Source organism: Hyla sarda, chromosome 3 (genome assembly GCF_029499605.1).
Source record: "Hyla sarda isolate aHylSar1 chromosome 3, aHylSar1.hap1, whole genome shotgun sequence".
NCBI lineage: Eukaryota > Metazoa > Chordata > Amphibia > Anura > Hylidae > Hyla > Hyla sarda.
The window spans coordinates 61915189-61987277 of NC_079191.1; the positions used below are offsets into that span (position 1 = coordinate 61915189).

A 72089-nucleotide genomic window follows, 5' to 3' on the forward strand; every position below is an offset into this window, starting at 1 on the left:
CGCTCGAGTTCGGCGCAAAGCGGTTCGGGTTGACAGGTTGCTGGGTGGGGCTGGAGAAGACCCAGCAGTCATGGTACATATTGGCACCAATGACAAAGTAAGAGGTAGGTGGAGTGTCCTAAAAAATGATTTCAGGACTTAGGCCGCAAGCTTAAGGCAAGGACCTCCAAGGTAATATTTTCTGAAATATTACCTGTACCACGAGCCACACCAGAGAGGCAGCGGGAGATCAGGGAGGTAAACAAGTTGCTCAGAAGCTGGTGTAGGAAGGAGGGGTTCGGGTTCATGGAGAACTGGGCTGACTTCGCTGTTGGTTACCGGCTCTACCGTAGGGACGGGCTGCACCTCAATGGGGAGGGTGCAGCTGTGATCGGGGAGAAGATGGCTACAACGGTGGAGGAGTGTTTAAACTAGGGACTGGGGGGGAGGGAACCTATAACATAGAGGGGGAAGACAGTGTAGATAGAGAGGGGGACTTAGTAATGTAGAAAGAAAGGAGAAATGGTATGTGGAGCTCACACTAAGGGACACGAGGTTAACTGAATTACTTCACTCAAGGAATGTAAATAAATGAAACTACATAGAAAAACCTGTAAAAAATAAATATAATAATGTTGCCAAAAAAAAAATGAAGTCCTGTAATGGATTATCCTGTGGAAGTAAAGTCCTGAAAAATATGTTGCAAAATAAATCCAAAATGTACAATATGGAATCCAATTAATGTATCCTGAAAAAGAAATATGGGTCTTTTCAATGATTCCTATTGATTCAAATCCTGTGAATAAATAATATTGTGTCCTGTTTTGAATCTCTAAATAATTGATACAATATAGTTTATAGTTTTTCCCCAGCAGACACTGTATCTTTACTTGTAAATATGTCTTTGTAAATATTCTGTTGAAGAGAAGAGAAGTTTTGGCGAACTGTGCCACTCACCGCCCTTTAGTTAGATGATCTCAAGGTCTTGATGTATATCTCCCCGGGGTTGTGACTTTATGACTGGAGGTGGCGACAACCAGTAATGGAGTCAGGCCCCTTCTCACAGTCTAATACCGCTGCCGACAGATGATAGCAATGCTCGCTTAGGCGTGGAAATGAATACCGCCCGATGTAAGCGGCGTGTACAGGTAGCGGCGTGTGATGTAATCGGTCAGCTGATTGTAGGTCAGCTGACCTCGGTTGCACTCAATCCCAGTATGTCCCGTAAGTTGGAGTTTACCCTGACTTCGGACGGGAGGTTTTAGAGTGGCTATAAAATCTGGACGTGGTTGTTGAGTCCAGTAGCTAACGCTGAATCACAGAAGTCTGCTGGTGGATCACAAAAGGTCTGCTGGTGATTATAGTCCTTCTGGTGGTGATGGTTATAGTCCTTATTTACTAGTTATCCTGGACAGTAATAGAAATGAACCGACAATCGTTCCAATATAGTCCCTTTATAACATATAAAGAAATAATGCAAAAAATGCAAATAGTGAAAAAATAAAAAGTTAAGATAAAAATGCAGGTGAACTGCATCGGGTGCGAACTTGTAGCAATACCAAACGCATTTCGGGGTATCCTGGATGGTATCCTGACCCCTTCTTCAGTGGTGCATACAAAGAACTGAATACATAATTTGTGAAGAATTGTGTCAGTATATTCTCTTAAGTGAGCCTATATGCCGCAAGGGTCCTGCGGAGGCATAACTTTAGAGATATTTTAGATTAATATTTTAATATTGTATATTAAACAATGCATTGATTCGTAACTGGCTTTATTTGTATTTGTACCAGATATCCCCTACGGACTTAGTAATGTACCTGGGGTGGAGTAGAGGGCGGGGGGGGGGGGGGGGGGTTAGAATAGTTAATAGGGATAGGCTTCATAGGAAGAAAAAACATACACCACTGAATTGCATGATGACTAATGCCAGAAGTCTGTCCAATAAAACTGACGAACTGGAGTGGTTGATGTCTGAGGAAAATTATCACATTATCACTGAGGCAAATAAACAAGGGAGAAAATCTAAATGATGTGATAAGAATGGGGGACTTTAACTATCCTGATATAAACTGGGAGACTGAGACCTGTGAATCTCATAAAGGAAACAGGTTTCTGACTATAACTAAATACAATTATCTGTCCCAAATGGTGCAGAGCCCGACCAGAGGGGGCGCCCTACTAGACTTAATATTAACCAACAGAGCTGAAAGAGTAACTAATGTGCAGGTAAAAGGACACCTGGGAAATAGTGATCATAATATAATACATTATAACTAGAGATGAGCGAATCGAAGCTGACGAACCCGAATTCGTTACGAATTTCATAAAATATTTGATTTCATTAAACTTCATTTTACAGTGTTCCAAGCTATTGGAGACCTAAAATGGCGAATTTACATGTGAGTACATGGGGCAGGGCATTATGGGAGGGCGGGAAACAGCGGCAGGAATGAAGGTAGGCGGGAAGACCCTGAATCACATGTGAGATGCAGCCTATCAGTATTCATTGACCCCTGTGATGTCACAGCCCTATATAATCGGCAGCCATCTTGCCTCTCTTCATTTCGTCTATACACTCAGAGATAGAGAGAACGGGACTGCGTGTGTGTGACTAGCTTATACCACAGCGTACCACTGCAACTGCTAGTCACATCAGCATTAGGGAAAGACAGGAGTGCAGAGTGCTTTGCTGTTCTCACTGAGAAGGATCATTGATAGCTAAACCTCCTATTCACGTTATTGAGCATTGCAGCAAAGAGGGGCAGATAGCTGTTAGCTGCCTCATACAGATCATTAGGCTGCTCGAACTTTATCAACCATCTTATCTCCTTATCTTTTCAGCGCAATTCAGTGTTTTTTTTGCTCCACAAATCATCTGCTGTTCAGAATTGTGTGACAGAGTGCAATTTAGGGTTTAATCCCTGTATTTTTTTTTTTGTGGTGCTGCACTGTTGGGTCCTGCTGCTGTTCACAAATACATTATTTTTCAGCGGACTGTAGTGCATTTGTCTGCCCTCATACGTGCATAACACATGCCTACATCAAAGCAGTCTACTATTCTTTATCTGTAACAAGTCTAGATCGAGGGAAAGTCCTGACTCCTGGCAAAAGTAATCACATGCTGGTGTTTTTAAAAAATACTTATTTTTTCTGCGTATTGTTGCGCATATTACTGCCCTCATCAGTGCATACTGCATACGTACATCCAAGTATTGTACCATTTTGTACTTGTTAGTCTGTCAAGGGGCTACATACTGTCAAAGTCCAAACAATAGTATTCACTGGCTGGTGTTTTACAAAAAAAATAGAGTTTTCTCTGCGTATAGTTGTGCATATTACTGCCCTCAGCAGTGCATACCGCATACGTACATCCAAGTATTGTACCATTTTGTATAAGGATCCATGTTGCATTGCTGCAGCCTAATGCTTTTTGTATTTGTTTTTAAATTTTGAATTTTATGTCTTTAATTGTACACCTGTTCCACACACGTCACTAGGTAGGAGTAGCTATAATGGTGACGTGTAACCGGAACAGGTAGGGTCTGAAGAAGCGTGTGAACACACGCGATACAGCTGTAACCCAGCTTACGACTGTTCAGCTGTGGCTCTGGATGTCCGTGCTGCCCGCATGTCTGCACTTTTGAAATAAAGACGTTTTCACTGCATCCCGGTGAGTGACGTCCCCGTTATTTCTTTGCCATTGATGATTGAAAGTCTTGCTCCGGGGGACTGGGAACCCAGAGGATTGCAGTATTCATTGTTGCCTAAGACTGCTTCATAATTTAACTCCATGCGTGCCAGCTATAGGAGTTACCCAGTTGAGAGGCTTTTTAGAGGTAGCGGTGCCGGCCAATCTGTTTTCTTGCACCTGTTGTATAATTGAAGTCTTGCATGCGGTAAGAGCACACCTATTAGCCCAAATAAGAAAAGGAATAAGAATACAAATTGAATTGTGATCATGGATTCAGATGATTCCACAAGCAGTCTAATGGATAGATCGGATAGTGCAGTGGGAGCCGGACGGAAAGATGCCATCAGCTTTTTCAGTCAATGCAACACAAAAGATATGCTACAAGTTATCAGTGTTAAAAATCTGGAATTTAAAGTGACATCTTTAGCCGAGAAAGAAACAAGGCTTTTTTGGACTGTGAATTCCCTGAGATTGTACAATGAGTGTGAACGTGTCCCTAGGGGACTGAGGAACTATAAGGAACCCTCGCAGTTCGCAGATGATCCAGATTTTGTACAAACGTGGAAAAATATACATCAAGAATACTCCCTACAAATGCTCAGGGCCATCATTGATAAAAACGAACATGAATATTCAAAAACTACCGAGGACTTAATGAGAGCTAAAACCGAACTTCGGGCACGTCTGACCGAAGACCAATATCAGTCTTTCACAAAGAAATTAGAGAAAAAGATTGTGGGATTGCAAGCTATAATAAAAGATCAAAAGAAAGATAAATTAATTCGTGACAAACTTGATTACAATACAGACAGAGTGTTTCAAACGAGTAGTCAGAGGAGAAAGCGAACAAGACGCAAACGTAACAATTATTTTAAACAAAAAGTTAAGGACTATTGGACAACAGAGTCCGATTCCAGTGGAAACGATGAACAGCAGCCAAAGAGATCTGAAAAAAATATTAATAATCAAGGTGTTACAACAAGATTTAAAAATAAAAATGATGATAAACAACAAGCAGCATACCCTTTAGGAGGAAACCCCGCCGGGGACCAAGAAGAAAGAAAAGAGGAAAACCAACAAAAGAAGTTGAAAGTAAAGAAGGACAAGAAGAAGGTGACATGGCACAAGTAAAGTGACATTCAAGTGATCTGTGTGCAGTAATTCATTTAACAGATAAAATTTTGGACAGTGACACCCTTACATTTTTGTCAAGAGGCCTTAACTTCTGCATGACGGAGAACTTTGACGTGGTGGACTTTGAAGTTGATCTTTTCAAATACATTAGAAAGTTAAATCTTAAGAAAATATATGCTAGTAAAAACACCCCTCAAAGTCAACTGGAGGGAAAAATTCCCACAGTCATAGGACCGTTAGGTTTTAGTGTCTTGCAGAATGCTACTGCTACAGAATTGGAATGTTTAGACAACTTAATTGATTTGCAGGAAGGATTTGAGAACAATCCAGAGGGTGATAGGGATGTGATAATGTTGGAAGAATTTAAGGGAGGGATAAAATCTACATGCTGTCCCCAGGTTACTCCTGGTAGTAATTTGGATATGTTTCATAACCGAATGTTAAATGATGTAAAATCACTTATTTACAAAAAAGATGTTTGCAATCTCAGATATGGTGAGAGGACTGCTCTTGAACGCCTTAACAAAATGAATGATGTCGTGATTAAAAAATCCGACAAAGGCGGACATGTAGTTGTAATGTCCAGTGAATATTATCAAAAAGAAGCTCTGCGTCAGCTGAGCGATCCCCTCACATATCAGAGATTGCAGACAAATTCCATCCCCAAAATTAAAACAAATCTACAAACTTTGTTGCGGAAAAATGTAGAGAAAGGGATTCTTTCAAAAAGGAGAGCAGAGAATCTTATACCATCTTTTCCATCCTACCCGCGATGGTACTTCTTGCCGACGGTGCACAAGACCTTGCAGAACCCCCCCGGGCACCCCATTGTCTCGGGGAGGGGGTCGGTCACAGAGCCACTCTCTAAATACCTGGAGTGGCTGCTGCGACCCCTTCTGCAAGAAGTGCCATCGCTGGTGAAGGATACAGATCAGTTCTTTGTATGCATTCAAGACCTACCCTGTTCTGAGAATATCATTTTAGCCTCGATCGATATAGAAAGCCTATACACTAGTATACCACAAAAAAGAGGTGTAGAGTGCATACGTGAGATACTAACACACACAAATAAAACAGAAAGTACTATTGACTTTATATGTGAATCCCTTTCCTTTATTTTGGAGAACAACACATTCCAGTTTGATGAAGTGTGGTACAGGCAGATCGGGGGTGTGGCCATGGGCACCCCCGTCGCCTGTACCTTTGCAAATCGTTATGTTGCTGCATTCGAAAACAAATTTGTTTTTTCTGATCAGAATCCCTTCCTCAAGTCCGTCAGGTGCTATCTTAGGTTCGTTGACGATGTCTTCATAGCCTGGGATGGCACACTGGCGGACTTCGGGAAGTTTGTGGATTATCTTAACACAAGCAATGACATGAATCTCAAATTTACTAGTAAGGCTGACAAAAAAGAAATTGAATTTCTAGATGTATTGGTGGAGTTAAAGGATGGTAATATCTGCACCTCTGGATTTAGAAAGCCCACAGCCTCCAACTCCCTTCTTCAGTTCTCCAGCTATCATCCTTAACACGTAAAAACTTCACTGCCGTATGGGCAATTTTTGCACCTACGGAGAATTAATAATACTGATGACAAACAAGCTGGAGATCTGAAGAGGAGACTGGAGGCTCATGGGTATCCTGAGAAATTGTTGAATGAAGCCCTTGAGAGAGCCTTCGCTCAGGATAGGAGAAATGTCCTTTTCAAAAAAACGTAAAAAAAAAGTAGAATACAAAAATAATGACCTCGCTTTTCTTTTTCATTTAAATTTAGCCCCCTTGAGAAAATCATCAGATCTGCTGTGCATAAGAACTGGCCACTTATTATGAATGATAATGATTTGTGTAAAATTTTGAATGAGAAACCATTGGTAACATTCAGACGTTGCAAAAATTTGAAAGATGTCGTTACTAGTAGCAACTTCACTTCAAAATCTGTAAAGAAAGATTGGTTGACTGGAGCCGGCCCTGTGGGTAACCACAGGTGCGGCTCTTGCATTTGGTGCCCACACCTTAAGACAGGCAAAACAGCCTTTGTAGGAGGAGAAGAAATTCCTATTAAAATGTTAATAACTTGCAGAACTCAGTGGGTGGTTTATGCAATGAACTGTACCTGTGGGAGATTCTATGTAGGAAGCACAAAGCGAGCGATGAACACTCGCTTCAGGGAACACGTTTACTCTATTAGATCCAGGAAAGGAGTCCCTAGATTCATTGAACATATGAATCTGGTTCATAAAGGCAATCATGACACTCTAGTCTTTCAGGGTCTGGAGGTTGTCCACTGCAAAGAAAATAAAAATAGAAAGAAAATGTTGCTTCAAACAGATGCCAAATGGATAATTAGATTGGATGCAGCGGGGAACCTGGGACTGAAGGAAAGACTGGATTATAGTGTATTTTTTTATAAAGATCCATGTTGCATTGCTGCAGCCTAATGCTTTTTGTATTTGTTTTTAAATTTTGTATTTTATGTCTTTAATTGTACACCTGTTCCACACACGTCACCAGGTAGGAGTAGCTATAATGGTGACGTGTAACCGGAACAGGTAGAGTCTGAAGAAGCGTGTGAACACACGCGATACAGCTGTAACCCAGCTCACGGCTGTTCAGCTGTGGCTCTGGATGTCCGTGCTGCCCGCATGTCTGCACTTTTGAAATAAAGAAGTTTTCACTGCATCCCGGTGAGTGACGTCCCCGTTATTTCTTTGCCATTGATGATTGTACCAGTTTGTACCTCATATTACTGCCCTCATCAGTGCATACCGCATACGTACATCCAAGTAGTGTACCATTTTGTACCTGTTAATCTGTCAAGGGGCTACATACTGTCAAAGTCCAAACAATAGTACTCAACGGCTGGAGTTTAACAAAAATACAGAGTTTTTTCTGCGTATTGTTGCACATATTTCTGCCTTCATCAGTGCATACCGCATACGTACATCCAAGTAATGTACAATCTTGTACCTGTTAATCTGTCAAGGACCTACATACTGTGAAAGGACAGCCATAAGTAATCACCTGCTGCTGTTCTAGACAAATACTGTTTAAAGAGTAGCATAGCGTATTGTAATACCCTCATAAATGCACTAAGTATGTCAGGCAGAGAAGTGCCAGGATGTGCACAGAGGAGTGGCAGAGGCCTAAATACTTCAGGCAGAGTTGGCAGCAGACTAGGGGCGAGTGGCAGCAGGAGTCGCAGCGAGAGGCCTGAGCTCCCGTTATCAGCCAACAGTCGTTTCTTGACCAGCAACCCATCTACCGTCGTTGATTGGTTAACACGCTCATCCACATCATCACAAGTGACATCTGACACTCCCAGTCAACAGTCGGTGGGTTCCTCAGACACAACCCTCAGTTGGCATGGCCCGGGAGCAGTCCCTGTCCTCCCATTGCCTTTGTCCTATGCTGTTCCCTCTCCTAGAGAAGTATTTTATGCTGTGGGTTCAGTTCCACTATTCACTGAGGACAATCTAATAGAGGACAGCCAGCAGCTACTGCCCAGACAAGAAGGGGAGGAGACATGTGCTGCTTGCTCCGCTAGGTGGCCAAGTAGTAATGCGGAGAGTGACGTGGGAGGCGGCGTTGCAAGGGTTCAGGGTCCTGAAGCAGACACTGTTGGGGAACCTGAGGAGGACATCAGTGACGTGCACACACCTGTTGATGATGATGAAGCTGATCGCAATTGGGAGCCAGGTGCATAAGGGGCTTCATCATCATCAGGAGAAGAGAGTTGCAGGTTGCCCTTGAGGCAGCAAGGCGGTAGCACGGTTGGCAGTCAGCGTGGTGGCAGGAGTGGAAATTCAGGAGCCAAACTTGCCCGGGGGAGACCACCTGCTTCGCGGCAGCCTACCTTTCTGGGAGGTAGTGGAACAGGGGTTCCTGGAGATGGCACCAGTAGCAGTCAATTAGTGCGGACTGTAGGTGGGAAAATCAGCTACTCGGTGGTGTGGAAGTTTTTCATCAGGCATCTGGAGGCGGTTCACGTAGCCACATGCAAGATCTGTTTTCAGAAGGTAAAGCGTGGCCAGGGTCCCAATGTCGGCACCACGGCCCTGCGTCATGCTTCGCCACCATAAAGCGGCCTGGGAGAACCGAGGCTCCGATGTAGTGGTCCAGCCTGCTGAATCACCCAGTGGCCATCCGCTCCCTCTTCATCCAGCCAAGGCTCCACCACCTCAGCCGAAGGGAGCTGTGTGTCAAACCCTCCTTCTGTCGCTCCAGATGCTCCTGCTTCTCCTGCTTTTAGTCAGCCATTCCGCCAACAATCCATCGGCGAAGCCATGTCCAAGAGACATGTCCAAGTTGAATGTGCTCCTGTCCAAGTTGCTGGTGCTGCAGTCCCTCCCTTTTCAAGTGGTGGACTCTGCACCTTTCAGAGAATTGATGGCTTGTGCCGAGCCGAGTTGGAGAGTCCCAACCGTAATTTCTTTGCGAAGAAGGCAGTACCAGCCCTGCATAAGTTTGTACAAGAGAAGGTGGGCCAGTCCTTGAGCCTGTCGGAGTGTTCAAAAGTGCACGGCAGTGCCGACGTGTGGAGCTGTAACTACGGGCAGGGACAATACTTGTCTTTTACGGCCCACTGGGTAAATGTGGTTCCTGCACAGCCACAATAGCAACTTGGACAGATCACACCGCTTCCTCCTCCACGCTCTCGCTCTCAGACAGTTGGTCCTGTGACAGTGTGCGACGCCGCCTCCTCATCCTCCCCCGTGTCCTCGGCCTCCACTGCACGTCCAAATCTCGGTGGCCCTTCATCGTACCATGTGTGTAGGGCACGGAGGTGTCAAGCTGTTCTTCACATGGTTTGCCTTGGCGAACGGAGTATCACAGGGGAGGAACTGCTAAAGTTCATTCGTAAAGAAATCCGAGTATGGCTTACTCCACGAAATCTGGAAATGGGAACCATGGTGACCGACAACGGGAAGAACATTGTGTCCGCGCTGCGACAAGGAAGTGTGAAATATGCACCCTGCATGGCACACGTGTTGAATCTTGTTGTCAAGCACTTCCTCAAGTCTTCACCCCATTTGCAAAACATCCTGAAAATGGCAAGGAAACTGTGCATGCACTTCAGCCACACGTACACCGCCAAGCACACCTTCCTTGAGCTGCAGCGTCAGAACGGTATCCCACAACATAGTCTTATTTGTGACATTGCCACATGTTGGAATTCCACCCTCCATATGCTGGACAGACTATACGAACAAAGAAAAGCCATCACCAATTTCTTGATGATCCAAGCAGACAGGACTACCCCCTGTGTAACATCAATGTGAACCAGTGGCAGCTCATACGTGACACCTGCCGTTTGCTGAGGCCCTTTGAGGAAGCCACATTATTTGTGAGTCGCCTGGATTACGCCATGAACGACGTAATTCCACTCCTACATTTCCTACAACAAATTATTGAAATTATGGCTGGTCACGGCAATGGAGACGTTGTGCCTACATCTCAAGGCTTACATGAGCCCTGTGGGGGCTGAACTGGAGGAGGAGGATGAGGGGCAGAGCGGAGCACAGTTTAGGTTGGATGAGATGGCCGGTGTTTCTAGTCATCGGACAGGAGAGGAGGAGCAGGAGCAGCCAGAGGAGCTGGAGGGTTATGAGGAAGGCGGGACAGAGGACCCAGTATGCAGTGGAGATGGCGGCAGGCAGTCCCTCCGAGTCACTGGCGCAAATGGCACGATGCATGCTCAGTTGCTTGCTTAGTGACCCTCGAATTGTCAAAATTCGTCAGCGGGATGACTTCTGGATCTCCACCTTATTGGACCCTCGCTACCGTCCCAGAATGGGGGCCTTTTTTATACCCACTGAGAGGGAGGACAAACTTACCTACTACAGAGAGATCTTATGTAGTCAGTTGGCTACATGGTCCATCCACTCGCATGTCTGACTCGGGGGGCCCTCTGCGCTCACCTTTCACTGCCTTGGCTGCTGGGGAGGGGTGGCAGGAGCAGTGCCAGCTCAATCAGCAGCAGCCTGAGTCTACAGTCGCTGATGAGTAGCTTTCTTCACCCACACAGTGAAGCAACTCATCAGCAGCAGGTAGACATGGAGCAGGACGTGAACCAGCAGGTGGTGGCATACCTTGACATGGCCATGCCAACAAACATTGAAGATCCGCTGGACTTCTGGGCAGCCAAACTTGATTTATGGACGCAACTAGCAGAGTTTGCCCTGGAAAAGCTGTCCTGCCCGGACAGTAGTGTGCCATCAGAGCGGGTGTTTAGTGAGGCCAGGGTATAGTCACTAGAGATGAGCGAACTTTTCAAAAATTCGATTCGGCTGATTCGCCGAATTTTCCCGAAAAGTTAGTTCCGATCCGAATTTATTCGCGGCGAATCAATGTTAAAAAAGGCTATTTCTAGCCTACATACAGCCTCTATAGGGGTATAGAACACTTTGCTGTGTCGTAAAACGCATATGTGTGCTGGGGTAGTGAAATAATACTGTTATTCAGAATAGCATGCAGATTACCGGTATCGCTCTTAGAATCACTGCCGCACAGCAGCACAATGACAGAGGCATCAGTGTCAGGAGACCATATAGTGACTGAATGACATAGCGTGGACATAGCGTGGCAAGAGGAGACCATTTAGTGGCTGAATGGCACAGCGTGGAGTTGGCTGATGCACTAGTACACTACACACCAGGGCTTCACAATCCCCCCCCAAAAAAACAACACAATATATGAAATTTTTGTCAAAGATTTTTCATTGGTAGCACCCGCTATCCAAAAATTTGAAATTTCCAGAACCAGGCACCACCACTGTGGCATTAGTAACCCATATATTGCCTGCATGACACAGCCTGGAGTTGGCTGATGCAAGAGTACACACCAGGGCTTCACAATCCCCCCCCCAAAAAAACCAACACAATATATGACATTTTTGTCAAAGATTTCTCATTGGTAGCACCCGCTATCCAAAAATTTTGAAATTTCCAGAACCAGGCCCCACCCCTGCGGCATCAGTAACCCATATATTGCCTGCATGACACAGCCTGGAGTTGGCTGATGTAAGAGTACACACCAGGGCTTCACAATCTCCCCCTAAAAACCAACACAATATATGAAATTTTTGTCAAAGATTTCTCATTGGTAGTACCCGCTATCCAAAAATTTGAGATTTCAAGACCCAGGCCCCACCTCTGCGGCATCAGGAACCCATATATTGCCTGAAGGACACAGCCTGGAGTTGGCTGATGCACCAGTACACACCCGGGCTTCACAATCCCCTCCAAAAAACAACAACATTTTAGAATTTTTTTTAAGAAATACCTTTGTGTAAGAACAAGCACATATCCAACAGTTCACAAGACTCTATAATGCAGGACGGTGGACCACCCAAAGACATTCTTCTCAAAAATAATAAATAATAATAATAACACAATGTTTGAAATTTTTTTACAAAAACTAATTCAATATGTGTGTAAGCGCATCTGTCTCCAAAAGATCAGATCACCAAAGGACTTTTTTCGCCCAAAATTATGAAGCAGAGTTAATCCCTGTCCGTATTTATTTATTTTTTTTTCATTAAAAAAATCACACGCAACAAGAGTTCCGTTGTGTAACGATTAGCATTCTGGAAAATTAAATTTTATTACTGATAAAATTATCAGTAAATTAAAAAAAAAACACTACCCAAGAGTGTTTAATTATCCCATACATTGCACCAGGAGCAGTCAAGAGTAGGCCTCAGCAGTACCCAAGAGGCTTTAATAACATCCTACCTTTGCACGATCAATTGCGAGATCAAGCAATACCAGGTGTGTTATGCACTCTGATTTCTGGGGCCGCAGGCGCGCTCCACTGAACGGATTAGCATGTCTCTATCTTTCATCGACCGGTGCTGGTAACCCGCTAACTCCCGGAAAGGTAAGCTGCCGTGAAGCAGGTGGTCTCCCCCGGGCACGTTTGGCTCCAGAATTTCCACTACTGCCACACCACGCTGACTGGCAACCGTGCTACCGCCTTGCTGACTCAAGGGCAACCTGCAACTCTCTTCTCCCGATGATGAACCCCCTTCTCCTGAGATCGAGCAATAACAGGTGTGTTATGCCCTCAGATGTCCGGGGCCGCAGGCGCGCTCCACTGAACGGATTAGGGTGTGTCCATCTTTTTTTGTAGCACCCGCAATCCAAAAATTTTAAATTCCCAGACCCAGGCCCCACCTCTGCGGCATCAGGAACCCATTTATTGCCTGAAGGACAAAGCCTGGAGTTGGCTGATGCACCAGTACACACAGGGCTTCACAATCCGCCCCAAAATCAACAAAATTGTATAATTTTTTTTTTTAATTTACAACTTTGTGTAAGCACAAGCGCATATCCAACATTTCAGAAGACTCTATAAGGCAGGACGGTGGACCACCCAAAGACTTTCTTCTCAAAAATAATGAACCACATAATTGTTGAATTTTGTTTAAAAAAATTGAAATTCCTAGACCCAAGCCCCACCTCAGCTGCATCAGTAACCCATAGATTGCCTGAAAGACACAGCCTGGAGTTGGCTGATGCATGAGTACACACCTGGGCTTCACAATCCACCCCAAAAAAACGCAATTTTTTTTTAAATTGTCTGACAAAATACCTTTTTGTTAAAACAAGCGCATATACAGCAGTTCAGAAGACTCTATAATGCAGGACGGTGGACCACCCAAAGACATTCTTCTATAATATAATAAACCACACAATATGTTCACATTTTTTTAAATAATTGAAATTCCAAGACCAAGGCCCCACCTCTGCTGCATCAGTAACCCATATATTGCCTAACGGACACAGACTGGAGTTGACTTATGCACGAGTACACACTACATACCCGTCACCCGAGCTTCACAATCCACCCCAAAAAAACGCAAAATTTTATCGAAATTGTCTGACAAAATACCTTTTTTTAAAAAAAAACAAGCGCATATACAGCAGTTCAGAAGACTCTATAATGCAGGACGGTGGACCACCCAAAGACATTCTTCTATAATATAATAAACCACACAATATGTTAAATTTTTTTAAATAATTGAAATTCCAAGACCAAGGCCCCACCTCTGCTGCATCAGTAACCCATATATTGCCTAACGGACACAGACTGGAGTTGACTGATGCACGAGTACACACTACACACCCGTCACCCGGGCTTCACAATCCACCCCAAAAAAACGCAAAATTTTTGCGAAATTGTCGGACAAAATACCTTTTTTTTTTTAAAACAAGCGCATATACAGCAGTTCAGAAGACTCTATAATGCAGGATTGTGGCCCACCCAAAGACATTCTTCTCAAAAGTAATAAACCACACAATGTTTAAAATTTGGTTAAAAAAATTATTACATGTGTGTAAGCGCATCTGTCTCCAAAAAATCAGATGGCAAAAGGATTCTATTCGCCAAAAATGATTAAGCAGAGTTAATCCCTCTCCATCTATTTTTTAATTTTTTATTAAAAAATCACACGCAACAAGCGTTCCGTTGTGTAACGGTTAGCATTCTGCAAAATTAAATTTTATTACTGATAAAATTACCAGTAAATTTAACAATAACACTACCCAATAGTGTTTAATTACCCCATACATTGCACCAGGAGCAGTCAGGAGTAGGCCTCAGCAGTACCCAAGAGGCTTTAATAACCCCTTACCTTGCCCGATCAATTGCGAGATCGAGCAATAACAGGTGTGTTATGGCCTCAGATGTCCTGGGCCGCACTAGCGCTCCACTGAACGGATTAGCGTCTCTCTATCTTTCAAGGACAGGTGCGTGTTGCACGCTGAAACCAGTTCGTGATAGGGATCTGTGATTGCAATTATTTAATCTTAAAATGAGGAATTACCAGTAAGTGAGGGTCATAAGCTGGCGTTTATTAAGTCCCTGCCCTTTGTACACACCGCCCATCGCTATAAGCGATTGGATTAGTTAGTGAGTTGGTTAGTGAGGTCCTCGGATCGGCCCAGGCGGGGTAGGAGAAGGCCCTGGCAGAGCGCCGAGAATTTAACGATCATTGTTGAAATTTGCATTAAGCATGTATTTAGCTACTGCTAAACATCCAAAAATTTAAGGCCCAAGGCCAGAGGCAGCAGGGAGGCAAGTAGTTCCTGAAAGACACAGAATGAGTCTGGAGCATGCATTTTCATAACCCCTTACATTTAAAGATCAATGTTTACATTTGCATTAAGCATGTATTTAGCTACTGCTAAACTTCTAAAAATTATAGGCCCAAGGCCTGAGGCACCAGGGAGGCAAGTAGTTTGTGAAAGACACAGAATGAGTCTGGAGCAGTCATTTGCAGTACCCAAGAGGGTTTCATAACCCCTTACATTTAAAGATCAATGTTTACATTTGCATTAAGCATGTATTTAGCTACTGCTAAACTTCAAAAAATTATAGGCCCAAGGCCAAAAGCTTCATTTTTCCCCATATTAGGAGCATTGTTGTCCCCCAGATTAGGCAGCATAGATGTCCCCCAGATTAGGACCATAGTTGTCCCCCAGATTAGGCAGCATAGATGTCACCCAGATTAGGCAGCATAGATGTCCCCCAGAGTAGGCATCATAGATGTCCCCCCAGATTAGGGGCATACTTGTCCCCCAGATGAGGCAGCATAGATGTCACCCAGATTAGGAGCATAGTTGTCCCCCTGAGTAGGCAGCATAGAGGTCACCCAGATTAGGGAACATAGATGTCCCCCAGATTAGGAGCATACTTGTCCCCCAGATTAGGCAGCATAGATGTCCCCCAGATTAGGCAGCATAGTTGTCCCCCAATCAGCGCGGGCCGTCAGAGCCAATCAAAGGGCCGTATGTGTCAAGTGGGCCGTACAATCCCCAGGTCTGCCCCAGAGGGTTTCATAACCAACCACAATAGAGAAAATTATGTTGTAGGAGCATGGTTAATCTACTCAGACCCGTCTATCATTGATGGCTGGAAATCCTGGCTGATCCATCCCTGATTCATCTTGACAAACGTCAGTCTCTCCACGAGTTCGCCTTCGGGTGACTATGGCCCCGGCCGCACTAAACACCCGCTCTGATGGCACACTACTGGCCGGGCAGGACAGCTTTTCCAGGGCAAACAGTTGCGGCCATAAATCGAGTTTGGCAGGGTCATGTCGAGGTAAGCCATCACCTTCTGGTTCAGGTCCTGCTCCATGTCCACCTGCTGCTGATGAGTAGCTTCACTATGCGGCTGAAGGAAGCTAATCATCAGCGACTGTAGACTCAGGCTGCTGCTGATTGAGCCGGTACTGCTCCTGCCACCCTTCTCCTCCCAAGCAGCCGTGGCAGTGGAAGGTGAGCGCAGAGGGCCCCCCAAGTCAGACCTGCGAGTGGATGGACCATGTGGCCGATAGGCATCGGCCAACCGACTACGTAGAAGCTCCCTGAAGTAGGTCAGTTTGTCCTCCCTCTCAGTGGGTGTAAAAAAGGCCCCCATTCTGGGCCGGTAGCGAGGGTCTAATAAGGTGGAGATGCAGAAGTCATCTCGCTGACGAATTTTGACAATTCGGGGGTCACTACGCAAGCAATTCAGCATGCATCATGCCATTTGTGACAGTGACTCACTGGGACTACCTGCCTCCATCTCCACTGCATACTGCCACGGTGTGCCTGGGTCCTCTGTCTCGCCTCCCTCGTAATAACCCTCCAGCTCCTCTGGCTGCTCCTGCTCCTCCTCTCCTGTCCAATGACCAGAAACACCGGCCATCTCATCCACTGTAAACTGTGCTCCACTCTGCCCCTCATCATACTCCTCCAGTTCATCCCCCACAGGACTCATGTAGCCTTCTGGTGTAGGCGCAACATCTCCATTGCCGTGACCAGCCATGTTTTCAATCATTTTTGGAGTAAATGTAGGAGTGGAATTATGTCGTTCATGGCGTAATTCGAGCGACTAACAAAAAATGTGGCTTCCTCAAAGGGCCTCAGCAAACGGAAGGTGTCACGTATGAGCTGCCACTCGTTCACATTGAAATTACACAGGGGAGTACTCCTATCTGCTTGTATCATCAAAAAATCCGTGATGGCTTTTCTTTGTTCGTATAGTCTGTCCAACATATGGAGGGTGGAATTCCAACGTGTGGCAACATCACAAAGGAGACTATGTTGTGGGATACCGTTCTGACGCTGGCGATCAAGCAAAGTGTGCTTGGCAGTGTACGAGTGACTGAAGTGCATGCACAGTTTCCTTGCCATTGTCGGGACGTCTTGCAAATGGGGTGAAGACTTGATGAACTTCTTGACAACCAGATTCAACACGTGTGCCATGCAGGGCGAATGGTTCACACTTTCTTGTCGCAGCGCGGCCACAATGTTCTTCTCATTGTCGGTCACCATGGTTCCCATTTCCAGATTTCGTGGAGTACGCCATACTCAGATTTCTTCCCTAATGAACTTCAGCAGTTCCTCCCCTGTGTGACTATGTTTGCCAAGGCAAACCATGTGAAGGACGGCTTGACACCGTTGTGCCCTACACACGTGGTACGATGAAGGGCCACTGAGATTTTGATGTGCAGTGGAGGCCGAGGACACGGGGGAGGAAGAGGAGGAGGCGCACACTGTAAAAGGACCAACTGCCTGGGAGCGAGAGCATGGAGGAGGAAGCGGTGTGACCTCTCCAAGTTGCTGCTGTGGCTGTGCAGGAACAACATTTACCCAGTGGGCCGTAAAAGACATGTATTTTCCCTGCCCGTAGATACAGCTCCACACGTCGGCGCTGCCGTGCACTTTTGAACACACCGACAGGCTCAAGGACTGGCTTACCTTCTCTTGTACAAACTTATGCAGGGCTGGTACTGCCTTCTTCGCAAAGAAATGACGGCTTGGGACTCTCCACCTCGGCTCAGCACAAGCCATCAATTCCCTGAAAGCTGCAGAGTCCACCAGTTGGAAAGGGAGGGACTGCAACACCAGCAACTTGGACAGGAGCACATTTAACTTCTGCGCCGTTGGATGAGTGGGCGCATACTGTTGTCTCTTGGACATGGCTTCGCCGATCGATTGTTGGCGGAATGGCTGACTACGAGCGGAGGAAGCAGGAGCGCAAGAAGGATGGTTTGACACAATGCTCCCTTCGGCTGAGGTGGTGGAGCCTTGGCTGGATGACGGAGGGAGCGGATGGCCACTGGGTGATGCGGCAGGCTGGACCACTACCTCGGAGCCACGGTTATCCCAGGCCGCTTTATGGTGGTGAATCATGTGTTGACGCAGGGCCGTGGTGCCGAGATTGGGACCCTTGCCACGCTTCACTTTCTGCCCACAGATTTTGGATTCTTTATGAAAAACAACCACACCGCAGAGTAGCTGATTTTCCCACCAGTAGTTCGCATTATTTCACTGCTATTGGCGCCGTCTCCAGGAACCCCTGTTCCACTACCTCCCAGAATGGTAGCTTGCCACGAAGCAGGTGGTCTCCCCCTGGCACGTTTGGCTCCTGAATTTCCACTACTGCCACCACCACGCTGATTGCCAACCGTGCTACCGCCTTGCTGCCTCATAGACAAAGAGCAAATCTCTTCTCCTGATGATGATGAAGCCCCGGCTTCTGCACCCGGCTCCCAATTGCGATCGGCTTCATCATCATCAAAAGATGTGTGCACGTCACTGATGTCCTCCTCGTGTTCCACAACAGTGTCTGCCTCAGGACCCTGAGCAATTGAAACACCGCCTCCCACGTCACTCTCCGCATCCCTACTTGGCCGCATTGCGGAGCAAGGGACGCATGTCTCCTCACATTCTTGGCTGCCCATTAGATGCTGACTGTCCTCTATTACATCGTCCTCGCTAAATAGTGGAGCTGAACCCAAAGCATGAGATACTTCTTTGGGAGAAGGAACAGCATAGGACAAAGGCTATGGGATTACAGGGACTGCTCCTGGGCCATGCCAACTGAGGGTTTTGTCTGAGGAACCCACCGACTCTTGACTGGGGTTGTCAGATGTCGTTTGTGATGATGGGGATGAGTGTGCAAACTAATTGACGAGGAGAGATGGGTCAACGACACGACCGCTGGGTGTTAACGGGAGCTCAGGCCTATTGCTGTGACTCCTGCTGCCACTCGCCCCAAGTCTGCTGCCAACTCTGCCTGACGTATGTAGGCCTCTGCCTCTTCTCTGTGCACGTCCTGGCACTTACCTGCCTGACATACTTAGTGCGTTTATGAGGGTATAGAACAGCAGCAGGTGATTACTTGCAGCTGTCCTTTCAAAATATATAGGCCCTAGACAGAATAACAGTTACTAAATAGTACACTCTTTTGTTGTATGTATACCATTTGCAATGATGAGCGCACTGTTTAGCGTATTTATACGCAGAAAAAAACTCTTTTTTTGTTGTATACACCAGCCAGTGTATACTAATGTGTGGAATAGCACTGAATTTAGCACCGAGACAGAAATACAGGTACTAAATAGTACACTACTTGGTTGTATGTATGCCCTTTGCAATGATGAGCGCACTGTTAAGCGTATTTGTACGCAGGAAAAACTTTTTTTTGCTTAATACACCAGCAAGTGTATAACGTGGGGTATAACACTTAATTTAGCACAGAGACAGAAAAAAGGTGGTATATGGTACACTATTTTCTTGAATTTAGGCAATTTGCAATGATAAGGCCACTGAAAAAGCATATTTTTACGCAGGAAAACCTTTTTTTTCTTTAATACACCGGCAGGTGTATAACGTGTGGTATAAAACAGAAATACAGGACCTAAATAGTACGCTATTTGCTTGTATGTAGGCCCTTTGCAATGATAAGGCCACTGTTAAGCGTATTTTTACACAGGAAAACCTTTTTTTTCTTTAATACACCGACAGGTATATAACGTGTGGTATAACACTTAATTTAGCACAGAGACAGAAAAAAAGGTAGTATATAGTATGCTATTTGCTTGCATTTAGGCCCTTTGCAATGATAAGGCCACTGTTAAGCGTATTTGTACTCAGGAAAAAAATAAAAATTCTTTAATACACCGGCAGGTGTATAACATGTGGTATAAGACTGAATTTAGCACAGAGACAGAAAAAAAGGTGGTATATGGTACGCTATTTGCTTGAATTTAGGCCATTTGCAATGATAAGGCCACTGTTAAGCGTATTTTTACTCAGGAAAACCTTTATTTTCTTTAATACACCGGCAGGTGTATAACGTGTGGTATAACATTTAATTTAGCTTAGAGACAGAAAAAAAGGTGGTATATGGTACGCTATTTGCTTGTATTTAGGCCCTTTGCAATGATAAGGCCACTGTTAAGCGTATTTGTACTCAAGAAAAACATTTTTTCTTTAATACACCGGCAGGTCTATAACGTGTGGTATAACACTGAATTTAGCACAGAGACAGAAAAAAAGGTAGTATATGGTACGCTATTTGCTTTTATTTAGGCCCTTTGCAATGATAAGGCCACTGTTAAGCGTATTTTTACGCAGGAAAACCTTTTTTTTTCTTTAATACACCAGCAGGTATATAACGTGTGGTATAACATTTAATTTAGCACAGAGTCAGAAAAAAAGGTAGTATATGGTACACTATTTGCTTGTATTTAGGCCCTTTGCAATGATAAGGCCACTGTTAAGCGTATTTGTACTCAAGAAAAACTTTTTTTTCTTTAATACACCGGCAGGTCTATAACGTGTGGTATAACACTGAATTTAGCACAGAGACAGAAAAAAAGGTAGTATATGGTACGCTATTTTCTTGTATTTGGGCCCTTTGCAATGATAAGGCCACTGTAAAGCGTATTTGTACTCAGGAAAAAAATGTTTTTCTTTAATACACCGGCAGGTGTATAACGTGTGGTATAACACTGAATTTAGCACAGAGACAGAGTAACAGGTGAAAAATGGTAAAAAGGCACTAAAGTCCACACTAATATGACTTATTTCTGAAAAGCAGCAGGACCCAACAATGCAGCACCACCCAAAAAAAAATCCAGGGATTAAACCCTAAATTGCTTTCTGTCACACAATTCTGAGCAGCAGAAGATTTGTGGAGAAAAAAAAAACTCAATAGAGCTGAAAAATTAGGAGATAAGATGCTTCAGAAAGTTCAGGCAGCTTGGAGATCTGTATGAGGTAGCTGACAGCTATCTGCCCCTCTCTGCTGCAATGCTCAATAACGTGAATAGGAGGTTTAGCTATCAATGATCCTTCTCAGAGTAACAGCACAGCACTTTGCACTCCTGCTTTTCCCTAATGCTGATGTAACTAGCAGTTGCAGCATAACGCTCTGGTATGGGCTATTCACACACATACAGTCCCGTCCTCTACATCTGAGTGCATAGATGAAATGAAGTGAGGCAAGATGGCCGCCGATTATATAGGGGATGTAACATAACTGATAGGCTGCATCTCACATGTGGTTCAGGGTCAGCCCGATTACCTTCATTCCCGCCGCTGTTTCCCACCCTCCCATAATCCCCTGCCCCATGTACTCAAATGTGGATCCGCCATCTAAGCTCTACAATAGCCTGGAACGCTGTAAAATGGAGTTTAATGAAGCGCTTTGTGCGATAGAATCGCGGCGATATTGGTATTCGTTGCGAATCGACCCGTCCTCCACCCGTTTCCAGAACATTGAGGGGCCACTCAAAGAAAGGGGCAGTCGAGCTTGAGCCACAGACGGTTGTCTCCATTCTGTATTTCTGTTTTATGATCAACATAATGTATTTTTCATAGTTTTAAATGGCAATAATCAGTTATAGTATGTGATTTATTACATTAACTTATAGATTTTTCTTTACAGTACAGTTATGTCTTAAATCTGCGGTCAGTCTATTGAAAAAGGGATTACTACAAATAAAAAACAGATATTAGAAATCATAAATGTTCCTAATCTCTGTACCTGAGACATGGTTGTGTTATATAAGAAGCTGTCTATAGACTATATACTTATTAAAAACACATATATCTTCATGTATAAGGTAGGGACTATGACATCTCTGCAGGTCTAGATGTTGTATCTAGCCTGATTGTTATCAGTAATTAATATAAATATTAATTACCTGTCTCTTGGTTCCTTTCCTGCAGCTGACGGGGGTATAGCTCACTTTCACCTTCTCACCGGGCATCAATCACCTATAAAAAGACACAGGTATGATAACATGTCCCTTATACATGCTACAGACGCTAATATATATAACACTCTAGGGCCAGAACTACTTGTCTCAGGGATTATAAAACCGCATTAGAAAAAAGAACAAAAGAAAAGATGGAACACATTGAGATATAGATGATAGGGATTTTTATTTCTATTGTAGTGCAATGTATTATTCCTTCCAGGATGATGTTGACAGAGACTATTGACAGGTTTTTGGGGGTTTTGTGTTTGTAATGTTTGGGGTATGTGTTATTTTTTGTTTCTTTATTCATAAATTTTAAGGGTAATATATGTTTTTTTATTTTTGGGGGAAGGGGGCAGGAGCAAAATATTTTATAAATTATGTTTTTTTTTGTTTTTTAATCAAAAACTGTTATTTTTGTTATTATTATTCAATAATTTCATCAATATTTTATATATTTTTATTTGGCAAAATATTTCTTGGAATGTCTTTTATCAATTTTGTGCAGAAATTTAGGATAGAGGTTAACCATGTTGCGGTGGGAATTGCTAAACTAAAAATTTATAACAGAAATACAGTTTGCCCCCGAGGTTCCAAAGCACAGAATGCACTTCAGATCAACAGCCGAAGCATCGTAGAGGGACCCATTCTAATGGAGACAATGTCCTCCACCCGTTTCCAGAACATTGAGGGGCCACTCAAAGAAATGGGCAGTCGAGCTTGAGCCACAGACGGTTGTCTCCATTCTGTATTTCTGTTTTATGATCAACATAATGTATTTTTCATAGTTTTAAATGGCAATAATCAGTTATAGTATGTGATTTATTACATTAACTTATAGATTTTTCTTTACAGTACAGTTATGTCTTAAATCTGCGGTCAGTCTATTGAAAAAGGGATTACTACAAATAAAAAACAGATATTAGAAATCATAAATGTTCCTAATCTCTGTACCTGAGACATGGTTGTGTTATATAAGAAGCTGTCTATAGACGATATACTTATTAAAAACACATATATCTTCATGTATAAGGTAGAGACTATGACATCTTTGCAAGTTTAGATGTTGTATCTAGCCTGATTGTTATCAGTAATTAATATAAATATTAATTACCTGTCTCTTTGTTCCTTTCCTGCAGATGACGGGGGTATAGGTCCCTTTCACCCTCTCACCGGGCATCAATCACCTATAAAAAGACACAGGTATGATAACATGTCCCTTATACATGCTACAGACGCTAATATATATAACACTCTAGGGCCAGAACTACTTGTCTCAGGGATTATAAAACCGCATTAGAAAAAAGAACAAAAGAAAAGATGGAACACATTGAGATATAGATGATAGGGATTTTTATTTCTATTGTAGTGCAGTGTATTATTCCTTCCAGGATGATGTTGACAGAGACTATTGACAGGTTTTTGGGGGTTTTGTGTTTGTAATGTTTGGGGTATGTGTTATTTTTTGTTTCTTTATTCATACATTTTAAGGGTAATATATGTTTTTTTTATTTTTGGGGGAAGGGGGCAGGAGCAAAATATTTTATAAATTATGTTTTTTTTTGTTTGTTAATCAAAAACTGTTATTTTTGTTATTATTATTCATTAATTTCATCAATATTTTATATATTTTTATTTGGCAAAATATTTCTTGGAATGTCTTTTATCAATTTTGTGCAGAAATTTAGGATAGAGGTTAACCATGTTTCGGTGGGAATTGCTAAACTAAAAATTTATAACAGAAATACAGTTTGCCCCCGAGGTTCCAAAGCACAGAATGCACTTCAGATCAACAGCCGAAGCATCGTAGAGGGACCCATTCTAATGCAGACAATGTCCTCCACCCGTTTCCAGAACATTGAGGGGCCACTCAAAGAAATGGGCAGTCGAGCTTGAGCCACAGACGGTTGTCTCCATTCTGTATTTCTGTTTTATGATCAACATAATGTATTTTTCATAGTTTTAAATGGCAATAATCAGTTATAATATGTGATTTATTACATTAACTTATAGATTTTTCTTTACAGTACAGTTATGTCTTAAATGTGCGGTCAGTCTATTGAAAAAGGGATTACTACAAATAAAAAACAGATATTAGAAATCATAAATGTTCCTAATCTCTGTACCTGAGACATGGTTGTGTTATATAAGAAGCTGTCTATAGACGATATACTTATTAAAAACAGATATATCTTCATGTATAAGGTAGAGACTATGACATCTTTGCAAGTTTAGATGTTGTATCTAGCCTGATTGTTATCAGTAATTAATATAAATATTAATTACCTGTCTCTTTGTTCCTTTCCTGCAGCTGACGGGGGTATAGGTCCCTTTCACCCTCTCACCGGGCATCAATCACCTATAAAAAGACACAGGTATGATAACATGTCCCTTATACATGCTACAGACGCTAATATATATAACACTCTAGGGCCAGAACTACTTGTCTCAGGGATTATAAAACCGCATTAGAAAAAAGAACAAAAGAAAAGATGGAACCCATTGAGATATAGATGATAGGGATTTTTATTTCTATTGTAGTGCATTGTATTATCCCTCCCAGGATGATGTTGACAGACACTATTGTTAGGTTTTTGGGGGTTTTGTGTTTGCAATGTTTGGGGTATGTGTTATTTTTTGTTTCTTTATTCATAAATTTTAAGGGTAATATATGTTTTTTTATTTTTGGGGAAGGGAGCAGGAGCAAAATATTTTATAAATTATTATTGTTTATTTGTTTTTTAATCAAAAACTGTTATTTTTGTTGTTATTATTATTCATCAACTTCATCAATATTTTATATATTTTTATTTGGCAAAACATTTCTTGGAATGTCTTTTATCAATTTTGTGCAGAAATTTAGGATAGAGGTTAACCATGTTGCGGTGGGAATTGCTAAACTAAAAATGAATAACAGAAATACAGTTTGCCCCCGAGATTCCAAAGCACAGAATGCACTTCAGATCAACAGCCGAAGCATCGTAGGGGGACCCATTCTAATGGAGACAATGTCCTCCACCCGTTTCCAGAACATTGAGGGGCCACTCAAAGAAATGGGCAGTCGAGCTTGAGCCACAGACGGTTGTCTCCATTCTGTATTTCTGTTTTATAATCAACATAATGTATTTTTCATAGTTTTAAATGGCAATAATCAGTTATAGTATGCGATTTATTACATTAACTTATAGATTTTTCTTTACAGTACAGTTATGTCTTAAATCTGCGGTCTGTCTATTGAAAAAGGGATTACTACAAATAAAAAACAGATATTAGAAATCCTAAATGTTCCCAATCTCTGTACCTGAGACACAGTTGTGTTATATAAGAAGCTGTCTATAGACAATATACTTATTAAAAACACATATATCTTCATGTATAAGGTAGAGACTATGACATCTCTGCAGGTCTAGATGTTATATCTAGCCTGATTGTTATCAGTAATTAATATAAATATTAATTACCTGTCTCTTGGTTCCTTTCCTGCAGCTGACAGGGGTATAGGTCACTTTCACCTTCTCACCGGGCATCAATCACCTATAAAAAGACACAGATATGATAACATGTCCCTTATACATGCTACAGACGCTAATATATATAACACTCTATTGCCAGAACTACTTGTCTCAGGGATTATAAAACCACATTAGAAAAAAGAACATAAGAAAAGATGGAACCCATTGAGATATAGATGATAGGGATTTTTATTTCTATTGCAGTGCAGTGTATTATCCCTCCCAGGATGATGTTGACAGAGACTATTGTTAGGTTTTTGGGGGTTTTGTGTTTGTAATGTTTGGGGTATGTGTTATTTTTTGTTTCTTTATTCATAAATTTTAAGGGTAATATATGTTTTTTTATTTTTGGGGAAGGGGGCAGGAGGAAAATATTTTATAAATTATTATTGTTTATTTGTTTTTTAATCAAAAACTGTTATTTTTGTTGTTATTATTATTCATCAACTTCATCAATATTTTATATATTTTTATTTGGCAAAATATTTCTTGGAATGTCTTTTATCAATTTTGTGGGAAATTTAGGATAGAGGTTAACCATGTTGCGGTGGGAATTGCTAAACTAAAAATTAATAACAGAAATACAGTTTGCCCCCGAGATTCCAAAGCACAGAATGCATTTCAGATCAACAGCCGAAGCATCGTAGGGGGACCAATTCTAATGGAGACAATGTCCTCCACCCGTTTCCAGAACATTGAGGGGCCATTCAAAGAAATGGGCAGTCGAGCTTGAGCCACAGACGGTTGTCTTCATTCTGTATTTCTGTTTTATAATCAACATAATGTATTTTTCATAGTTTTAAATGGCAATAATCAGTTATAGTATGTGATTTATTACATTAACTTATAGATTTTTCTTTACAGTACAGTTATGTCTTAAATCTGCGGTCAGTCTATTGAAAAAGGGATTACTACAAATAAAAAACAGATATTAGAAATCATAAATGTTCCTAATCTCTGTACCTGAGACATGGTTGTGTTATATAAGAAGCTGTCTATAGACAATATACTTATTAAAAACCCATATATCTTCATGTATAAGGTAGAGACTATGACATCTCTGCAGGTCTAGATGTTGTATCTAGCCTGATTGTTATCAGTAATTAATATAAATATTAATTACCTGTCTCTTTGTTCCTTTCCTGCAGCTGACGGGGGTATAGGTCACTTTCACCTTCTCACCTGGCATCAATCACCTATAAAAAGACACAGGTATGATAACATGTCCCTTATACATGCTACAGACGCTAATATATATAACACTCTAGGGCCAGAACTACTTTTCTCAGGGATTATAAAACCGCATTAGAAAAAAGAACAAAAGAAAAGATGGAACCCATTGAGATATAGATGATAGGGATTTTTATTTCTATTGTAGAGCAGTGTATTATAACTCCCAGGATGATGTTGACAGACACTATTGTTAGGTTTTTGGGGGTTTTGTGTTTGTAATGTTTGGGGTATGTGTTATTTTTTGTTTCTTTATTCATAAATTTTAAGGGTAATATATGTTTTTTTTTGGGGGGGAAAGGGGGCAGGAGCAAAATATTTTATAAATTATTTTAGTTTTTTTGTTTTTTAATCAAAAACTGTTATTTTAGTTGTTATTATTATTCATCAATTTCATCAATATTTCATATATTTTTATTTGGTAAAATATTTCTTGGAATGTCTTTTATCAATTTTGTGCAGAAATTTAGGATAGAGGTTAAAGGGGTAGTCCAGTGGTGAAAAACTTATCCCCTATCCTAAGGATAGGGGATAATTTTGAGATCGCGGGGGGTCCGACCGCTGGGGCCCCTTGCGATCTCTCTGTACGGGGCCTCGGCTCTCCGCCGAGATAGCGGGTGTCGACCCCCGCACGAGGCGGCGGCCGACACGCCCCCTCAATACATCTCTATGGCAGAGCCGGAGATTGCCGAACGCAGCGCTTCGGCTCTGCCATAGAGTTGTATTGAGGGGGCGTGTCGGCCGCCTCCTCGTATGGAGGTCGACACGCCCCCTTCCCGTGGGCTGTCGGGGCTCCGTACAGGAGATCGCAGGGGGCCCCAGCGGTCGGACCCCCCGCGATCTGCAAGTTATCCTCTATCCTTAGGATAGGGGATAAGTTGCTCACCACTGAATCACCACTGGACTACTCCTTTAACCATGTTGCGGTGGGAATTGCTAAACTAAAAATTTAATAACAGAAATACAGTTTGCCCCCGAGATTCCAAAGCACAAAATGCACTTCAGATCAACAGCCGAAGCATCGTAGGGGGACCCATTCTAATGGAGACAATGTCCTCCACCCGTTTCCAGAACATTGAGGGGCCACTCAAAGAAATGGGCAGTCGAGCTTGAGCCACAGACGGTTGTCTCCATTCTGTATTTCTGTTTTATAATCATCATAATGTATTTTTCATAGTTTTAAATGGCAATAATCAGTTATAGTATGTGATTTATTACATTAACTTATTGATTTTTCTTTACAGTACAGTTATGTCTTAACTCTGCGGTCAGTGTATTGAAAAAGGGATTACTACAAATAAAAAACAGATGTTAGAAATCGTAAATGTTCCTAATCTCTGTACCTGAGACATGGTTGTGTTATATAAGAAGCTGCCTATAGACGATATACTTATTAAAAACACATATATCTTCATGTATAAGGTAGAGACTATGACATCTTTGCAGGTTTAGATGTTGTATCTAGCCTGATTGTTATCAGTAATTAATATAAATATTAATTACCTGTCTCTTTGTTCCTTTCCTGCAGCTGACGGGGGTATAGGTCCCTTTCACCCTCTCACCGGGCATCAATCACCTATAAAAAGACACAGGTATGATAACATGTCCCTTATACATGCTACAGACGCTAATATACATAACACTCTAGGGCCAGAACTACTTGTCTCAGGGATTATAAAACCATATTAGAAAAAAGAACATAAGAAAAGATGGAACCCATTGAGATATAGATGATAGGGATTTTTAATTCTATTGCAGTGCAGTGTATTATCCCTCCCAAGATGATGTTGACAGAGACTATTGTTAGGTTTTTGGGGGTTTTGTGTTTGCAATGTTTGGGGTATGTGTTCTTTTTTGTTTCTTTATTCATAAATTTTAAGGGTAATATATGTTTGTTTTTTTTGGGGAAAGGGGGCAGGAGCAAAATATTTTATAAATTATTTTAGTTTTTTTGTTTTTTAATCAAAAACTGTTATTTTAGTTGTTATTATTATTCATCAATTTCATCAATATTTCATATATTTTTATTTGGCAAAATATTTCTTGGAATGTCTTTTATCAATTTTGTGCAGAAATTTAGGATAGAGGTTAAAGGGGTAGTCCAGTGGTGAAAAACTTATCCCCTATCCTAAGGATAGGGGATAAGTTTGAGATCGCGGGGGGTCCGACCGCTGGGGCCCCCTGCGATCTCTCTGTACGGGGCCCAGGCTCTCCGCCGAGATAGCGGGTGTCGACCCCGCACGAGGCGGCGGCCGACATGCCCCCTCAATACATCTCTATGGCAGAGCCGGAGATTGCCGATCGCAGCGCTTCGGCTCTGCCATAGAGTAGTATTGAGGGGGCGTGTCGGCCGCCGCCTCGTGCGGAGGTTGACACGCCCCCTTCCCGTGGGCTGTCGGGGCTCCGTACAGGAGATCGCAGGGGGCCCCAGCGGTCGGTACCCCCGCGATCTGCAAGTTATCCTCTATCCTTAGGATAGGGGATAAGTTGCTCACCACTGAATCACCACTGGACTACTCCTTTAACCATGTTGCGGTGGGAATTGCTAAACTAAAAATTAATAACAGAAATACAGTTTGCCCCTGAGATTCCAAAGCACAAAATGCACTTCAGATCAACAGCCGAAGCATCGTAGGGGGACCCATTCTAATGGAGACAATGTCCTCCACCCGTTTCCAGAACATTGAGGGGCCACTCAAAGAAATGGGCAGTCGAGCTTGAGTCACAGACGGTTGTCTCCATTCTGTATTTCTGTTTTATAATCAACATAATGTATTTTTCATAGTTTTAAATGGCAATAATCAGTTATAGTATGTGATTTATTACATTAACTTATAGATTTTTCTTTACAGTACAGTTATGTCTTAACTCTGCGGTCAGTGTATTGAAAAAGGGATTACTACAAATAAAAAACAGATATTAGAAATCGTAAATGTTCCTAATCTCTGTACCTGAGACATGGTTGTATTATATAAGAAGCTGCCTATAGACGATATACTTATTCAAAACACATAGATCTTCATGTATAAGGTAGAGACTATGACATCTTTGCAGGTTTAGATGTTGTATCTAGCCTGATTGTTATCAGTAATTAATATAAATATTAATTACCTTTCTCTTTGTTCCTTTCCTGCAGCTGACGGGGATATAGGTCCCTTTCACCCTCTCACCGGGCATCAATCACCTATAAAAAGACACAGGTATGATAACATGGCCCTTATACATGCTACAGACGCTAATATATATAACACTCTAGAGCCAGAACTACTTGTCTCAGGGATTATAAAACCGCATTAGAAAAAAGAACAAAAGAAAAGATGGAACCCATTGAGATATAGATGATAGGGATTTTTATTTCTATTGTAGTGCATTGTATTATCCCTCCCAGGATGATGATGACAGACACTATTGTTAGGTTTTTGGGGGTTTTGTGTTTGCAATGTTTGGGGTATGTGTTATTTTTTGTTTCTTTATTCATAAATTTTAAGGGTAATATATGTTTTTTTATTTTTGGGGAAGGGGGCAGGAGCAAAATATTTTATAAATTATTATTGTTTATTTGTTTTTTAATCAAAAACTGTTATTTTTGTTGTTATTATTATTCATCAACTTCATCAATATTTTATATATTTTTATTTGGCAAAATATTTCTTGGAATGTCTTTTATCAATTTTGTGCAGAAATTTAGGATAGAGGTTAACCATGTTGCGGTGGGAATTGCTAAACTAAAAATTAATAACAGAAATACAGTTTGCCCCCGAGATTCCAAAGTACAGAATGCACTTCAGATCAACAGCCGAAGCATCGTAGGGGGACCCATTCTAATGGAGACAATGTCCTCCACCCGTTTCCAGAACATTGAGGGGCCACTCAAAGAAATGGGCAGTCGAGCTTGAGCCACAGACGGTTGTCTCCATTCTGTATTTCTGTTTTATAATCAACATAATGTATTTTTCATAGTTTTAAATGGCAATAATCAGTTATAGTATGTGATTTATTACATTAACTTATAGATTTTTCTTTACAGTACAGTTATGTCTTAAATCTGCGGTCAGTCTATTGAAAAAGGGATTACTACAAATAAAAAACAGATATTAGAAATCATAAATGTTCCTAATCTCTATACCTGAGACACAGTTGTGTTATATAAGAAGCTGTCTATAGACAATATACTTATTAAAAACACATATATCTTCATGTATAAGGTAGAGACTATGACATCTCTGCAGGTCTAGATGTTGTATCTAGACTGATTGTTATCAGTAATTAATATTAATATTAATTACCTGTCTCTTTGTTCCTTTCCTGCAGCTGACGGGGGTATAGGTCACTTTCACCTTCTCACCGGGCATCAATCACCTATAAAAAGACACAGGTATGATAACATGGCCCTTATACATGCTACAGACGCTAATATATATAACACTCTAGGGCCAGAACTAATTGTCTCAGGGATTATAAAACCGCATTAGAAAAAAGAACAAAAGAAAAGATGGAACCCATTGGGATATAGATGATTGGGATTTTTATTTCTATTGTAGTGTAGTGTAGTATGCCTCCCAGGATGATGTTGACAGAGACTATTGACAGCTTTTTGGGGGTTTTGTTTTTGCAATGTTTGGGGTAGGTGTTATTTTTTGTTTCTTTATTCATAAATTTTAAGGGCAATATATGTTTTTTTTATTTTTGGGGGAAGGAGGCAGGAGCAAAATATTTTATAAATTATTATTGTTTTTCAATAAAAACTGTTATTATTGTTGTTATTATTATTCATCAATTATCATTAATATTTTATATATTTTTATTTGGCAAAATAATTCTTGGAATGTCCTTTATCAATTTTATGCAGAAATTTAGGTTAGAGGTTAACCCTGTTGCGGTGGGAATTGCTAAACTAAAAATGAATAACAGAAATACAGTTTGCCCCCGAGGTTCCAAAGTACAGAATGCACTTCAGATCAACAGCCGAAGCATCGTAGGGGGACCCATTCTAATGGAGACAATGTCCTCCACCCGTTTCCAGAACATTGAGGGGCCACTCAAAGAAAGGGGCAGTCGAGCTTAAGCCACAGACGGTTGTCTCCATTCTGTATTTCTGTTTTATAATCAATATAATGTATTTTTCATAGTTTTAAATGGCAATAATCAGTTATAGTATGTGATTTATTACATTAACTTATAGATTTTTCTTTACAGTACAGTTATATCTTAAATCTGCGGTCTGTCTATTGAAAAAGGGATTACTACAAATAAAAAACAGATATTAGAAATCATAAATGTTCCTAATCTCTGTACGTGAGACATGGTTGTGTTATATAAGAAGCTGTCTATAGACGATATACTTATTAAAAACACATATATCTTCATGTATAAGGTAGAGACTATGACATCTCTGCAGGTCTAGATGTCATATCTAGCGTGATTGTTATCAGTAATTAATATAAATATTAATTACCTGTCTGTTGGTTCCTTTACTGCAGCTGACGGGGGTATAGGTCACTTTCACCTTCTCACCGGGCATCAGTCACCTATAAAAAGACACAGGTATGATAACATGTCCGTTATACATGCTACAGACGCTAATATATATAACACCCTAGGCCGAGAACTACTTGTCTCAGGGATTATAAAACCGCATTAGAAAAAAAGAACAAAAGAAAAGATGGAACCCATTGGGATATAGATGATAGGGATTTTTATTTCTATTGTAGTGCAGTGTAGTATGCCTCCCAGGATGATGTTGACAGAGACTATTGACAGGTTTTTGGGGTTTTTGTTTTTGCAATGTTTGGGGTAGGTGTTATTTTTTGTTTCTTTATTCATAAATTTTAAGGGCAATATATGTTTTTTTTTGGGGGGGGGAAGGGGGCAGGAGCTAAATAGTTTATAAATTATTATTGTTTTTTGTTTTTCAATAAAAAGTGTTATTGTTGTTAATATTATTTATCAATTATCATGAATATTTTATATATTTTTATTTGGCAAAATTATTCTTGGAATGTCCTTTATCAATTTTGTGCAGAAATATAGGTTAGAGGTTAACCATGTTGCGGTGGGAATTGCTAAACTAAAAATGAATAACAGAAATACAGTTTGCCCCCGAGGTTCCAAAGTACAGAATGCACTTCAGATCAACAGCCGAAGCATCGTAGGGGGACCCATTCTAATGGAGACAATGTCCTCCACCCGTTTCCAGAACATTGAGGGGCCACTCAAAGAAAGGGGCAGTCGAGCTTGAGCCACAGACGGTTTTCTCCATTCTGTATTTCTGTTTTATAATCAATATAATGTATTTTTCATAGTTTTAAATTGCAATAATCAGTTATAGTATGTGATTTATTACATTAACTTATAGATTTTTCTTTGCAGTACAGTTATGTCTTAAATCTGCGGTCTGTCTATTGAAAAATGGATTACTACAAATAAAAAACAGATATTAGAAATCATAAATGTTCCTAATCTCTTTACCTGAGACATGGTTGTGTTATCTAAGAAGCTGTCTATAGACGATATACTTATTAAAAACACATATATCTTCATGTATAAGGTAGAGACTATGACATCTCTGCAGGTCTAGATGTCATATCTAGCGTGATTGTTATCAGTAATTAATATAAATATTAATTACCTGTCTCTTGGTTCCTTTCCTGCAGCTGACAGGGGTATAGGTCACTTTCACCTTCTCACCGGGCATCAATCACCTATAAAAAGACACTGGTATGATAACATGACCCTTATTCATGCTACAGACTCTAATATATATAACACCCTAGGGCCAGAATTAGTTGTCTCAGGGATTATAAAAGCACATTAGAAAAAAGAACAAAAGAAAAAGATGGAACCCATTGGGATATAGAGGATACAGATTTTTATTTCTATTGTAGTGCAGTGCCAACAATTGTACTTTGTAATACCATTTATAATTTCACTCCAAAATCTACGGCAAAACCAAAAAAAAAATGATTTGTTGGACAAAATTAAAAAAAAAAAAACAATCTTGTAATTTTTACAGGGTTCCGTTTCTACGCAGTGCAGTTTTCGGTAAAAATTGCACCTTATATTTATTCTGTAGGTCTTTACAGTCACAAGGATACCCAATATATATAGGTTTGATTTTATTTTACTACTAAAAAAAAATTATAACTACATGCACCAAAAGGAATACGTAGAAAAATGTCCTCTTCTGACCCCTATAACTTTTTTATTTTTCCGTATAAAGGGCGGTATGAGGGCTTATTTTTTGCACCATGATCTGAAGTTCTGTACCACTTTTGTTTTGATCTGACTTTTTCATAACTTTTTATTCATTTTCTTATGGTATAAAAAGTGACCAAAAATACACAATTTTGCACTCTAGTATTTTTTTTACATGTACGCCATTGACCTTGCAGTTTAATTAATGATATATTTTAATAGTTTGGACATTTATGCACACGGTGATACCACATATGTTTATTTTTATTTACACAGTTTTTTCATAAATGGGAAAAGGGGTGATTGAAAATTTTAACAGGGAAGAGGTTAAATCACATTTATTAACACTTTATTTTCACTTTCTTTTTTGCAGTGTTATTTCCCCCAAAGGGGACTATAATATTACACTCACTGATTTGGTACACTGATCACTGCCATGCAATAGCATGGCATTGATCAGTGTTATCGCCACTTGACTGCTCCTGCCTGGATCCTCCTTGCGTCCTGCAAGCTGTGCGGGACGCCACTATTTTATCGCGGAGGTCCCGAACAGCACCATTGAGCTAACCAGCAATGTTTACTTTACTTCTATGGTCAGTGAATTAAACAAAAAAGGATCCCTGAAGGTTCCAGGGCAATAGTGCAATATCAACCTTTAAGGGGTAACCCCCTTGCGGGGAAACCCCTTACTAGAAACCCCCCTAAAACTTTTAAACTTTATTCAATTCACAAACTAAAAAGCTACCCTTATTAAACACACAGATTAAAATTATCGGCAGTGTCACAGAATTTTTTATGGGAAAGGAAAACCTCTCCTAGCTACTAAGTTTCTGTTAGTGCTGAAAAATTAATATATATTGTGCACTATGTTTTGTGCACTAGTAGGTGAGTATGCATGCTGCATTAACATTACTAACAGTGAACACACGTTGTATTAAAACATGACTAGCCTCCTCGACGTTTCACTGAATAAACCAGCTTGGTCAAGGGCTTTGAGGCTAATGGTGCCCCGGACGCTAGGTAGGCTTTATATAATCTCACATTGCGTTCATTTCCTGTGACGTGCTATCGCCAATCAGATGGCCGCACATCACAATCTTGTGTCCCGCTATAGTTGTGCACCAATCCTGCAAAAAGTCGCAACCAATCATACAGTTTGTTATGGTCCGGCATGTGTTTAGTGTCTGCACTTATCACCACCTTTGTTTACATGTGATGTCACTGTAGGTACACATGTCTGCGCATTGGTAATCAATGCGCAAGCCTCATGATGGATGATTCACTTCTCGCGATATCTCCATATTGCTGGACCTGTGCGCATGACTTCGGACTTTGTCTGTATTTCACTTCTAGAGTACTACTGCGCATGTTATGGGACTTAGACTGTGTAGGGTATGTTCCAAATTATCCATAGTACAGACCATGGAGTATATAAAAGTGTGGTATTAACATGAGTAATTATATTCTCATGTAAATGATCTTGTAACTCATGCAATTTTAAAGGAGAAAAAAAGATTTATTTATTTATATTCTGTGAATCGGTATAGACTGTTATTTATTCTGTTTGTTGTGTAATAAGCTATGGTAGTCTGGGATATATGATGTCCTAAGATATGGATTTCTTGAGTAGCATGTAAGTTGCAAGGGAGGGGGGAGGAAATAAGGAAGGGAGAAGGAAAGGAGAGGGAAATTTTTATATATATATATATATATATGTGAATTTTTTTTTTAGTTAGTGATTTTAGATTTTTCCATATATATTTTTAATATAGATTTTTTTAATTTTTAATTTTATTAATTTGAATTTATTTAAATTTTTTTTATATTGAGTTTTGAGTTAAAGTATTTAACGGTAAGTATATTTTATGATTAATTTATTGCTAATATTTCTAATGTTTCACATATCTTTCCTCTCCCGAAGGTACACCCTCTCCCTCTCCAAACCACCTCTGCCACCCCAGCTGCGCCGAGGAACATGCATCCTTCACGTCGTGTGGTAAGACTACATTATTATGCCATATAATGCCATCCCTTATTTATTAGGTGTATACAAGACTACCAATCTCTCACCGTAATGAATTTATAGCACTGCAATGGGGTAGAAAAAGCCTTTACTAGGTCCTAGAGCTAGTGCCTATTGAGAGTATGCAACTTTTTATTAATTCTGAACTACTTATAAATTAATTAGTCAAGGAACGCCATAAAGGTGAATTCTTCATTTAGGCCTCCTGGGAATTTACTGTTCAGGCGGTAGATCCACCTTGCCTCTTCTTTTAGTAATAACTAGCTGAGTACCCGGCGTTGCCTGGTTTTTCCTTCCTCATCCTTGTTGGGGAAGAAAATCAACAAAGGAGGAAGCTTTTGACTTGAAATCCCATCCCCATATATTGTTGTCATATCCCAACCCCATATCCTGTCCTCATATCCCGTCCTCATACCCCGACCTTCTATCCCGTCCTCCTATCCCGTCCTCCTATCGCGACCTCCTATCTTGACCTCCTATCCCGTCCTCCTATCTCGACCTCCTATCCCGTCCTCCTATCTCGACCTCCTATCCCGTCCTCCTATCTTGACCTCCTATCCCGTCCTCCTATCTCGACCTCCTATCCTGTCCTCATATCTCAACCCCCTTTCTCGTCCTCCTATCTCCACCTCCTATGCCGACCTCCTATCCCGACCTCCCATCTTGACCTCCTATTCTTACCTCCTATCTCCACCTCCTATCCCGTCCTCATATCCTGTCCTCATATCCCGTCCTCATATCCCGTCCTCCTATCCCGTCCTCCTATCCCGACCATCCCGTCCTCCTATCTTGACCTCCTATCTCGACCTCCCATCCTGTCCTCATATCCCGACCTGTAATATGTGTACCAGGTATTGAAATATCTCCAGCCGTACAGAAGTTACGTGAGAACATACATTTCCCATTGATTTGCATGGGACTTTAAACAAAAACCCTGACCCTCACAAATGTGGGTAGTTATCTCGACCTCCTATTCCGTCCTCCTATCTCAACCCCCTATCCCGTCCTCCTATCTCCACCTAAATTGCCGACCTCCTATCCCGACCTCCCATCTTGACCTCCTATCTCCACCTCCTATCCCGTCCTCATATCCCGTCCTCATATCCTGACCTCCTATCCCGACCATCCTGTCCTCCTATCTTGACCTCCTATCTCGACCTCCTATCTCGACCTCCTATCTCGACCTCCTATCCCGTCCTCCTTTATCGACCTCCTATCCCGTCCTTCTATCCCGTCGTCCTATCTCGACCTCCTATCCTGTCCTCCTATCCTGTCCTCCTATCTCAACCTCCTATCCCGGCCTCCTATCCAGACCTCCTATCTCGACCTCCTATCCCTCCTCCTATCCCGTCCTCCTATCTCGACCTCCCATCTCGACCTCCTATCTCGACCTCCTATGCGGACCTACTATCCCGTCCTCCTATCTCGACCTCCTATCCTTCTATCCCGTCCTCCTATCTCAACCTCCTATCCCGTCCTCCAATCCCATCCTCCTATCTCGACCTTCTATCCCGTCCTCCTATCTCAACCCCCTATTCTGTCCTCCTATCTCCACCTCCTATGCCGACCTCCTATCCCGACCTCCTATCTCAACCTTCTATTCCCATCCTCCTATCTTGATCTCCTATCTCGACCTCCTATCCCAGCCTCCTATCTCGACCTCCTATCCCGACCTCCTATCTCCATCTCCTATCTCCACCTCTAATCTCCACCTGCTATCCCGTCCTCCCATCCCGTCCTCATATCCCGACCTGTAATATGTGTACCAGGTATTGAAATATCTCCAGCCGTACAGAAGTTATGTGAGAACATACATTTCTCATTGATTTGCATGGGACTTTAAACAAAAACCCTGACCCTCATAAATGTGGGTAGTTAAGGGTTAAATTAACTATCCTATGTTTTAAGTGGACATATAAGTAACATGTAACCAAGTATTATAGAAATATCTCCAGCCGTTTGGAAGTTATGCAGCAACATATATTTTCCATAGACTTGTATGGGACTTTAAACATAAACCCTGCCCCTGGCAAATGGGGGTGAGTAAGGGTTAAATCACCTATCCTATGTTTGTTGTTGACATATGAGTAACATGTGTGCCTAGTTTTATTTTAATATCTTTAGCCGTTTGGAAGTTTTTGTGGAACATACATACACACACACACACACACACACACACCTTGAGTTTTATATATATAGATTTATCGACGTTCCCTTTTCTGGGGCCAATCTTGATTCGACATATGCCCCAAAATTTTAATATGTCGGTTTGGTTGTTATGTGTCTGTCGTATATGTCTTGCCAACGGAGTATCTACTCCTGTCCTGATGGTACTTATGTGTTTGCTAATCCTTTTACGCAATTCCTGTACTGTTTTGCCTACGTATCATTTTGGGCAGTTACATGTGGCAACATATATTACATTTTGGCTGCTGCAATTTAAAAGTTGTCTTATGGTGTATTCTTTTTTATCAACTGGATTTATGAATGTCTTTATTTTTGGCATATGTCTGCATGTGGAACAATGGTCACATGGATGTGATCCCATTGGGGGGTTGGGGATGCATGTGCCTTGACCTGTACTGCCACTATTATGGTGGGTATTAGAGATGTCGCGAATTGTTCACCGGCGAACAGTTCCCGGCGAACTTAGCATGTTCGCATTCACATCGCCGGGCGAACATATGTGAAGTTCAATTCGCCCCCTATACTTTAACATTGCGGTAAACTTTGACCCTGTGAGTCAGAGTCAGCAGACACATTACAGCAAATCAGTAGCAGTCCCTCCCTTCCAGACCCTCCTACCTCCTGCATGGACGCCATTTTACCTTCATTCGGCATGCTGCAGGCTTAGAAAGTGGAGGGACAGAGAAGCTGCTCCTGCTGTAATAGGGAAAGCGATAACTAGGTTGCTGCTAGGTGGTGTATTCAGGGTCCACTTTACTCCTAAAGCACTAGTCTAACATCTGCTTTAAGGACAGCACCCAAAAAAGCCCTTTTTAGGGCTCAAATATCAGTCTGTGTGTCTTGCAACAGCTGGAGGCACCCTGGTTGGGAGGGAACCGCTGGTTAAAAGGGGTACTCCAGTGTAAAACTTAATTTCCTTCAAGCAACTAACTACAGTATTAAAAGGGCTATAAGTTCAATCCGTGTGTCTTGCAACAGCTGGAGGCACCCTGGTTGGGAGGGAACCGCTGGTTAAAAGGGGTACTCCGGTGTAAAACTTAATTTCCTTCAAGCAACTAACTACAGTATTAAAAGGGCTATAAGTTCAGTCTGTGTGTTTTGCAACTGCTGGAGGCATCCTGGTTGGGGACCTCTGCTGAAAAGGGGAACTTTTGGTGTGGCAGTTGTTAAAAAAAAAAAAAAAAAAAAAAACTTTTTGGGCTGTGAAATAAAACCAGTGCTGCCTAAAGGGGGGCTCTAACTATGTGCTGCCTAACATGGGGGAATCTATGTGCTGCCTAAAGGGGGGATCTAAATATGTGCTGCCTAAAGGGGGCTCTATGTGCTGCCTAAAGGGAGGCTCTAACTATGTGCTGCCTAATATGTGGGAATCTATGTGCTGCCTAAAGGGGGGCTCTATGTGCTGCCTAAAGGGGGGCTCTAACTATGTGCTGCCTAATCTATATGCTGCCTAAAGGGGTGATCTAACTATGTGCTGCCTAAAGGGGGCTCTATGTGCTGCCTAAAGGGAGGCACTACCTATGTGCTGCCTAAAGGGGGGCTCTAACTATGTGCTGCCTAACATGGGGGAATCTATGTGCTACCTAAAGGGGGGATCTAAATATGTGCTGCCTAAAGGGGGCTCTATGTGCTGCCTAAAGGGAGGCTCTAACTATGTGCTGCCTAATATGGGGGAATCTATGTGCTGCCTAAAGGGGGGCTCTATGTGCTGCCTAAAGGGGGGCTCTAACTATGTGCTGCCTAACATGGGGGAATCTATGTGCTGCCTAAAGGGGGAATCTAACTATGTGATGCCTAAAGGGGGGATCTAACTATGTGCTGCCTAAAGGGGGGCTCTATGTGCTGCCTAAAGGGAGGCTCTACCTATGTGCTGCCTAAAGGGAGGCTCTACCTATGTGCTGCCTAATATGGGAGAATCTATGTGCTGCCTAAAGGGGGATCTAACTGTGTGATGCCTAAAGGGGGGCTCTATGTGCTGCCTAAAGGGGGCTAAAGCACATTATTCCAAAGAATTTAGGAATGTTAGGTGATTTATGCCCTTTATGGATTAAAACCAGACTCTGCATCAACTATGTAATTTTCCATTGGAGTTTTGCCATGGATCCCCCTCCGGCACTCCACAGTCCAGGTATTTGTCCCCTTGAAACAACTTTTAAATAACCATTGTGGCCAGAAAGAGTCCCTGTGGGTTTTAAAATTCGCCTGCCCATTGAAGTCAATAGCAGTTCGTCCGGTTCGCGAACATTTGCGGAAGTTCGAGTTCACAGTTCGCGAACCGAAAATGTTATGTTCGCGACATCACTAGTGGCTATGTACTAATAGATCATGGAGGTTAGATCCTCTCCGATATGTAATGTTTGGCCTCATGCCAATCACCGTTTGTAGGTCAGGGTCTACTCTTAGTATATGCCAATGTTGTTTTAGAATTTGCATCATCTTCGATGCACAGGCATCATATGTTCCTATGCATCTGATGGTCGTATCTTCTATTGGCATTGTTGTTTTAGTTCCCAGTAGTTCCGTTCTGTCCATGGTTCTTACTTTGTTATAAGCTCTTCTCATGTGTTTCTTCGGGTATCCTCTATTTATAAATCTTCGCATCAGATTTGCTCTCTCTTCCTGGAAATTCTTTTCTTCAGAGCAATTCCTTTTTGCGCTGAGCTATTGCCCATAGGGTATGCTCCATTTTAGGATCCCTGGATGCCAACTGTTCCAATGAAGGAATCCTCAATTCACTATCGATGTAAATAGTGATATCCAGGAAATTACTTTCCTTCTAGACGCGGCGATCAGCGATGTTCGGCATAAGCCGTGGGTCCTGGTTGCCTATAGCAACCGGGACCCACCGGCTATAATGCGCGCTCACCTGCTGAGCATGCGTCATATTCTGGAGGCTGCAGATGGATGTTAATGAACGTCATTTGTGGCAAGGGGTTAAACATACATAATGAGGGAGATTTATCAAAACCTGTCCAGAGGAAAAGTTGCTGAGTTGCCCATAGCAACCAATCAGATCGCTTCTTTAATTTTTGAAAAGGCCTCTGAAAAAATTAAAGAAGCGATCTGATTGGTTGCTATGGGCAACTCAGCAACTTTTCCTTTGGACAATTTTGATAAATCTCCCCCAATGTGAACATAAATTCTTGTTTTATGTTATAACAGGAGGTGTGTGTCTCCAATGGAAGTGTCATGTTGAAAGTTCAGAGATCTCTGATATTACTTTCCTATCACCCCTGTTACTATGTCACATACACTGAAGATATTTAGACATTTAAGTGCTTTTGCCTTTACATGTATATAACACTTCAAATATGAATATACAATATGAATATACAATACTTCCACCCCAACTCTTTGTGTAATAGAATTGAATAGAAACTTGGTCACTTGTAAACATCAGCAAAGTGTATAGTTAAATAATTAGATTGAAAAAATTTACATTAATATTTTGACACATTATATTTAATAGATCTAGTCATCATGTGCAAATCTAGAACTCAGATCTATTCTGATCAATATTAACCCCTCAATGACCTAGGGCGTATGGGTACTCCCTGGCTCCCTGGTACTTAAGGACCCAGGACGTACCTGTACGGCCGTGGGAATTTCAGTCCACGCCAGGCATCCTGTGACAAAGCTGAGGGATCGGCCGTCCGGACCGGCCTACCAATCACCCTTCCTGCTAGGTGGCATCAGCGGGGTATCGACGCTTGAGGGAGGGGGTGATCACTGGTGGGGGGTGGGCGGGTGTGGGGAGGATTACTCTGGTGTGGCGGCAGTCCCAAGTGGCAGCGGTCCCCAGCAGCGGCGTGGTCCCCAGCGGTGGCGGTCCCGGAGGGATCTAACAGCAGGAGGTAAGCGCTGTTTGCCTCCTGCTGTTGCCTAACAACAACTTCAAGCATGCACAACCAAAGGGCATGCTGGGAGTTGTAGTTTTGCAACAGCTGGAGGTACAACTGCAACTCCCAGCATGCCCTTTGGCTGTCTGGGTATGCTGGGAGTTGTAGTTATGAAACATTGTGCCTCCAGCTGTTGAATATCTACAACTCCCACCATGCATGGACAGCCAAAGGTATGCTGTGAGCTGTAGTAGTGTGCTTTCAGCTGTTACAAAACTACAATGCTCAGCAGGCCCTCTGGCTGTCAGTGCATGCTGAGAGTTGTAGTTTTGCAACAGCTGAAGGCACACTGGTTGTGAAACCCAGAGTTTGTTACCTAACTCAGTGTTTCGCAACCAGTGTGCCTCCAGTTGTTGTAAAACTACAACTCCCAGCATGCATTGACAGACTGTACATGCTGGGAGTTGTAGTTTTGCAACCGCTGGAGGAACACTGGTTGCGAAACACTGAGTTAAGAAACAAACTCTGTTTTGCAACCAGTGTGCCTCCAGTTGTTGCATAACTACAACCCACAGAATGCACGGACAGCTGGGAGTTGTAGTAGTATGTCTCCAGCTGTTGCATAACTACAAGATACCCTTCGGCTGTCACTGCATGCTAAGAGTTGTAGTTTTCGCAAGAGCTGGAGGCACACTGGTTGCGAAACACTGAGTTAAGTAACAAACTATCAGTGTTTTGCAACCAGTGTGATTCCAGCTGTTGCATAACTACAACCCCCAGCATGCAAAGGGCATGCTGGGAGTTGTAGTTTTGCAACAGCTGGAGCTTTGCGCCCCCCCCCCCCATGTAAATCTACAGGGTGCATTCAAATGGATGGGGTTTTATAGCGAGTTTCTCGCTGCAAGTTTGAGATGCAGTAAATTTTCTGCTGCAGCTCAAACTCCCAGCGGAAAACTCGCTGTGAATCCCCACCTGTGTGAATGTACCCTAAAAACACTACACTACACTAACACATAATAAAAAGTAAAAAACACTACATATACACATACCCCTATACCGTCCCCCCAAACATCCTCCCCTCCCCAATAAAAATGAAAACGTTTGGTACGGCAGTGTTTCCAAAGCGGAGCCTCCAGCTGTTGCAACGCATATGTGGACGTACAATGCTCTGCGGGCGTACAACAAAGCTCAGGAGTGAGAGCGCCATGTACATTTGAGGTGATTTGCACAGGGGTGGCTGATCGTTATTGCGGTTCTGACATAAACACACAATAAAAACCCACATGTGACCACATTTTGGAAACTACACCCCTCACGGAATGTAACAAGGGGTATAGTGAGCCTTTACACCCCACAGGAGTTTGTAAAATTTTCGTTAAAGTTGGACGGGAAAATGAAGAAATTGTATTTTTTAAATAAAATGCTGGTGTTATCCCAAATTTTTCATTTTCACAAGGGGTAATTGGAAAAAAGACCCCCATAATTTGTAACACCATTTCTTCTGAATATATAAATACCCCATGTGTGGACATAAAGTGCTCTGCTGGCTCACTACAGGGCTCAGAAGAGAAGGAGCGCCATTGGGCATTTGGAGAGAGAATTTGGCTGGAATTGAAGGCCATGTGCGTTTACAAAGCCCCCATGGTACCAGAACAGCGGACCCCCCCCCCAACATGTGACCCCATTTTGGAAACTACACCCCTCACGGAATGTAATAAGGGGTGCAGTGAGCATTTATACCCCACTGGTGTCTGACAGATTTTTGGAACAGTGGTCCATGAAAAATTTAAGTTTTCATTTGCACAGCCCACTGTTCCAAAAGTCTGTCAAATGTCAGTGGGGTGTAAATGCCACTGTTCTGGCACCATGGGGGCTTTGTAAACGCACATGGCCCCCAACTTGAATTCCAGACGAATTCTCTCTCCAAAAGCCCAATGGCGCTCCTTCTCTTCTGAGCATTGTAGTTTGCTCGCAGAGCACTTCACATCCATACATGGGATATTTCCATACCCAGAAGAAATGGGGTTACAAATTTTGAGGGGCCTTTTCTCCTATTCCCTCCTATTTTTTTTATTTACTCATCCAAATTTAACGAAAAGTTGTCAAACACTTGTGGGGTGTTAAGGCTCACTGTACCCCTTGTTACGTTCCTTGAGGAATGAGTTTCCTCTTTTTAATAACTATGAACATGTATTCCTTAGTTTAGTTGGGTCTGTTAGGATTTATTTTAGGGTTCTGACAATTTTAATGGTAACAATATCACTACAACCTAAGGAAGGCAAGAACCACCCATGATTGTCATAGACATGGTGCAGAAAAATTTCTCCATGACCTGCTAACTTTATAGGGGGAAGTGCCTAAAGGCCCTTCCCCTTCAAAGTTTGATTCAATTCGCTGGGAACTACAATGTAATACGGCATGTAACCTTATCTTATATGTAATCTTGTGTCCATGGCCTGCTAGCAATTGGATAGATCCCTAAGTCAACATTCCACATAGTTTAATCCAGTATTGTCTAATAGTCAGGTGTAATACACAAATGTAGGGTGCAAGGAAGCTGATCTAAGCTGCTCAAGTGTCTCATCCCGGCACATCCACTTATTTGCTCTCCCCTCCAGCTCCTTCTTGATTGAAAAACAAGGCTCAGAACACCAATCAAGGAGGGCCTGGGAGGTGGGAGCAAGCGAGGAGGTGTGCCAAGCTTTGGCACTTCAGCAGATTAACCCCACCTCTTTGAAACTTGGCTGAAAAATTGAACACTGATTTTATAAATTTGACAACTATTATCAGCTCTAAAAAAAAGGTACAATTTTATTTTATTCCCTGTCAACTATGCAATAGGATCTGTAGTTCTTTGGAGCAAATAGAGATGATAAATTCCCTTTAAAGTGGCACTCCGCCTCTGAAAATCTTATCCCCTATAGAAAGGATAGGGAATAAGATGTCTGATAGCAGGGGTCTGGCCACTGGGAACCCCCGCGATCTCTGCGCTGTCACGCCCCCTCCCATAGACATGAATAGAGGGGGTGTGGTTTGGCGTTATGGATTCCCGCAGATTCCACAGAGTCGGCCCAGATATCGTGGGGGGTCCCAGTGGCCAGACCCCCCTCCACGATCAGACAGCTTATCCACAATGTTTTGGATAGGGGATAAGATGTCTAGGGGCGGCGTACACCTTTAAAGAAGTTGTCTCATTTAAAAAAAAATAAATACCAACAAACAAAAGTTCTATACTAATGCATTATGTGATATTTAACATATTAAAATGTACCAGGATTACAATATTGTTTGAGAGATATAAGATTACTAATTCTCCATGTACCTGCATTGTATTGATAACTGTTGGTTACGACCCACTATGTCGGGGTAAGGGTGGGTTCACACCACGTTTTAGCTGTAAGGGGATCGGATCCAGCTGGGGGGAGTGAAAACCGGGTGCTCCCATATCCCAGGCAGACCCAGCCCCCTTCTGATTCATTTGAATGAGCCAACCGGAGTCATACAGTGACTCCAGTCTGCTCATTTTTGCCCCCTATCCAGTTTTCTGACCCAACTGAAAACCATAGTTTGACTCCGGTCAGATCATTCAAATGAATGAGAAGGGGGCCAGGTCCGGCTGAGATAAGGGAGCACCTGGCTTTCACTGCCCCCAGCCAAATCAGGTCGCTGTATAGCTAAAACGTGGTGTGAATGCTCCCTAACACATGCTCAGTTCAACTGCAGTGTCCTGAAGGTAATGGCAGTTTGTTTCCACTGTGCTTATAAGCAAGGGGGATTGGGGGAAAGTTGCCTGGCAACGGTAGGGTTCCAGCTCAGAGAGGATACTAGGGGATCAGATCCATGAGGGAGAAGAACTCTACAGGGATATAAATTATTTTTGTACCCCTTTACATATATGTATGGCTCACACATCTGATTTTACCAAATTTGCTCTGTGGGACAATCATGTTAAAGAAAATTCAATGTATGGATTTCTTTTTATGATTCAGTACTAATAGTCATACAAGAAATCCAGCATTATAATAGTGAAATATACGTTATTTCAGCCTAATTTCTTGTTTTAGGTTATAACAGGAGGTCATGTTAAAGGTCAGACATCTCTTACATTACTTCCCTGTCACCCCCATTAGTAGGTCACATACACTGAACATATAGGTGTGTTTTAGACATTTAGGTGCTTTTGACTTTCTTAGTATAGAAAACTATACATATAGGGGGAGATTTATCAACACCAGCGCAGAGGAAATGTTGACCAGTTGCCCGTAGAAACCAATAAGATTGATTCTTTCATTTTAAAAAGGCCTCTAAAAACTGAAAGAAGCAATCTGATCTGATGCTCCACTCTTCCTCTACACAGGTTTTGATGATTCTCCCCCATAGACTTAATATACCCATACAGGACATACACCCCCCCAACTCTTTGTATAATAGAATTGAATATAAACAGTATATACTTGGTCATTTGTGATCATCAGCAAAGTGTATAGTTAAATAACTAGATTTAATACAATTAACACTATTATTGTGACACATTATATTTAAAAAATCTAGTCATTATTTGCAAGTCTAGAACTCTAGATGTATTCTGATCAATATTTAGGATTGATGTACCTCTCCTGTGTCATCTTGTCCTCTTCCTCATCTGCTCTTTGTGTGCGCTCCCTCTGATACCTAAGGCCTGAACTGTACTAGTGGCTGGTAAAGGTATCAACCAAAGACTGATGTCACATGTGTGATGTCATAAGGGAAGGTTAAGTAAGAAAGCTGGTAAGGCCACTGTATGATTTTATAGTGTTATTTTTAATGGGATCTGTTTGTGGCTTCCATTGTGCTATAATTTTACAAGACATTTTACAAGACAAAATATTAAAGAATGTTGTGCTATAAATGAAAAAATCCCCATTATACGACTCTGTTGGTGGAAAAATAAAAAGTTATCTTAGAAGGCAGGGAAGAAGAAAAAAAAAAGAAAATGAATGAAATGGGAAGAGTTAAATAGGGTCTGTCACATTTCTGACACACTGGGCTATATTTTCAACCAGGAACCTGGGGGGCAGCATTAAAAATATTTTAAATACTTATGATGTAGCTGCTGCCGCCATGCTGTATCCTAGAGAAAAATAATGAACCTTAGTTAAATCCGAGTCAGAACAGCCGCTCATTATGCTCATTTTGCTGCATATTTGTGACAGATCTGCATTATAAAATAGGGGTTGAGGTGGATTTTCATCAGCGGAAATTTGCTGCCAAAAATTTGGCACAGAGAGCCTGCTCCTCTTCAAACTCACAGCAGGAAACATGGGGTTGGCTGTCTGGGGATGCTGAAAGGTGTAGTTTTGCAACATCTGGAGGGCCACAGTTTGGAGACCACTGTGCAGTGGTCTCTATACTGTGACCTTCCATATGACTTTTCCAGGCCAATCGGATCTCTGGTGACCCAATGGCCTGGAAAAAAAAAGAGATCGGTGCCGTAAGTTCCCCTTTCCGAGTTTGAGTTGTGAGAAATTTGCCGTGGCTCAAATTTGTAGCGGAAAACTTGTTGTAAACCCGACTGTGTGTACGTACAGAAAAAACACCTACACTACACTAACACAAAAATAAAGAGTAAAACACTACATAGACACACACCTTTGCATCGTTACCTCCCGACCCAACCCCCCAATAAGAATTAATAACAGCTCGTACGGCACTGTTTACTAAATGGAGCCTCCAGCTATTGCAAATCAACAACTCCACAGCGTGGCCGAACTGCCATTGACTGTCCAAACATGCTGGGAGTTGTAGTGTTGCAACAGCTGGAGGCATCCTGTTTGGGAAACACTGCTGTAGGGTACTTTTAGTGGAAGAGGCAAGCATAATGGTTGCATAGGAGTCCACTCCTATGCAAATCCCTAATTTATGCCTAAAATGCGCATGGAGCTCTCTCCGGAGCCATGTCGTATTTCAAAGCATCAGTTTAGGGCCACATATGGGGTATTTACATACTCAGGAAAATCTGTGTTACAAATTTTGAAGGAGTTTTGCTACTTTTACTCCTTATGAAAAAGAAAAGTTGGGGGCTACACCAGCATGTAAGTGTAAGAGAAATTCACTTTTTACACTCACATGCTGGTGTTCCCCAATACCTTTCATTTTCATAAGTAGGTAAAAGGAGAAAAAGACCCCCAAAATTTATAACACAATTTCCCCTGAATACGGAAATACTCCATACAGGGGAGGACTGACCGGATGGTCGGATCAGACGTTGTCTGAGGGCCCGGCCGGGTAAAGGGCCCGCCGCCGCCGCTACTAAGGATCCCGGACACTCATCCCGGATTCCCAGCAGACAGCGCTGCTTTCTCCTGTGTGGTAGCGGGGTGTGATGAGGGCAGATGTTTTTACCCTAGGGGCAGATGGCATTAACCCCTTGTATTCATGATGCCAGGGCGTGGTTTAGCCTAAAACCACCCGAAGGTATACTGCTGAATCCTGGGCTAGTCACGGGGGCAATAAAAACTCCGATGCCAAGTTACCGACAACGGTAGCTTTACTGAGGGTAGACAGTTGGTAAAGTCTATACAGTTCAGCCACGGCACAAGGAGTTGACCAGTGATGCAGAGACCTTAAGGGCTTGCTGGGACTTGAAGTAGGACTGGACAATTAAATGCAGACCACACTGAATTGACAAATGACAGGGACTTACTTGACATGACTCATAAAGCTGTGACTTTAGCTTACTTGACTTCATGGTGGCTGCAGGACTTGACTTTGAGGTCACCAACTCTCTGGACACACACACTAGGCACGACTGCAGTGGACCTCAGCTTAGCAGAAGAGCAGAGCTCAAAGAGAGAGAGGCTAGCTCCACCCAGGGGTTATATGGGGGAGACTAGCAGGGAGCCCATAGGTCACCCCTGGGACCACCTGGTAACTGGTACCTCCTGGGTAACAAGCACATTTTCTACAGTACAACATATTTACAATGGAGAAACTAATGCAGGGGGACCTAGGGACACCTGGAGAAACACCTCCCGTACTGGGCTACCACACCTGTATGTGCGGTGCACGCACATACAAAAGAACGCGTCTCCTCTGTGTGAGCCGTATCTCCGGCCTATACATGGAGGAGACGTGACCTCCGCCCCCCCATGCAGCACGCAGTGCAGGCGCCGATGACGTCACTCATCGGCGCCTGCACTGTGAAGGAGAGAAGACATGGGCCCTGCTGCTGAGGAGATCGCTGCGTGGGATATCAGGTGAGTATCAATTTTTAATCATCGTTGGGGAAAGGTCGCGGGTTTAACTGCTGCCTATATGGGCAAAGGGTTGGGGGGCTTAACTGCTGCCTATATGGGAAAAGGGGTGGGGAGTTTAACTGCTGCCTATACCTATGGGGAAAAAGGGGGTGTTAACTGATGCCTATACCTATGGGGAAAGGGGGGGGGGAATTAACTGCTGCCTATATCTATGGGGAAAGAGGGGTTAACTGCTGCCTATACCTATGCGGAAACAGGGGGGGGGGGTGTTAACTGATGTCTATACCTATGGGAAAGGGGGGGGGGGGCTAATTGCTGTCTATTACTGAGGGGTGTAGAGGAGTGTACATGGGTGACAGATGGGTGTACATGGGTGACAGAGGGGTGTAGAGAAGTGTACATGGGTGACAGAGGGGTGTAGAGGAGTGTACATGTGTGACAGAGGGGTATAGAGGCGTGTACATGGGTGACAGCTGGGTGTACGTGGGTGACAGAGGGGTGTAGAGGAGTGTACATGGGTGACAGATGGGTGTACATGGGTGACAGGGGTTTAGAGGAGTGTACATGGGTGACAGGGGTTTAGAGGAGTGTACATGGGTGACAGAGGGGTGTAGAGGAGTGTAAATGGGTGACAGATGGGTGTACATGGGTGACAGAGGGGTGTAGAGGAGTGTACATGGGTGACAGATGGGTGTACATGGGTGACAGGGGTGTAGAGGAGTGTACATGGGTGACAGATGGGTGTACATGGGTGACAGAGGGGTGTAGAGGAGTGTACATGGGTGACAGATGGGTGTACATGGGTGACAGAGGGGTGTAGAGGAGTGTACATGGGTGACAGATTGGTGTACATGGGTGAGAGAGGGGTGTAGAGAAGTGTACATGGGTGGCAGAGGGGTGTAGAGGAGTGTACATGTGTGACAGAGGGGTATAGAGGAGTGTACATGGGTGACAGATGGGTGTACGTGGGTGACAGAGGGGTGTAGAGGAGTGTACATGGTTGACAGAGGGGTATAGAGGAGTGTACATGAGTGACAGAGGGGTATAGAGGAGTGTACATGGGTGACAGTTGGGTGTACATGGGTGACAGGGGTGTAGAGGAGTGTACATGGGTGACAGATGGGTGTACATGGGTGACAGAGGGGTGTAGGGGAGTGTACATGGGTGACAGATGGGTGTACATGGGTGACAGAGGGGTGTAGAGGAGTGTACATGGGTGACAGATGGGTGTACATGGGTGACAAAGGGGAGTAGAGGAGTGTACATGGGTGACAGAGGGTTGTAGAGGAGTGTACATGGGTGGCAGAGGGGTGTAGAGGAGTGTACATGGGTGGCAGAGGGGTACAGAGGAGTGTACATGGGTGACAGAGGGGTGTAGAGGAGTGTACATGTGTGACAGAGGGGTATAGAGGAGTGTACATTGGTGACAGATGGGTGTACATGGGTGACAGAGGGGTGTAGAGGAGTGTACATGGGTGACAGAGGGGTATAGAGGAGTGCACATGGGTGACAGATGGGTGTACATGGGTGACAGAGGGGTGTAGAGGAGTGTACATGGGTGACAGAGGGGTATAGAGGAGTGTACATGGGTGACAGAGGGGTATAGAGGAGTGTACATGGGTGACAGAGGGGTGTAGAGGAGTGTACATGGGTGACAGAGGGGTGCAGAAGAGTGTACATGGGTGACAGGGGTGTAGAGGAGTGTACATGCGTGACAGATGGGTGTAGAGGAGCATACATGGGTGAAAGGGGTATAGAGGAGCGTACATGGGTGAAAGGGGTGTAGAGGAGTGTACAGAGTGGTGCTGAGGAGTGTACAAAGGGGAGTAGAGGAGCGTACATGGGTGACAGGGGTGTAGAGGAGTGGACAGAGGGGTGTAGAGGAGTGGACAGGGAGGTGTAGAGGAGTGGACAGAGGGGTATTGAGGAGTGTACATGGGTGACAGATGGGTGTACATGGGTGACAGATGGGTGTAGTTGAGTGTACATGGATGACAGAGGGGTATAGAGGAGTGTACATGGGTGACAGAGGGGTGTTGAGAAGTGTACATGGTTGACAGAGGGGTATAGAGGAGTGTACATGAGTGACAGAGGGGTATAGAGGAGTGTACATGGGTGACAGTTGGGTGTACATGGGTGACAGGGGTGTAGAGGAGTGTACATGGGTGACAGATGGGTGTACATGGGTGACAGAGGGGTGTAGGGGAGTGTACATGGGTGACAGATGGGTGTACATGGGTGACAGAGGGGTGTAGAGGAGTGTACATGGGTGACAGATGGGTGTACATGGGTGACAAAGGGGAGTAGAGGAGTGTACATGGGTGACAGAGGGTTGTAGAGGAGTGTACATGGGTGGCAGAGGGGTGTAGAGGAGTGTACATGGGTGGCAGAGGGGTACAGAGGAGTGTACATGGGTGACAGAGGGGTGTAGAGGAGTGTACATGTGTGACAGAGGGGTATAGAGGAGTGTACATTGGTGACAGATGGGTGTACATGGGTGACAGAGGGGTGTAGAGGAGTGTACATGGGTGACAGAGGGGTATAGAGGAGTGCACATGGGTGACAGATGGGTGTACATGGGTGACAGAGGGGTGTAGAGGAGTGTACATGGGTGACAGAGGGGTATAGAGGAGTGTACATGGGTGACAGAGGGGTATAGAGGAGTGTACATGGGTGACAGAGGGGTGTAGAGGAGTGTACATGGGTGACAGAGGGGTGCAGAAGAGTGTACATGGGTGACAGGGGTGTAAAGGAGTGTACATGCGTGACAGATGGGTGTAGAGGAGCATACATGGGTGAAAGGGGTATAGAGGAGCGTACATGGGTGAAAGGGGTGTAGAGGAGTGTACAGAGTGGTGCTGAGGAGTGTACAAAGGGGAGTAGAGGAGCGTACATGGGTGACAGGGGTGTAGAGGAGTGGACAGAGGGGTGTAGAGGAGTGGACAGGGAGGTGTAGAGGAGTGGACAGAGGGGTATTGAGGAGTGTACATGGGTGACAGATGGGTGTACATGGGTGACAGATGGGTGTAGTTGAGTGTACATGGATGACAGAGGGGTATAGAGGAGTGTACATGGGTGACAGAGGGGTGTTGAGAAGTGTACATGGGTGACAGAGGGGTATAGAGGAGTGTACATGGGTGACAGAGGGTTATAGAGGAGTGTACATTTGGTGACAGAGGGGTGTAGAGGAGTGTACATGGGTGACAGAGGGGTGCAGAAGAGTGTACATGGGTGACGGGTGTAGAGGAGTGTACATGTGTGACAGATGGGTGTAGAGGAGCATACATGGGTGAAAGGGGTATAGAGGAGCGTACATAGGTGAAAGGGGTGTAGAGGAGGGTACAGAGTGGTGCTGAGGAGTGTACAAAGGGGTGTAGAGGAGCGTACATGGGTGACAGGGGTGTAGAGGAGTGGACAGAGGGGTGTAGAGGAGTGGACAGATGGGTGTAGAGGAGTGGACAGAGAGGTGTAGAGGAGTGGACAGAGGGGTGTAGAGGAGTGTACATGGGTGACAGATGGGTGTACATGGGTGACAGATGGGTGTAGTTGAGTGTACATGGATGACAGAGGGGTATAGAGGAGTGTACATGGGTGACAGAGGGGTGTTGAGAAGTGTACATGGGTGACAGAGGGGTATAGAGGAGTGTATATGGGGGACAGATGGGTGTACATGGGTGACAGAGGGGTGTAGCGGAGTGTACATGGGTGACAGAGGGGTAGAGAGGAGTGTACATGGGTGACAGAGGGGTATTGAGGAGTGTACATGGGTGACAGAGGGGTGTACATGGGTGACAGAGGGGTGTAGAGGAGTGTACATGGGTGACAGATGGGTGTACATGGGTGACAGAGGGGTGTAGAGGAGTGTACATGGGTGACAGATGGGTGTACATGGGTGACAGAGGGGTGTAGAGAAGTGTACATGGGTGACAGAGGGGTACCGAGGAGTGTACATGGGGGAAAGAGGGGTGTAGAGGAGTGTACATGGGTGACAGAGGGTTGTAGAGGAGTGTATATGGGTGGCAGAGGGGTGTAGAGGAGTGTACATGGGTGGCAGAGGGGTACAGAGGAGTGCACATGGGTGACAGAGGGGTAAAGAGGAGTGTACATGTGTGACAGATGGGTGTACATGGGTGACAAAGGGGTTTAGAGAAGTGTACATGGGTGACAGAGGGGTGTAGAGAAGTGTACATGGGTGACAGAGGGGTGTAGAGAAGTGTACATGGGTGACAGAGGGGTGTAGAGAAGTGTACATGGGTGACAGAGGGGTGTAGAGAAGTGTACATGGGTGACAGAGGGTTGTAGAGAAGTGTACATGTATGACAGGGTTGTAGAGAAGTGTACATTGGTGACAGAGGGGTGTAGGGAGGTGTACAAGGGTGGTAGATGGGTGTAGAAGAGTGAACATGGGTGACGGGGGCATAGGGGTGACAGAGGGGTGGACAGGGGGTGGACATGGGTGACAGGAGGGTGGACAGGGGAGACAGGGGGTCAGAGGGGTGGACAAGGGGGTAAAAGAGGGACAGGAGTGACAGAGAGGGGTGGACTGGGGTAACAAAGGGACAGATTGGTGAACAGAAGGGTGGACATGGGTGACAGGGTAGACTACGGGGGTAGACAGGGGGGTAAACATGAGTGACAGGGATGGACAGGGGAGTGGACAAGGCAGACATGGATGACAGGAGCGTGGACATGGGTGACGGGGATGATAGGTGGGGGGACATGTGTGAGTGCGGGTGGACATGAGTGATGGGGGGTGGACATGAGTGACAGGAAGGTGAACATGGGTGACATGGGTGACAGGGAAGGGTGGACATGGGTGACAGGGAAGGGTGGACATGGGTGACAGGGAAGGGTGGACATGGGTTACAGGGAAGGGTGGACATGGGTGACAGGGAAGGGTGGACATGAGTGACAGGGAAGGGTGGACATGAGTGACAGGGAGGGTGGACATGGGTGACAGGGAGGGTGGACATTGGTGACAGGGAGGGTGGACATGGGTGACAGGGAAGGGTGGACATGAGTGACAGTGAGGGTGCACATAGGTGACGGGGGGTGGACATGGGTGACGGGGGGGGTGGACATGGGTGACAGGGGGCTGGACATGGGTGACAGGGGGCTGGACATGGGTGACGGGGGGGTGGACATGGGTGACAGGGGGGTGGACATGGGTGAGAGGGGGGGTGGACATGGGTGACAGGCGGGGGTGGACATGGGTGACAGGGGGGGTGGACATGGGTGACAGGGGGTGAATAGGGGTTGGACATGGGTGACAAGGATAAGGTCAGAGGGGTGGACAATGGAGGGTGAAAATGGGTGACAGGGATGGGCAGGGGTGACAGAGGGTTGGATGGGGGGTGGACATGGATGACAGGAGAGTGGTCATGGGAGACAGGGGGTCAGAGGGGTGGACAAGGGTGACAAAGGGACAGATGGGTGAACAGGAGGGTGGACATGGGTGACAGGGTAGACTACGGGGGTAGACGGGGGGTAAACATGAGTGACAGGGATGGACAGGGGAGTGGACAAGACAGACATGGATGACAGGAGGGTGGACATGGGTGAGAGGGGGGGTGGACATGGGTGACAGGGATGATAGATGGGGGGACATGTGTGAGAGGGGTTGGACATGAGTGACGGGGGGGTGGACATGGGTGACAGGAAGGTGAACATGGGTGACAGGGGGGGGTGGATATGAGTGACAGGGAGGGTGGACATGGGTGACAGGGGGTGGTGGATATGGGTGACGGAGGGTGGACATGGGTGATGGGGGGTGGACATGGGTGACAGGGGGGGGTGGACATGGGTGACAGGGGGGGTGGACATGGGTGACAGGGGGTCAGAGGGGTGGACAAGGGGGTAAAAGAGGGACAGGAGTGACAGAGAGGGGTGAACTGGGGTGACAAAGGGTCAGATGGGTGAACATGGTGGACATGGGTGACAGGGTAGACTACGGGGGTAGACAGGGGGGTAAACATGAGTGACAGAGATGGACAGGGGAGTGTACAAGGCAGACATGGATGACAGGAGGGTGGACATGGGTGAGAGGGGAGGTGGACATGGGTGACGGGGATGATAGGTGGGGGGACATGTGTGAGAGGGGGTGGACATGAGTGACGGGGGGTGGACATGGGTGACAGGAAGGGGAACATGGGTGACAGGGGGTGTGGACATGGGTGACAGGGGGTGTGGACATGGGTGACAGGGAGGATGGACATGGTTGACAGGGAGGGTAGACATGGGTGACAGGGAGGGTGGACATGGGTGACAGGGGGGGTAGACATGGGTGACAGGGTAGGTGGACATGGGTGACAGGGAGGGATTACATGGGTGACAGGGGGGGTGGACATGGGTGATAGAGATGGACAGGGAGGTGGACAAGGCGGACATGGCTGACAGGAGGGGTGGACATGAGTGACGGGGGGGGGTAGAGGGTGGACCTGGGTGACGGTGGGGGGGTTTAGACAGGGTTGAGAAGGTGAAAAGAGGGGTGGAAAGGGTACGGTACCTTAAGCAAGCCGGCCCACGCAGCTTGCAGTTCCACAGCAGGCACGGGAGTCCGGCGCAGGTGCAGCTCGTTCCGCCCCAGGGCACCATTTTCGTCTCACTGCGCCGCAAGGGAGAGGGGGACGGAGGGTGAAGGAGGGGGATGTGGGGGACACAGGGAACAGAGGGGGAAGGAGGGGAACACGGGGGACTCGGGAGATGCAGGGTACGGAGGGGAACACAGGAGATGCAGGGGGACGCTGTGTGCGCAGGCTGGGGCGGGACATTAAAAAAAAAAATCACGGCAAAATCCCGCGACACCGCGGTTGGGAATCACTGATCTACACAGTGACCTCACCAGCAGAATAGTGAGTAGAGCTCTGGCAATACAGAATGTAATTAAAGGGGTTATCCAGGAAAAAACTTTTTTTTATATATCAACTGGCTCCAGAAAAATAAACAGATTTGTAAATTACTTCTATTAAAAATTATTAATCCTTTCATTACTTATGAGCTTCTGAAGTTAAGGTTGTTCTTTTCTGTCTAAGTGCTCTCTGATGACACGTGTCTCAGGAAACGCCCAGTTTAGAAGCAAATCCCCATAGCAAACCTCTTCTAAACTGGACGTTTCCCAAGACACGTGTCATCAGAGAGGACTTAGACAGAAAAGAACAACCTTAACTTCAGAAGCTCATAAGTAATGAAAGGATTAAGATTTTTTTTAATAGAAGTAATTTACAAATCTGTCTAACTTTCTGGAGCCAGTTGATATATATAAAAAGTTTTCTCCTGGAATACCCCTTTAACCCCTTTACGCGTACGTCATGACACCCTGGTACTTAAGGACCCATGGACCCATGACGTACGCGTACGTCATGGACAATTCCGGTCCCCGCCGGGTGGGGATCGGACCGGGATGCCTGCTTAAATCATTCAGCAGGCATCCAGTGCAAACCCCCCCCATGTCGGCGATTGCAAAAAACCTCAAGCGAAATCACACTTGTGAATCGCTGCGATTCCGGTGATGCGGGTCACTGGTGACCCGCTGACCCGGAGATACAAGGTGATCGGGGGTGTAGGATACACCCCCGATCACCTCCTGTATCTATGGGGAGGTGGCGATTTCGTCACCTCCCCCCCAGGATCGCTGCTATTGGCTGGACGATCGTCCAGCCAATAGCAGCCAGCAGGGGAGGGGTTAACCGCATCCTCCTGCAGCTCCTGCGGCTGGCTTGGTTCAGTCAGCAGTCAGAGCTGCTGGAGGAAGACCGGGACCCCCCCTCTGCTGAGATCGGAGTCCCCACAGAAGTAAAGAAGCCCCCCATAGATCAGGGAAAGAATACAATCCAGGGAAAGGTAGGGTAAAAAGTAAAATAAAAGTTAAAAAAAGTAAAAAATTCCCCCCCCCCCCTTGACCCCCTAATAGGTCCCCAAGGACCTATTACCGTAGAAAAAGGCGATGGCTCGCTAGGCATTTTCGGCAGCGGAGGCACACACTTTTCTTGCCTCCGATTCCGAATCTGCCAGTGAGGACGATGAAGATCCAACATTCCTGTGTTCTTCATCATCCTCCTCATCATCTAGCAGTGATGATGAGTCCCCTGTACAGAGGCGGAGACGCCGCCAGGCGAGGCCACGCACCCCTCATGATAGTGGCCCAGTGGTCGGCACTAGTACAAGCGACAATGCCGCTGGTACTAGGAGTCCGAGCCCCAGACAAGTTTACTGGAGCCCCCTTCTGGTGAACCTGTCTGGAGACCCCCAGAGGGTTATCAGCCACGGGTTCCGGAGTTTGTTGGCGACTCCGGAATCCGGATTGACACGGCCGGGTTCACTGAAATTGACTATTTCAGTTATTTTTTCAGTGTCGGCTTGGTCAATCTAATGGTGGAGCAGACAAATCTGTACGCCAGGCAGTTCATCGCCCACCACCCTGATTCTTTTTTGGCCAGGCCCAATGAATGGCGCGCCATTGGTGCAGCAGAGATGAGGACATTTTGGGGCCTCTTGCTGCATATGGGCCTGGACAAAAAGCCTAGTGTCAGGCACTACTGGAGACCCCGCTTTACATTATAGCCATGACACGACCCCGCTTTACAGTATAGCCATGACACGGAAGCGGTTCGAGGCCATTCGGAAATGCCTTCATTATGCAGATAATGAGGCATGTCCACCCCGAAGTGATCCCACCTATGACCGGCTTTACAAAGTGAGGCCGGTCATCGATCACTTTGGGGCCAAATTTTTGGAGGCCTACATACCGCTTAAGGAGCTCTCGGTTGATGAGTCTCTTATCAGTTTTAAGAGGAGACTCATTTTCCGCCAATATATTCCCTCGAAGCGGGCGCGATATGGCGTGAAGCTCTATAAACTTTGTGAGAGTACCTCCGGGTACACTTACAAGTTTAGAGTGTATGAGGGACGAGATTCCCGTATTGAACCCCCAGATTGTTCCCCCACTCTGGGTGTTAGCGGGAAACTCGTTTGGGAGCTTGTGCACCCATTGCTGGATAAGGGTTACCACGTGTACGTGGACAACTTTTATACCAGCATCCCTCTCTTCACATCCCTTGCCGCCAGATCGACATCCGCTTGTGGGACCGTGCGGAAAAACCAGAGAGGCCTCCCTCTAAATTCGATCCAGACACCTATTCCCAAGGGTGAGTCCCGTGCCCTTGCCCATGAAAACCTGTTGTTGGTCAAGTATAAGGATAAGAGGGATGTCCTTATGCTGACCACTATACATGGCAACGGCAGCTCACGTGTCCCTGTTCGAGGTACCACAACACCGGTCCTCAAGCCCGATTGTATTCTGGACTACAATCGGTATATGGTGGGAGTTGATCTTTCTGATCAAGTCCTCAAACCATACATGGCCATGCGCAAAACACGGGTATGGTACAAAAAAGTTGCGGTCTATATGGGACAGGTTGCCATGTACAACTCTTGCACTGTCCCAGCACGCTGGCAACACAGGGACATTCCTCCAGTTCCAAGAAGAAATCCTAAAGGTCCTGATCTTTGGCGACCTGGAAAGAGCAGGCCGGACTTCCAAAGGAACTGGAGTTATAGGTGCCAGGATCGTCCCAGGCCAACACTTTCCAGGTGAAGTCCAGCACACTGGAAAGAAGGGACGAACCCAGAAAAGATGAAGAGTATGTTACAAGAGGGGGATTCGGAAGGACACCACCACTCAATGTGACACTTGCCCCGATCATCCGGGCCTCTGCATTAAGGATTGCTTCAGGGAGTATCACACTTCCATGGAGTACTAAATTTTCCCTTCTCATTTTAATTTTCCATAATTTGACCCCAATGTACCAAGTCCAGAGTACATTCCAAGTTTTAACCCCATAAACCACTAAATTGCCCAAAATAATGTTTCATCTGAAAAAAACAAAAAAACTGATAAGACCTCTGGGGGTATTTTTTACACAAAATGGGTCATGGGTCACTGAGTCACTATCATCGGGGACTTTTTATTTTGCCTCACATGCGCAGCGCTCTCTCTCCATCTGAGCGGGGTGCGCATTTGAGGCAACAAATTAGGGACGGCCACACACATCACATTCCCAAGAATGATGATTCAGAGCACAGTGTTTGGGGTGGGCATATTTTTTAGTTTTGGCTATGCTCTGGGTCATCATTCTGGGAACATAATTTATAATTTTATGTCCCACTGTACCCCATTTTAGTTATTTAGTGTACCCCAGTTATTTACCCCATGTAATGCCCCTTGAGGGGGGGGGGGTTGCACTGTTCTGGCTCCATAGGAGAAAGCCAAAGCTCAAGGACCCTGACTGATCTCCGGCACCTCTGAGACCGGTGTGCATGCTGTTTACGCCAAGATATGAGGTATGTCCTTACTCCAAAGAAATGTATTTACACATTTACAATGGCATTTTCTCCTTTTAACACTTGTGAAAATGAAAAATTTGGGGTAACCCAAGCATTTTAGTGTAAAAAAATCTAATTTTTCATTTTCACATCCCACTTCATGAATATTTATCAAACACCTTTGGGGTGTTAAGATGCGAGTTCTGTGCCCATGGCAGAGGTCACAGATTGGAAAAATCGGATACTTCTCTGGCGCTCGCAGGATCCGTGTTGGTGGTCAATTAGGTAAGAGACTTTAGGTGTGATAAAGAATTCAGTCTTTATTGCTTCATAAAGGACAGACAACGCGTTTCGAGGGATCACCCCTCTTCCTCAGGTCATGGGTACAGTGACAAGTAACATAATGCTTTTTATATACACAAAAAAAACGCGAAAAAGCCCAGAATGTGGGCTGGTCGGGTGACCTCACTGACAGGCGTGCGTGTCAGGGAGGAGCAATGAAAAAGGTAAATAAAGAAACAATGTGCTTTGCAGTGTTATAAACACTATTTAAAAATGCTCATAATGTCATTGTTCTGTGAGTCTGTAGAAGGGGGGAACAGGTGATTACGGGTTTTTCTGTGGTGGAGAGTTCACTGGGTCCGGTACTAGCGCTCCGTGCCATCCGGACGTGGGTGCGTGCTGGTACTGTGTTCCGAATATCGTTGAGGTCCCTGGTGGCTGTCGCCGTCTTCCGCTGCAGTTGTCAGGTCATCGAGTCGGCGTGGGAAGGGCTGTGGAGGTGCCTGGAAGGCGCTGCAGTCCCCCTGTCTGCAGACCACCGTTGCCCCGCGCATGCGCAGACGGCTGTGTATCAGCGGAGCTGTAGGTGAGTGGTTCGCAGATGAGGGAGGACTCTGGCTGGCAGTAATTTTGATGTTGGCCACATTACAATTGCTGCTTTGTCCTCGGGATGTGAAGCAAGACACATATACAATAATGTATCAGATTGCCGTTTTAGGTGCTGGAGGCGCAGTCCCATATATCATTATTAATGATAGCGCCGGTGTCAGGGTTCCACATACTTACAGTGGCATATGAGCATGGCGGTGAAGGGGTTATAGTGTATTTTTAGAGAATAGTAGAAGGGACATACAGGTGTCATATGTCAATGGGATGGTAGGAAAGTGGGTGCACATAGGGAGTACACAGTAGGCGTTTGTGGTGCAGACGTCCAAGGTTTGGACGTGTGCCATCGGTGGGAAGGTTTGTGTGTCTAAGTCGGTGGTATGGTTCGGCGCATTCAAGGAGGGGGTGAATACCGAGGTGTGGTGGTAGGGTGGACGTGGACCTTGTAAAGTTGAGTGTGGTGCGAACCCGTCTATGGTGTCTGGGACGGGGAGGAAAAATATGATAGGAAGATTAATGTATTAGTTCTATTATTTCATTCAGGCCCTGAGGCTGTAAGGAGTTCAGGCTGTAGATCCAAAACATCTCTTTTCTGACTAGTGCTTCAAATCTATTGGTAAGATGTCCCGGCACTTGGTCAATAGGTATAATTGTAATTGGGTTGGTGCTTCCAGGGTGATGTCGGCTACAGTGGTGCGACAATCCGTGTAGTTGGTAGCCTTTCCTTATGTTGGCCCGATGTTGGTTCAATCTAATATGTAGGGGTTGTGTGGTCCTGCCCACATATTGCTTCCTACATTCACATTGGATTAGGTACACAATGTAGTTGGATTGGCATGTGAGATGTTTCTTTATGGGAAAAGATTGTCCAGTGTTGGTACTGGAGAAGTGTGATTTGTCATGGCAAATGGTTTGACAGCATAGGCACCTTGGTTTGTTGCACCAATTACAACTGTAGAGGATCTTTTCTGTGTCGCTCCTTTGTTTTTGTTGTTTTGGTGAGTTTGTTTTTTTGTCCATGCACTCCTCTTGGCTTAGTGCCTTGGTCCTGGAATAGGCATTTTGAATCAGTGTTTTTGGGTACCCTTTAGCTAGAAAGCGTTTTTCCAGGGTCTTGGCCTGGGTCGCAAAGGTCGTATCCTCGGTGCAATTTTTTCTGACCCTTTTGTATTGTCCGAAGGGTGTATTCTCCCTCCATTTTTTGAAATGGCCACTGTGGAAGGAAATGTAACTATTTGAGTCCACTGTTTTGAAAAACGTGGATGTTATGATGGCTCCCTCTTTGTGGGTAATTTCCAGGTCCAAAAATTCCACTTTTTTCGCGGAGAAATTTGGGGTGAGGGTGATCCCCCAGTCGTTGTTATTGATCTCAGCCACCAATTGGTTTATTTCGTCCATCGGACCTTGGCATAGGATAAAAAGGTCATCTATGTACCTTTTATATAGTCTGGCGTGTTTGGTGAACAGGGGGTTGCTGGTGATGAAAGTATCCTCGAAACGCCCCATGAATAGATTGGCGAAAGCATGGGCTACTCTCGTGCCCATTGCGGTGCCACGTATTTGGTGGAATGTTTGTCCATCGTATTGGAAGAAGTTGTTTTTGAGGACTGTTTCCAGACAGGTTGTTAGGAATGTGACCTGTTCTGTAGGGACATCAGGGTCTCTTTCTAGGAAATACCTAGTACACTGTACACCAATGTCATGGCGTATATTGGTATATAGTGCCGTTACGTCCATTGTTACCAAGATCATGTCGTCCACCCATGCTATGGGTTTGAGTAGTGAAATGAGTTGGTCGGAGTTTTTTAGATAACTGTCGAGATTTTGGACGTATGCCTGCAATATAAGGTCCAGGTAATGTGACATATTGCAGGTACTGCTGTCTGTCCCTGTGATAATGGGTCTCCTGGGGGGGCATGTGGAGCTCTTGTGAATTTTAGGAAGGTGGTAATAGTAGGGGACAGAGGGATTTTGTATGAACATGAACTTTTTCTGTTGTTGGAAGTGACTTTTTTACTGAGACCGTTGTTGAGTAGGGACAAGATCTCTTTTTTTAGGGGGGGGGGAAGGATCCCCTTTGACTCTTCTGTAATAGTTGGTGTCCTCCAGAATGTGGCAGGCTTCCTGGTGGTAGTCTTTGTAATCCTGGATAACCAGGCTCTCACCCTTATCAGCTGGTCTGATCACGATATCCTTGTTCTCTTTCAGAGTTTTTAGGGCTTGTTTTTCTCCCCATGTGAGGTAGCCCTCTTTGGATTTCTACGGGAATCGATCTGGCAGTTTCCTTAGGTCCTCTGCTACCAGTTCATGGAAGGTTTTCAGTCTGAAACCCTGACTTTCTACTGGATAGAATTTGGATTTGATATGCATATCAGGGTGTTTTCCGGTGGTTCCTTGATCCTCGTCCTTCTTATAGCTTTTTTGGGTATTTGGGAGTGTGAAATGACGCTGTAATGTCAGACGGCGGGTGAAATTGTGAAGATCTAAAAACACATCGAATTTAACCGGATTGTTATGAGGGCAAAACGATAAGCCTTTCTGCAGAAGTGATGTTTCACCAGAATATGGGTAGATAGATTAAATATTTTAATGGTAGAGTCCAAGTCTTCGTTTTTATTTCTGTTTTCATTCATGTTGTCACTGGTGTTGCCCTTTTTCTTGTTTCTTTGCATGTTGTATTGTGCTAATTTCTTTTTTCTTTTTTGGGGGTTTCCCCCTCTTTTTCCTCTTCTAGTTTTCTTTTTAATTGTTGGCGTTTCGGTATGAAATAGTCCGTGATCATTTTCTTCTTCTGGTGGATTCCTTTGTCTAAAAAAGGACCCCTGGTGTTTGGGTGATTGCTCTCGGGGACCTCTTCTGGCATAGTTTTGTTGTTGTCCCCTAAGTGTAGGGGCTTCAAAAAGGGCACGGATGCCGCAATGCTGGATGCAGAATTGTCGAAGACAATTAGATTTGCTTCTTCTATTTCGTCGTTATTGCGGTGGTCTTGCGTCTCATCTATTGCGCTATGTACTGTAAGGATCGATTCGTTTATGGCACTGTGTGGCAGGTGGTTGGCGTTTTCCATCCCTTCTTTTTTGTGTGACGATGGAGTGAGTCGTAGGTTGGCGGGTGACAGGGTTCCGATGTCCGAAAGAGTGTTCTCTTTAAAACGGTAATTGTTCTTGATGCGGTCTATTGTGTTCCGTATATCCTTCAGTCTGGAGCTGATGTCCCCTTCTTCTCCTCCCATATTGGGTTTTGGAGTTTGGTATACTTCTTCTTCCATACTGGATCCATTTTTGTTTTTATTTGTCCTGGGTGTCATAGGCATGGCATCCCGAGTTTTGTTCACATCTCTTTTTGTTTGTTTCGGTGTGGTTGGCTTTTTTCGGGGGGTCTTGGTGGTCTCCCTCGTGGTGTCTGAATGTTTCTGTTCGTGGGTTTTGGATGCGTGGTTCCTGGAGTTTCTCCATGTTCTTGTTCCTGAACTATTGTGTGACGGTATGCGGGGTCGATTGAGATTTCTGGGAGGAATGTGATAAGATGGAGTTCTGGTATATTTGGGTTTGGGGGACATGGGGGCGGGATTTTGTATGTAATTTGATGTGTTTATATGTGAGGGTTTTTTGTTCCAGCATCTATAGATGCCGCCCTTTCTATCCTCTCTGTCCCAGTTTAATTTCCCAGCTTTTTTGATGATGGTGTCTTTTTGGACTTTGTCTACCCTGGCTGAGATGTTTTGATTGAGATTATGGTATTGTTTGGATGCATTGTATTGTTCAAGTTCGGACATTGTGCATTGTATTTTTTCTAGTAGTTGTGCATGCATTCGGGAGCGTTTGTCCCTGATGTGCTCCATCATTAGGCTGGAGCACTTGTTAAGCATGACGTCATTAATAATGATATATGGGACTGCGCCTCCAGCACCTAAAAGGGCAATCTGATACATTATTGTATATGTAAGATAGAGAAACAACAGTGCTTCAGCTCACCCCAGGTGCGCACGGACAGGGCGCGGACCTCGCCCAAATGAACAACAGAAGAAAGAGGAGTCCAGCGTACAGAAACTCGGAGGATAATATTTATTCACCAGATGGTCATAACAGGAACACAGGGTACAGTGACGCGTTTCGGCTTTACAACAAAGTCTTAGTCATACACCATGACTCCTCTTTCTTCTATTATTGTATATGTGTCTTGCTTCACATCCCGAGGACAAAGCAGCAGTTGTAATGTGGCCAACATCAAAATTACTGCCAGCCAGAGTCCTCCCTCAACTGCGAACCACTCACCTACAGCTCCGCTGATACACGGCCATCTGCGCATGCGCGGGGCAGCGGTGGTCCGCAGACAGGGGGACTGCAGCGCCTTCCAGGCACCTCCACAGCCCTTCCCACGCCGACCCGATGACCTGACAACTGCAGCGGAAGACGGCAGGGACCTCAACGATATTCGGAACACAGTACCAGCACGCACCCACGTCCGGACGGCACGGAGCGCTAGTACCGGACCCAGTGTACTCTCCACCACGGAAAAACCCGTAATCACCTGTTCCCCCCTTCTACAGACTCACAGAACAATGACATTATGAGCATTTTTAAATAGTGTTTATCACACTGCAAAGCACATTGTTTCTTTATTTACCTTTTTCATTGCTCCTCCCTGACACGCACGCCTGTCAGTGACGTCACCAGACCAGCCCCCATTCTGGGCTTTTTTGCGGGGTTTTTTTGTATATAAAAAGCATTATGTTACTTGTCACTGTACCCATGACCTGAGGAAGAGGGGTGATCCCTCGAAACGCGTTGTCTGTCCTTTATGAAGCAATAAAGACTGAATTCTTTATCACACCTAAAGTCTCTTACCTAATTGACCACCAACACGGATCCTGCGAGCGCCAGAGAAGAATCCGATTTTTCCAATCTGTGACCTCTGCCATGGGCACAGAACTCGCATCTTGACTGAACCGCCTCGACTATCTCGAGAAACGGAAGGACACAGGCTGCCGCGGATCATATCATCTCCATACCAAGCCCACAACGGTGTCACGCTCGCAGCGCGACACAATAAGGTGAGCAGTTTGCCATCCCCATTCCACCTGACTCTTGTCCCCACGAGGTAACGGCACAGGGTGCGCTGGTCATTTGTTCCCTTTTTCCCTTCTCTTTTTTTCAAGTTCACAACACCGGAACCCCAAGTGGGATCTCCGGACGGTCTGTAGACCAGGGACCACCAGCCGCACGGAGCCAGCTCCATCATGGATGTCTTTGCAACAAGGATCCCCGATCGGGACAAACTGATTGCAGAATTTACCAATCAGCATGCACCCCTGTATGAAATGATAGACCAGATGACTCTGACAGAAAACGACACCACCACTATGATCAAACTGTTCAATAACCTAGAGGACCTGCTCCAGGATGAGATCAGATATAGCCTAGATGTCGATTTCCTGAGCATATACCTTGATGAGGACCTCGCACCGAGAGGCCTGAGACTCACTATAGATCCCACCTTCAAGAATGATGAGGTATATGTGCAGGAATGGGACGTCCTGCTTAACAAGTGCTCCAGCCTTATGATGGAGCACATCAGGGACAAACGCTCCCGAATGCATGCACAACTACTAGAAAAAATACAATGCACAATGTCCGAACTTGAACAATACAATGCATCCAAACAATACCATAATCTCAATCAAAACATCTCAGCCAGGGTAGCCAAAGTCCAAAAAGACACCATCATCAAAAAAGCTGGGAAATTAAACCGGGACAGAGAGGATAGAAAGGGTGGCATCTATAGATGCTGGAACAAAAAACCCTCACATATAAACACATCAAATTTTTCCAATCTGTGACCTCTGCCATGGGCACAGAACTCGCATCTTGACTGAACCGCCTCGACTATCTCAAGAAACGGAAGGACACAGGCTGCCGCGGATCATATCATCTCCATACCAAGCCCACAACGGTGTCACGCTCGCAGCGCGACACAATAAGGTGAGCAGTTTTCCATCCCCATTCCACCTGACTCTTGTCCCCACGAGGTAACGGCACAGGGTGCGCTGGTCTTTTGTTCCCTTTTTCCCTTCTCTTTTTTTCAAGTTCTGTGGGGTGTTAAGGCTCACTGTACCCCTTGTTACGTTCCTTGAGGGGTGTAGTTTCTAAAATAGTATGCCATGTGGTTATTTTTTTTGCTGTCCTGGCACCATAGGGGCTTCCTAAATGTGATACGCCCCCCCCCCCCCATTTCAGCAAAATTTGCAAATGTGACTCCTTCTCTTCTGAGCATTGTAATGCGCCCGCAGTACACTTGACGTCCACACATGGGGTATTTCCATACTCAGAAAAGATGGGGTTACACATTTTGGGGGGCATTTCTCATATTACCCCTTGTAAAAATGTAAAATTTTGGGAAAAACCTGCATTTTAGTGGAAAATAAGAATAAAAAATAATTTACACATCCAAATTCGTCAAACACCTGGGGGGTGTTAAGGCTCACTGTACCCCTAGTTACATTTCTTGAGGGGTGTAGTTTCCAAAATAGTATGCCATGTGGTTTTTTTTTCTGTCCTGGCACCATAGGGGCTTCCTAAATGGGACCTGCCCCCAAAAAACCATTTCAGCAAAATTTACTTTGCAAAAGCCAAATGTGACTCCTTCTCTTCTGAGCATTGTAGTACGCCAACAGAGCACTTGACGTGCACATATGAGGTATTTCCCTACTCAGAAGAGATGGGGTTACAAATTTTTGGGGTCATTTTCTCCTATTACCCCTTGTACAAATGTAAAATTTGGGGGAAAACCAGCATTTTTGTGAAAAAAATAATAATTTACACATCCAACTTTAACGAAAAGTCATCAAACACCTGTGGAGTGTTAAGGCTCAATGTACCCCTTGTTACGTTCCTCGAGGGGTGTAGTTTCCAAAATAGTATGCCATGTGTTTTTTTTTTTTGCTGTCCTGGCACCATGGGGACTTCCTAAATGGGACATGCCCCCAAAAAACCATTTCAGCAAAATTTACTTTGCAAAAGCTAAATGTGACTCCTTCTCTTCTGAGCATTGTAATACGCCAACAGAGCACTTGACGTGCACATATGAGGTATTTGCATACACAGAAGAGATGGGGTTACCAATTTTGGGGGTCATTTTCTCCTAATACCCCTTATAAAAATGTAAAATTTGGGGGAAAACCAGCATTTTAGTGAAAAAAAAATAATAATAATTTACACGTCCAACTTTAACGAAAAGTCGTCAAACACCTGTGGGGTGTTAAGGCTCACTGTACCCCTTGTTACGTTCCTTGGGTGTAGTTTCCAAAATAGTATGCCATGTGTTTTTTTTGTGTTTTTCTGCTGTCCTGGCACCATAGGGGCTTCCTAAATGGGACATGCCCCCAAAAAACCAATTCAGCAAAATTTACTTTGCAAAAGCCAAATGTGACTCCTTCTCTTCTGAGCATTGTAACAAATTTTGATGGGATAACACATTTTGGGGGGCATTCTTTCCTATTAACCCTTGTAAAAATTTAAAATTTGGGGGAAAACTAACATTTTAGTGAAAAAAAATAATAATTTACACCTCCAACTTTAACAAAAAGTTGTGAAACACCTGTGGGGTGTTAAGACTCACTGGACCCCTTGTTACGTGCCTTGAGGGGTCTAGTTTCCAAAATAGTATGCCATGTGTTTTTTTTTTTTGCTGTTCTGGCACCATAGGGGCTTCCTAAATGTGACATGCCCCCCCAAAAACAATTTCAGAAAAACTCACTCTCCAAAATCCCACTGTTGCTCATTCCCTTCTGAGCCCTCTACTGTGCCCGCCGAACACTTGACATACACATATGAGGTATTTCCTTACTCAAGAGAAATTGGGTTACACATTTTAGGAAGATTTCTCTCCTTTTACCCCTTGTAAAAATTCAAAAACTGGGTCTACAAGAACATGCCAGTTTAAAAAATGAAGATTTTGAATTTTCTCCTTCACTTTGCTGCTATTCCTGTGAAACACCTAAAGGGTTAACAAACCTTTTGAATGTCATTTTGAATACTTTGAGGGGTGCAGTTTTTATAATGGGGTCATTTATGGGGTATGTCTAATATGAAGACCCTTCAAATCCATGCAAATATAAAGTAGACATATTGTATATGTGAATCAATATATAATTTATTTGGAATATTCATTTTCCTTATAAGCAGAGAGCTTCAAAGTAAAAAATTAAAATGCAAAATTTTCAATTTTTTCATAAAATTTTGGAATTTTTCAAAAATGATGCAAGTATCGACAACATTTTACCACTAACATAAAGAAGAATATGTCATGAAAAAACAATCTCTGAAACAGAATGAAAGGTAAAAGCATCCCAGAGTTATTAATGCTTAAAGTGAAAGTGGTCAGATGTGCAAAAAATGGCCGTGTCCTACACTGAAAATTGGCTAGGTCCTTAAGGGGTTAAGGATCAGTACGGGATGAATAATGTAGTGTATGTACACAGTGATTCCTCAAGCAGCATAGTGAGTCCAGCTCTGGAGTCTGGCTACTAGAGGAAGCATCTTCCTGTGAGTCTGCTGAGTGTGGTGTGTGGGTCGTTTGGTGATTGTTTGGTGCGTGTGCTCTGAGCTCTGCATCTGGACATCTGTGCCAGACAGCGTTCTTCCTTCCCCAGAGGGAGACCGTGTGTCTGGGCATGAGCGAGGAGAGGAGAACCCCAACACCTGCCCCCCGAATCAGGTCTGCGGGGGGCAGGGGGAGCCAGTGACCAGTTATGGAGGGACCAACTTCAGGAAGTACATCAGAGGTCTCCGGGTTGAGGCGCCCTGCCAGGAGGTGCAGCGATGCATCTCCAGCCCCCCTGAACCCGTAGAGACGAAGAGCAGCCGCAAGGCTGGCCCTGCAAGTTCTGGGACTACAACTACAAGAAGTCCCGGAAGCACAGGTACTGTGACAACAAGGCCTGACAATGTGGACTGTGATACTCCTCCTGGAGCAAAGCTAAATGCCCACAGATGTGTGGAGGAGGATTGGGGAATGCCTAGGGCCCGGGAGTCTGGAGTCCCCCATAGCTCCCAGGTGGCAGAATACATCCGTGGGTATGAGGAAGCAAGGAGAAGCTTGCATAGGCTTTAGGAGGAGGTACGGGAGGCAAAAGCCTTGATGGAAACTACGCCCAAACGCAAGAAAGCTGAGCTGTCAGCAAAGATTAAACAGCTGAAAAATGAAATAAGGAAACAGGAGAAGAAGAGAACTTTTATTTTAGAGAACAGTGGGCCATTTTGGGAAAAACTGGGATGATGTTGACAGAGACTATTGACAGGTTTTTGGGGGTTTTGTTTTTGCAATGTTTGTGGTATGTGTTATTTTTTGTTTCTTTATTCATAAATTTTAAGGGCAATATATGTTTTTTTTTTTTGTGGGAAGGGGCAGGAGCGAAATATTTTATAAATGATTATTGTTTTTTGTATTTTAATAAAAACTGTTATTATTGTTGTTATTATTATTTATCAATTATCATGAATATTTTATATATTTTTATTTGGCAAAATAATTCTTGGAATGTCCTTTATCAAATTTGTGCAGAAATTTAGGTTAGAGGTTAACCATGTTGCAGTGGGAATTGCTAAACTAAAAATGAATAACAGAAATACAGTTTGCCCCCGAGTTTCCAAAGTACAGAATGCACTTCAGATCAACAGCCGAAGCATCGTAGGGGGACCCATTCTAATGGAGACAATGTCCTCCACCCGTTTCCAGAACATTGAGGGGCCACTCAAAGAAAGGGGCAGTCGAGCTTAAGCCACAGACGGTTGTCTCCATTCTGTATTTCTGTTTTATAATCAATATAATGTATTTTTCATAGTTTTAAATGGCAATAATCAGTTACAGTATGTGATTTATTACATTAACTTATAGATTTTCCTTTACAGTACAGTTATGTCTTAAATCTGCGGTCTGTCTATTAAAAAAGGGATTACTACAAATAAAAAACAGATATTAGAAATCATAAATGTTCCTAATCTCTGTACGTGAGACATGGTTGTGTTATCTAAGAAGCTGTCTATAGACGATATACTTATTAAAAACACATATATCTTCATGTATAAGGTAGAGACTATGACATCTCTGCAGGTCTAGATGTCATATCTAGCCTGATTGTTATCAGTAATTAATATAAATATTAATTACCTGTCTGTTGGTTCCTTTACTGCAGCTGACGGGGGTATAGGTCACTTTCACCTTCTCACCGGGCATCAGTCACCTATAAAAAGACACAGGTATGATAACATGTCCCTTATACATGCTACAGACGCTAATATATATAACACCCTAGGCCGAGAACTACTTGTCTCAGGGATTATAAAACCGCATTAGAAAAAAAGAACAAAAGAAAAGATGGAACCCATTGGGATATAGATGATAGGGATTTTTATTTCTATTGTAGTGCAGTGTAGTATGCCTCCCAGGATGATGTTGACAGAGACTATTGACAGCTTTTTGGGGTTTTTGTTTTTGCAATGTTTGGGGTAGGTGTTATTTTTTTTTTCTTTATTCATAAATTTTAAGGGCAATATATGTTTTTTTTTTTTGGGGGGGAAGGGGGCAGGAGCTAAATAGTTTATAAATTATTATTGTTTTTTGTTTTTCAATAAAAAGTGTTATTATTGTTGTTAATATTATTTATCAATTATCATGAATATTTTATATATTTTTATTTGGCAAAATTATTCTTGGAATGTCCTTTATCAATTTTGTGCAGAAATATAGGTTAGAGGTTAACCATGTTGCGGTGGGAATTGCTAAACTAAAAATGAATAACAGAAATACAGTTTGCCCCCGAGGTTCCAAAGTACAGAATGCACTTCAGATCAACAGCCGAAGCATCGTAGGGGGACACATTCTAATGGAGACAATGTCCTCCACCCGTTTCCAGAACATTGAGGGGCCACTCAAAGAAAGGGGCAGTCGAGCTTGAGCCACAGACGATTGTCTCCATTCTGTTTTTCTGTTTTATAATCAATATAATGTATTTTTCATTGTTTTAAATGGCAATAATCAGTTATAGTATGTGATTTATTACATTAACTTATAGATTTTTCTTTACAGTACAGTTATATCTTAAATCTGCGGTCTGTCTATTGAAAAAGGGATTACTACAAATAAAAAACAGATATTAGAAATCATAAATGTTCCTAATCTCTGTACGTGAGACATGGTTGTGTTATATAAGAAGCTGTCTATAGACGATATACTTATTAAAAACACATATATCTTCATGTGTAAGGTAGAGACTATGACATCTCTGCAGGTCTAGATGTTATATCTAGCCTGATTGTTATCAGTAATTAATATAAATATTAATTACCTGTCTCTTGGTTCCTTTCCTGCAGCTGACGGGGGTATAGGTCACTTTCACCTTCTCACCGGGCATCAGTCACCTATAAAAAGACACAGGTATGATAACATGTCCCTTATACATGCTACAGACGCTAATATATATAACACACTAGGGCCAGAACTACTTGTCTCAGGTATTATAAAACCGCATTAGATAAAAGAACAAAAGAAAAGATGGAACCCATTGGGAAATAGATGATAGGGATTTTTATTTCTATTGTATTTCAGTGTATGAAGCCTCCCAGGAGGATGTTGACAGAGACTATTGACAGGTTTTTGGGGGTTTTGTTTTTGCAATGTTTGTGGTATGTGTTATTTTTTGTTTCTTTATTCATAAATTTTAAGGGCAATATATATATTTTTTTATTTTTGTGGGAAGGGGCAGGAGCGAAATATTTTATAAATGATTATTGTTTTTTGTATTTTAATAAAAA

The 72089-nt window shown here is 43.9% G+C and overlaps 1 long non-coding RNA gene across 1 annotated transcript; it reads right to left on the reverse strand.

Moving 5' to 3' along the window:
- Positions 1 to 6559: 6559 nt before the first annotated feature.
- LOC130361359 (uncharacterized) lies at positions 6560 to 23040 on the reverse strand. Its single transcript, XR_008890977.1, has 3 exons — positions 22966 to 23040; positions 21795 to 21867; positions 6560 to 7091 (listed from the first exon to the last, which is right to left on the reverse strand). It is a non-coding gene; the product is annotated as an uncharacterized LOC130361359 (long non-coding RNA).
- Positions 23041 to 72089: the final 49049 nt, after the last annotated feature.